The sequence below is a fragment of the Trichosurus vulpecula genome, chromosome 4 (assembly GCF_011100635.1).
Source record: "Trichosurus vulpecula isolate mTriVul1 chromosome 4, mTriVul1.pri, whole genome shotgun sequence".
In the NCBI taxonomy this organism is placed as follows: domain Eukaryota; kingdom Metazoa; phylum Chordata; class Mammalia; order Diprotodontia; family Phalangeridae; genus Trichosurus; species Trichosurus vulpecula.
This window is the reverse complement of record NC_050576.1, coordinates 130,850,931-130,911,878: the sequence shown is the minus strand read 5'-3', so window position 1 is coordinate 130,911,878 and position 60,948 is coordinate 130,850,931. Positions and strand designations below refer to the sequence as shown.

Below are 60,948 nucleotides of genomic sequence, written 5' to 3'. Positions count from 1 at the left end.
AGGTTATCTTGAGGATGGTGGGATATGGCATCCTTCTCCTCTCCTATAAGCTGGTCAGTTATAGGGATCTTTTGACCACCTACTTTGAAAACCAATGATTTAGCCCAGCCCCCTCATTTTACAGATGAGGGAATGAAACCTCAGACGAGTTGTGATTTTCCCAGAGTCACACAGCTTCCAAGTAATAGAACTGGTATTCAAACACACACACACACACCCAAGTCAGCATCCCAGCAGGCCTGCCTCCCACTGACACTTGGTGGCCAGGGTTAAGAGCCTCTGCTAGCCTGGCAGCAGAGCGGCTAATGAATGTCTGCAGATTTCTTGTCACTCTCGTTGCTGTTTGGCTCCCAGAGGCCAAAACTATCTTTGAACAATGGACCTTTGTTTCTCTTGCCTCACCCAGGGTGACAGAGCACTGATATGTGTGCACCTGGCGAGATAAGCAGAAGGAAGACCCACAGGACTTTGGGGCAGAAAACTCGGTCTGTCCTCATTCCTCACTCACACCATTTGCCTCTCTCTCTCTCCCCTTCTCTCCCTTCCTCTCTCTTGGCAGCCCAGAGGCTGTGGCAGATGGGAGTCTATGGCCAGATGCCTTCTTCCCCTCCACCCCTGGGCTCCCCGTCTTTTGCTTCCTGATGAGGGAGAATGGGGTGAACCTGAAGACAGTAACCTGGCCCCACCCCTCACCAGCAGGCCTGATAGCTGCTATCAACAGCTCTGCAAATCAATCCCTCCTGTGCGGCCAAGGTTAGCCCCTAGCGGTTCGGGACATCCACTCAAGTTGCTTGTCTGTAATCTGTTGGAGGCAGGCAAAGAACATAATCTAGCTGGATTTGAGAATTCCCAAGATCCCTCCCACTTTTATGATCCTAGTGAGAAACCAGAGGCCCAGGTTAAATGACTTGGGGAGAAGGGGTCACATAGGTAATAACAAAACCTGCCCCTCCTCTCAGCTCCCCCCACCAATGGTTTTGGGGAATGAGCCAACGAACTGGGTGACTGGGGAAGGTGGGAATGGAGCAGAATTTTATGGGACCATTGAAGGCAACAGGTTGGGAGTCAGCTTCTCAGTTTGAAATGAGTACAAGCATGAAGGGAGCTAGACCTGAGCACTGGAGCCTTTGAGACCTGTCTCTCCTGGCCATGTCTCTTCCTATGAAGATGAGGTGACTGGATGAGATCTACAGCTAGATCCTAGGAATCAGACGGCCTGGTGGGGTTCTAGGCAATGAAAAGAGCTCGGGAAGCAGTATCCTGCTTCAGGATTGGAATGAGTTTTCCAGGACATTCAGCCCATCATATACACTCCATTTTCTTCAACCGTCCTCCCCTCCCCACCTCCTATTTCCCCTATGTGCAAGACTTAATAGCTCTTATGAAGCAAAACAATTTATTATCAAAAGCAATTTTCCTTTCCACAGGCCCATCCAGCTGAAATCTACCACCTCAAGACCCAAGAAAAGCGATGCAACTTGTAGGGAACATGGAATTTGTGTACTGGGCTCCAGCTAGCACACACAGAGAAGGTACAGACCATGATTTATTCATGGTGGCAGGTCCAGGATGAGCGAACTCCCTCTACCAATGTAGAGCTGCACTATCTGCAGCCTACAGAGGGAAGGGAAGCCATATCACTGATTTGGCAGTAAACAAGCAACCAATAAAAGCTCCAATAGCAAGGGTAAGGGAACCAGTACCACCCCTCCAAATAAAGACCCCACTACCTTAGAAACCTATTCTGCATAGCAGGAACACAGAAGTTTAACAGGATCTGGCACATGCCACAAGGATGAGGTTTGATCTCCCCAGCCTAGTGGACGGACCTTGGGATTCAAGGCAAGAAGAGCTGGCATAGTCCCCTTCCCTCATTGTCTCCAAGAGGCTGGTTGTAGATTTCCATCAGAGCTATGGTTTTGAGCAGGGGGTGTGGAAAGGGAGCCTGGGGCATCTGGGAGATGGCGGGATGGAGAGGTGGGTAGACTGGAACTACTTGGGGAGGGGAGGGAAGGGAAGTACCTCCTTCTGAAACTCACTTCCCCTTTAATGCCCCCATGAACTTTTGGATATCTTCTGCAAGCAGCAGAGGCTCCTCAAAGGCAGCAAAGTGGCCCCCTCGGGACATATGTGTGTAGGAGCAGAGAGAGGGGAATTTTTTCCGAGCCCAACTTTCTGGGCAGTGCAGCAGCTCATGGGGAAAGGCGGACAGACCAGCGGGCACAAATACCTGCATCCTACAAAACAAGAGATGTCAGCTGAGGTGGGGTAGGTCACACAGCTTTACCCCCATCCCTGTTCCCCAAAGGGTGTCTGAGTCACCATTCTTAGGGAAACAGCTCATTAACTTCTGGGGCTCACTGGGGTGAGTCAAGGAAAATTCAGGCTGAATACGTGATTTCAAATGGAAGGGTTTTAGCTGCCTTTCCCTAGCACCAAGCAGTAAGTGTTCTCTTCAGTGCAGTAAGTACCATACAAGAGAGGACAGGGCTGGGCAGGCAGAGAGGACAATGGGGATGAGGATTAAGATGCTGGAAAGATTCAGCCCCAAATCCTCCAAGAGGGAAGAAACATCCCCACCTATCCAACAGAATTTTCCTTAAGCCCTAAGACTCACTTTGAATGCTTCTCTACACCTATGCCTCGGCCCATATTCTCCTTGTAGAATCGCTGTGAGGGGATGATGTTGCCGGTCACCCAGTAGATCATGATATTGGTCAGCAGATCATCCAAAGTAAACTTCCTGTACACATCAAAGAAAAAGTTCCAGGATCAGTCCTTAGGGAGACATCAGGATTCAGAGTCTCTTTCAGGGCTTGAAGTATCATGTACAGGGAAGAGAGTAAACATAAGTAAATACAAAGTAAATACAAGCAAATACAAAATATTCACAAATACAAAGTTATGTGGGGGGCAGGGAACTAGCAACTGGGGATGTTAAGATAGTTCTGGTGTAGGAGGTGGCCCCTGAGCTGAATCCCAAAGGAAGCCAGGTACTCTACAAGGCAGTCAGTCAATATGCATTTATTAAACACCTACTATATGCCAATACACATTTATTAAACACATTATGCCAAGCATTGGGGATAGAAAGAATGGCAAACGACAGCTGTTGCCCTCGAGGAGCAGTCTAATGGGGTCTAATGGGGTAGGCAATATGTAAGGAACTATGTGCAAACAAAATATAACAAGATAAATTGGAGATAATCAAGAGAAGGAAAACACTAGCAGTAAAGAGAATGAGGAAAGCCTTGCTGCAGAAGGTGAGATTTTAGTTGGGACTTGAAGGAAGCCAGGAGATGGAAATGAGGAGAGAGAGCATTCCAGGAATGGGAAAAAGCCAGTGAAAATGCCCGGAGTCTGGAGATGGAATGTCTCATGTGAAGAAGAGCAAGGAGGATGTATCTCTGAATCTCAGCATACATGGCGGTGTGTAATAAGTCTAGAAAGGTAAGAAGGGACCAGGTTGTGGAGGGCTTTGAATGCCAAACAGAGGATTTTATACATGATCCTGGAAGGGATAGGGAGCTGCTGGAGATTACTGAATAGGGGAATGACTCGGTCAGTGTCACTGGGAAGTTCTTTTGAAAGTCTGACTTGATGCCAGAGTGGAGGATGGACTGGAGAAGAGAGAAACTTGAAGCAGGGAGATCCACCAGCAGGCTATTGTAATGGTTCAGGCATAAGTGAATAAGAACCTGCATCAGGGTGGTGGCAACATTAGAGGAGAGAAGAGGACATACATGAGACATGTTTTAAAGGTAAAATCGATACGACTTAGCAACAGATTGGATATGGGTGTAAGGGCATGAGGAGTCCAGGATAATGCCTAGGTTGTGAGTCGAAGTGACTGAGAGAATGGTGGTGCCATAGACAGTAAGAAAAAAGTTCATTAGGGGATAAGGTTTTGGGGGTAAAGGTAATGAGTTCCATTTTGGACACACTGAATTTAAAAAGCCTATGGGACATCCATTCTGAGATGCTTAATGGCCATTTTGAGATAAGAGTTTGGAGGTTGGGAGAAAGGTTAGGGCAAGGTCAGCAACTCTGAGAATTATGAGTATAGAGAAAATAATGGAAACCATGGAAGGTGATGAGATCACCAAGTGAAGTAGCATAAAGGAAGAATGACAGAGTCCTGGGGACCACCCACCTTTAGTACGCTTGACCTGAAAGAAGATCCATCAAAGGAGGATTGAGAAGGAGCAGTCAGACAGGTAGGAGTAGAATCAGGATAGAATAGTATCACAGAAACCTAGAGAGAGGAGGTATCAAGGAGAGAGGGGTGATTGGTAAGTATAAAAGGCTCCAAAGAGGTCAAGAAGAGTGAAGACTGAGAAAAGCTATCCGATTTGGCAATGAAGTCATCCCTGGTGACTCTGGAGAGAGCAGTTTTGGTTGAATGATGAGGCCAGATGGCACATAGGCAGAAAACAAGAGGAAAGGAAGTAGAGGCACTGATTATGGGAAGAAGAGATATGGAATAATAGCTAGTGAGGATGGATTTATCAAGTGAGGGCTTTTTGAGGGTAGGGGAGACATGGATATGCTTGGAGGTAGTAGGACACTGCCAGAAGGCAAGGAGACATTGAACATAAATGAGAGAGATGGTATGGAATGAGATTACTTGTGCAAGTAGAGGGGTTTGCATTGGCAAGGAGTAAGGCCACCTCTTCATGTAAGACAAGGGTGAAGGAGGAGACAGTAGCAGAAGGCAACATGTGATATGAAATGATGGGGAGGGGAAGAAGAGGGAATGGAAAGGAAAAAGGCATTTATTAAATGTCTATTATATGCCAGGCACTGTGCTAGGCACTTTACAATTATTATCTCATTTGATCCTCAAAACCTGGAAGGTAGGTACTCTTATCCCTATTTTAGAGTTGAGGAAACTGAGGCAGGCAGATGTTAAGTGATTTGCTCAGGGTCACAAAATTAGTAAGTATCAAGGCCAGATTTGATCTCAGGTCTTCCTAACTCTAGGCCCCATGCTCTATCCACTGTGCCACCTAGGGAAGTCTTTGGAGAATGGTCTCAATTTTTTCAGTGAAATATGAAACTAGGTGAAAGCTAGATAGTGGTGGGGGAGAAGGAGAGAACCGAGTGAAGGTATGAAGAAGGATGAAAATATCTGGCAGGAGGTGTAGTGAGTAGAACAGTGAGTTAATTAGGCAGGTGTGCAAGGATTGCCTTGTAGCAGTGAGGGCCCAGTTGAGGTACCTAACACAAATCTATAGTGAACCCATTCATCATTGTTTTGTGATTTTTTTTTAGTAGTGAAGATAGCAGATTGTGAGAACGATTGGAGGATGAGGCTTGGCAGGACGAGACTCTCAATACCATTAGAGGGCAAGAGACTCAAGAGAAAAGGACGACGTAGAGTTAAATTGCTTCACCAAAGTTTCAAGATGGAGAAGGAGAGTGCAGTTGGGGCCCGGGTGACAGCCTGAGAAAGAACTAAGGAAGTGAGGAGGTAGAACAAGTTTGGGAGCCTGAGGCAGAGGGAGAAGTAGACTGACAATAGAGTGTAATCAAGGACAGGAATTTCAGAGTTCATGAACATGGAAGTGGTGCATTTGTGGGAGATGGCAAGATTAAGGGTATAACCCTTTGTGGCTGAGGTGCGGTACAGGAGTAGGTCGGGTGACATGAGTAAGTTGAGGAACTGTGAGTTGATGCTGTTTGACAGAATATAAATATGTATGTTGAAGTCCTCTAGAATGAAGGGAAGAGTTGGGAAGAACAGAAGCTCGCTGAATTCATTAAGGAAAGGAGAGTGGCCAGGAGGTTGGTACATAACAGCTACCAGGATTTTGATTGTGTAGTAGATATGGGCTGAGGGAACCTCAAAGGAGAGATGACTGTGTGATGGCGGGAGAGGAAGAACATGTGGCAATGGAGAGCAAGGAGTATTCAAACTCCCCTGCTTCAACTGGCGAGTGGGGGTAAATGGGTGAAAATGCAGCCAAAGCTGGAAAGGTGGAGATGTGGGAGGAGCACTACCCGCCAAACAACCTTGGGGGTGCCTTTTCAGTCCAACTTTCCACCCAGCCTTGGGGAAAATCAACTGGGACAACAAGCATGTACTATTTACTAACCCTGACAGCCTGCATGCTTGAAACCGGAGAGCAGAGTTGAAATTCATGTCAGCCATCAGTGAGGTATATACAAGATAAAAGGGGCCCCTGTGGGGAAGGCCAGGGTGGGACACAGCCTGTGATGAGAACCTCCTCTCTGTCCAGCTGCTACCCTCAACAAACACCCAGCCCTGAGCTAGAGTGCTGCCTGAGAGAGAGCATGAGGATCCAGGAGCCAGTTGGCTGAGCAATGACTATACCTTCAGTTCAATTCAAAATACTAATTTTAAGTGCCTGCTGTATACACAGAGCTTCTAGGCACTGAGGAAGACAAAGTTTACACAGGATACATGACTAAGACTAGTGTCAATATTAAACATTTAAACAGGCTAACTGGAGAATAAGGTCTGGAGTTAGAGTTAATGGAAAATAACTGAGCTTGTCAAATCTGGGAGTCCCTGCTATTTGGAGACTTGCCTTCTCAGAAATAAAAATGGACAATGATTTCCAAGTATTCTTGCCTGCTCATACAACCAGAATAAGATCCTACCCATGAGAGAGACCAGCCAAATTCCCATTTTGTCTCTTTCGGTTGAGTGATTCTTTCATTCATAGGCTCATAGATTTAGACTTGCAAAGGACTTCAGAGATCATCGATTCCACCTCTGTCACTTTACAGATGAGGAAACTGAGGCACTTAAATGACTTGCCCAGGGTCACCAAGGCTCATAAGTATCTATGGTGGGATTTGAATCTAAGTCTTCTTGTCTCCAAGTCAAGCAATACATCAACTATGCCTTGCTGCCCCTTTCCCTATACTCTCCTTCCCCCACAGCGCTCTGGACACATTGCCCACTGCCCACTGTGATTATCCTACTCCTGGATCCATCACTATGTATTTTGGGTAAAAAATATCAGCTCTCTGCATCTCAGCTTCTACATACATAAAAAGGGGATAATTTCTAACAACCCTTTCCTACACCACAGGCTTAGGATTTGAGTTGGCCAAAACAGAAGACTCATTTCTAGCCCCTGAGAGCTAAGCAGCCAGAGATAAAGATAAGTGTTATGTGTGAAGAAGCAGAGACAAGATTTCTGCTTGTCTAGGTTTCTCCAATTCTGGTGTGATTGGGGTCTAAGCTCTGGAGAGGAAAAATGCTACTCACTTCTCCAGGCCTCCATCCTCCAGGTATCGATATTCTGGATTGGTCCATGTAGAGAACTTCTCCAGGATATAGGCAGCCAATCCCACAGGGCAGTTATTCAGTGCACAGCCTAGTATGGATAAAAAAAGTCAGGTTCTCTTTGGCAAGTCAATTCACTCATCTGGACCTCAGTTTCCTTAACTGAGAAATACTGGAAATAAGAATTCCTGCCTTATCTGCCTGATGAAGTTAGAAAGAGACTTGAAAGTCAGCTAGTCCAGCTCCCCACCCAAGTCAAGCCAAACAGTCCATCAACCTCTCTGCTTGCATCCTTGGGGTGGAGGAGAGCTCACCACCTCATAAGGCAGCTTAAGGATATCTTTCTTACACTTGGCAGAAATTTGTCTCCTTATAATTTCCACTCATTGGTCTGACTTTTCCCTTCTAGGGCCACAGATTTTAGAAATTTTAATTCTTCTTCCATATGACATCCCTTTACACAGAGTTACAAGTTGGAGAGCCAGGAACATCCTGAGGGGCCACCTAGTCTAACCCTTTCATTTTACAATGACATCTTTTTCCTGGACCTTTGAGCACGCCCAGAACACTCTCCCTATTCACCTCTGTCACGAAGTAATCCTCACCTCAGTAACCTTACCATCAAGGCTCACCCAAATGCTATCTCCTACATGACACCTATCCTGCTTCTCCTGCATTTTAATAAATTCTCTCCCCATCCCCCACAAAAATTGTTTTATTTACTTTGCAAGCATTTTGTGTGCACTTGTCTGTGTACAAGTTGCTTTACCCCAGAAGAACATAAGCTCCCTGAGGGCACAGCCTACTTTCTTTTCTATTTTTTTCTTTCCTAGTACAGTATTTGGTATATCCTCAGTGCCTAGAACAGTGTCTGGTACTTAATAAATGCTTAGTGAACTGAATTGGAATGAATTGGGTGAAGTCTCAGAATGGAGTAGGAAGGCTGAGGCCAGCCTAAGGACTTCCATGTTACTTTAAAGGTTGGGTTTGGTTGGGGTATTTTGCTTATTTGTTTTGCCATCAGCCAATTCTGGGCCTCTGGAAAATCCCCTCCATGAGCAGGGCAGTGGGGTGACTTCTTACTTACCTACAGTATCAGGCTTGGTGGCCTGGATGTGCATGTAGCCAGATTCTCTAAATATTGTACGGAGGATATTTTTGGCAGGGTACAACAGCTCCAAATCCCTCTCCTGGAAGCCAAAAAGTGATGGGAACCACCGTCCCAACAGAAGAGACCCCAAGATGAAGAAGGTTTGAGAATCCATGAAGCACATATTCACATGGATGCCTTTCACCCGTCTAGGAATCCAGAGAAAGGGGATTTAGGTCAGGGCAGCTGGCCATGAAGGAGGAAGTGGGGGCCACAAAGGAAGGTAAAGAGAATGGGGAGGAGGGGTAAAGGACAAAGTCCAGGAGAAAGGGAAAAGGTGGGGTCAAGGAACATAGGGTGAAAGAAGAGAATCCAGACACTACATTCAGCCTCTGGCCATCTAGGATCAATGTGTATTGGGCTCCACTCTAACCTCTTCAGAAGGTTATTGAGTTAGAGGGATGCTGAGATTACAGGTCATTCCACCCAGGGTCTATCCCAAATTTCAGTAGCCAGAGCACTCTACCCAAGATCCTAGTCCCTGGCTATCCCCCTTTCCCTCCCCTCAACTCTGACACGGGAACTGGCTTAGGACATCACTGGTTTGGATCTCAGTTCACCCCTTTTAGGATGGGGACAACTTGTGTCTCTGGTGAGTAAGAGTGGCTGTATATGGAGGATAAGAAAGGAGTTAGAAAGGCCTGGGTCTAAATCCCACCTCAAAAATTCAGCCTTCATGCTAAAATGTCCTTGGCATTAAATGGCAGCAGGCATTTATGGATGCCATCACCCTCATCCCAAAAATTACTGGGCACCAGAGAGTTTGTGTACTATGGCAGGGGGAGATATAGAGCAAGAGTCAAAATCTATGTCTGGTACCAGTTAGGACCAGGGTACCAGAGATGGGGTGGAAATGGGGGTAAAACTGCCACACTAGAACCCTTCAGGCGAGGAGGATGCTTCTGTTGCTATGAATGGCCCTTCCCTGCAGATTAATTAGACCAGTCTCATCAACATAACCACCTGTATATTCACACAACAGGCAAGAATGCAGCACTCACGAGGGCGCCATCTGGGCTATGTTGGTACAGATCAGAGAACCCCAGTCACCACCCTGGACGAAGAATTCTTGGAAGCCCAGGCGGCTCATCAGCTTACAGTAGATCTGAGCAGCAGCCACAGTGTTGAAGCCTAGAAAAGGGTGGGTTAGGCAGAATCCGAAAAATCATGCTTTGATTTTTGTTGATGCTTTGTCTGGTTTCTATCTATGTGGTTCCTCAGTCCCATGGGCCAGTTATCAGGCCCTTTGTTATCCCTTGATTAGCAGAACCCAAAGAGTGGAGCTCTAAACCAATGGAGAGAACTCTCACCCACCCCCACCATCCAAGAGACCTCAGGATTCTGACTCCCTCACCCATGCTATCTACACTTGGGATAAAGAAAGTCTGGAGCTTAGTGCTTCTAGCCCACATCTCCCTCTCCTCTCCAGAAGCCAAGCACCATTGGAGAATGTCAGTAGCGGGGAGAGAACTGATCACTCTCTCCCTCAGTTTCCCCACTGTTGCCATCACCAGCCAACTGCATCTATCAGTAGCATCTCTTCTCCTGTACACACAACCTTTCTGCACCTCTATGATGCTGGTGCTAGTGCTAGTGTAAGAAGGTAGGCTGGGGAGAGGTTCTGGGGTTATGCAGGAACATAGTGGCAGCAGAACCATTCTAAGCAGGCAGGGAACTGATTGACATTAGGCAGCACAACGGCTGCCTAGTCCTCAGGGCTTTCTAATATGCTGACAGAGATGGAAACCCCCCAAAAATATGAGTCTAGCTAAAGAAAGAGAGATGTAGGAAGCCTGAGGGGAAACATGAATATATGCTTCTAGCATCTAGAATAGTGTCTTAAATAGAGCAGGCATCTAAAAATGATTTAATTTTAATAATGATAATTGAATTAAATTCAGTAAGTTGAATTAAATGTGAGTGGATCCACGTATGGATAAATATATGTGTGTGTGTGTTGTGCACATAATGGTAAGAATACAGATGTAGGACTCTGTATGGGCACGTACCCATGAAAAGCCCTTGGGCACTCAAGTCTGCAGGAGAATAGCTTGTTCACAGATGGTTTTAAGTTTGTTAAGACAGAATAGTTTAGGGGCAGCTAGGTGGTACAGTGGATACAGCACTGGCCTAGGAGTCAGGAAGATCCCGGGTGTGATCCCGGGTAAGTCACTTAACCCCGACTGCCATTTTCATCCCCCTCCAAAAAGATAGTATTATTCAATGTTCTTCCCTCCCCTGCTGCTCACCAGCCCCTCTAAAGGGGAAGTATAAGAATGTGATTGTGAGCTATGAGAGTCTAACCCTGATCTTTGCAGTCCTCCTTCCCAAAAGCCAGTGCTTCTCAACCTTCACACAATGACTCTTATCCCTCCCCTATTCCACCTTATTCCTTGATTATACTATTCTTGTTTCTTCAAAATTCACTCTTCCCACTCTCTGTTTGTGGTCCCTCCTCTCCCAGTAGCATCTTCTGGTTCTAAAGACAGTAAGCCCTATCCTGGATCCCCCGGGAAGTATATGTTTATGAGAGAATTTAGTCAGGATGGATACCAAGTGGGGATGTTGCACGTGGACTCAGCTTGCTACCAATGCCCACAGACCAGCATTCATACCTTGCTTGTAAGGTGCTTCAGAGAAGCCATAGCCAGGAATGGAAGGGCAGATGACTTCAAAGACCTGGTTATAATTCACTCCATGGCTCTCAGGATCAGTCAGGAGGGGTATGATCTTGTAAAATTCATAGAAGGAGCCAGGCCAACCATGAATCATTAACAATGGTTTTACTTTGTGGCCTGCTGGTGGTCTTGTGGGCTTCACGTGGATAAAGTGGATGTCAATCCCTGGAAGGAAACATAGTAAGGTCAGGTCCAAGGTCAAATAAATCTACCTGGGTAAGGTCCTGAGCTACACATTACAGCCCACCACAACCCACACCATGCTCTCAGGAAACTAAGCATCTTGGCCACACTGCTTATCACTGAGTGCCTTACATTTTCTCTCATAATTTCTCATGCTCTTATCTTGTCTCTCCAGTGGGCTTTTATACTCTATTCTCCTAGTATCTATCCCAGTCCTGAGCACACGTACATTTTTATTTTATATTTATATTTATAAATTATATTTATAAACATCTATTGAATAATGAATGTTAGATGAGGAACACATGGATGTGGGGTATGAGGTGAGGCAGTTCCTTGCAGTAGGGAAGGCCAGTGGGTAGATTACTGGAGATGGGGAGGTGATTCCCTTCAGTTATCTCCACAAAAACAAACTGAGGAGGACCAACATTTTCCTCCACATTCAAAAATCACCTTAGGGCAGGGAATCTGCTGTGGGTGGCAGAGAAGGCAGGTTAACCCAGGAACAGATGGGCTCCCAGGTGCTATGGAATAGATAGTAACCTGGGCCTGCAAGGGAGCCCTGCAAGGGATCATTTTTAGGAAACCCTGGCCTTTTTTTAAAAGATTGTTTTTAAGATTTCTAGGGTTAGGGCATAAGAAAAAACAAGAGGGTCATCATTTAACATTGGAATAATGAAAGGAGTAGGCCATAAATCTCGCTCTCTGAGATAGTTTGAACTTGGCTGGATTTGTTAAAGGGATGGGGACAGATGAGATGCCCTCTTAATGTCACCTTGAAGATTTCATGAGTCTCCAGGTCCAGTGATCCTTCAGTTTAAAACAACCACTACTGGAAGCATGGCTAGGGAACATGGTTGAGTCAGGTATCCAAGGTATGAACACATCCTGACTCTGTCACAGAACAATGGGAAGGCTAAGGTGGAGAAGCATATTTTGGAAAAGTACCTTCAATCTTAGTTTTGAAATGAGGGTATTGGTTGAGAATCTCCACCTGCTTCTTCCAATCAAACTGGTTCCTCCAATAGGAAACCACCTTCTTTAGGTAATTAGAGTTGAACCCATATTGGAAGCTGGAATCTTCCAGGGGCGGTGTGTATCGAGTCATATCAATCCTCTGGTGTAAGTCCTGGGAGGGGGAAGAAGCAGGAACAAAGAGTGACAGAGAGAGAGGACACATATGGAATGCTCTATTCCCTGGAGACATCCACAAACATTTAAACAGCAAATCAAGTAGTCAGTTCTTCATCTTTAAAAATAAAAGAATTTTGCCTAGGAGAACAGAAGCCCCTTCCGGATCTAAGTTTCTGTATGTGCATACTATAGTTTGCTAGTGGCAGAACAAAGTTAGAGCAAGAACTTATATTGTGCTCATAAACTCACAATATGCTACTGAATTAGGAAAGCAGTATTTTTATGGTATTTTAAAATGGTTTTAATGCTCTTTTTTCTCTTTTTTGTCAGCCAACCACTAACTTACTTACCATTTCCACTCCCATACCTAATAGAAGCCTTCCCTTATAACAAATATGTATAGTCAAGCAAAATACTATGCCTTCACTCTTGTAATGGGCCCCTCATTTGGAATGACCATATTACATCTATGAAGATGATTCTCACATCTATTTATCCAGCCCTAACCTCTTTCTTACACTCTAGTTTTGCATCTTCAACTACTTGGTGGACATCTCGAATTGGATGTCCTATGTCCTAGAGACGTCTTTAAAAATATTTATTTCAATGAATGAGATTCATCTTCTCTCCCTCCAACTTCCCCCAGCTATTGAAAAAGAAAGAAAAATAAAACCATTGTAACAAATGCACAAAAAAACAAATTTTGCATTGTCCACGTCGCACACATAAAAAAGGTTTCAATCTTCAAAAAGGTCCATCATCTCTTTGTTTGGAGATAAACATCAGGTTTCATCATTACCTTCCTGGAATGTGGGTTAGTTGTTGTGTTGATCAGAGTTTCCCTGAACCCTCTTTATAAAGAAGAGGGTGGTGAGAGAGGAGTGTGCTCAGCACCAGTACTCTAGACTTGATGCAGTCTGCTTCTACTCCCCTGCCCCTCTCCTCTTTCTGTCAACTAGAACCTAATCACAAGTTCTTATCCCTTTCATTCTTTCCTTTTAAACCCCTCTTCACAATCTACCCTCCATGGTTACTTTGCTTTGCTTAAGACTAAATCCTCCCTTAATCTGCTCTCCCTCTTACATCCACCTCTCCCTTCTCTTCCAATTCCTTGAATTCTACTGTGCATTCTTTTCTCCTTTGACTAGTTCAGAAGAAAGCGAGGTGGTTCAAGTGTCACCTATTTTCTCTATCTCTTCCCCTTTGTAGAATCTTCTACTTATACGACCCAATTATGTAAGATAATTTCCCCTCACCCTTGCTATCCCCTTCCCTCTCAGTGTATTCCTTTTTCCTTCCCTTCCCTTCTCTTTCTTTTTTTTTTAGACCACCAAAACTAAAATAAACAACTCACAAGCCTTCTGTCTTATTAGACTCCCTCTATGATTCCTGATAAGATTCTGAGATGTTACATGTATCATCTCCTTACACTGGAATGTAAACAGTGTATCTTTGTTTAGTATGGTATGATTGTTCACTCAGAGTCACCTTTTTAATATTTCTCTTGACTTCTATGTCCGTATTTCAAACTTTCTATGCAATTTCGAGCTTTTCATCAGGAATGCTTAAAATCCTGTATTTCATTAAAGATAAATTTTTTTTCTTGTTGGGATTATACTCAGTTTTGAACTTCTTGAAAACAGGGACTTTTTTTTGTCTTTCTTTGTATCCCCTGCTCTTAGCACAGTAATTGCCACTTAACTGGTGCTTAATAAATATTTGTTGACTGACTAGATAAGTTATTTTTGGTTGTAAGCCTACCTTCTGACTTCTGAAAGGCCATATTCCAAGTTTTTCATTCTTTATAATGGTGGCTGCTAAGTCTTATGTGATCTCGACTGTGACTCCTCAGGACTTGACTTTCTGGTCCTTGCAATATTGTTTTCTTTCACCTGGACACTCAAGATTTTAGCTAGAATGTTCCTGGAAGTTTGCATTTTAGAGTCTCTTTCAGGAGATTACTGGTGGATTCTTTCTAATTTCACTTGGCCCTCTGATTCTAAGAGATCTTACCAATTTTCTTTCATGATTCTTGAAATATGAAATACACTCTTTGGGGGTTCTTGACATTCAGAGTTGTCCAATGATTCTTAAATTCTCTCTCCTGGATCTGTTTTCCAAGTCACTTGTTGTTGACATGAGATACCTTACACTTTCTTTTCTTTTATTTTCCAATCTTTTGAATTTGTTTGAATATTTCTTATCTCAAGGAGCCACTAACTTATATCTAGTCCATTCTCATTTTCAAGGAGTCTGTAGCTTGTGTAAGGTTTTGTACTTCTTGTGCCATGCTGTTAATTAATTCTCTTTCTAATTCTTTCTTCCATTGTTCCCATTTCTTTTCATTTTCCCCTAGTGCTCTCATTTCTTTTCCAACTGTTTCTGCCAGCTCTCTTATTTCAATTATAAAATCATTGTAAAATTCTTATTTAAACTCTTGCTTTATCTTTTCCAGAAGCTGTAGATGAACTTGTGCTCAAGCAGTGTTTTTCTTTCAGGCCTTCCTTCTAAATGTTTTGAATCCATCCTCTTCTTCTGCGTTTATGTCTTAAATATCCTTGTCACCAAAACAGCGCTTTATGATGGGATTCTTTTTTTGTTTGTTTGCTCATTCTCCCACCCTTGCTTCCTGACTTCAGAATTTGTGTTAGGGTAAGGTTCTGTGCACTTGTGTAGGGAATGTCTGTTTGATCCTATGGGTCCTCTTTGGTCCTCTTGGGTCCTAAGGCTACTTTCTTGTTTTTTTGGGTTTTTTGAATGTTGGGTTATCCCTGGATGTCACGGGCAGCTCAGGCTGGGGACCTGCAAGCTTCTAGAACGCCCAAAGTGCTCTGATTCAGGGTAAAGTTAAAGTGTTGCCCTCTTGGTCTGAGCTCTGCAACTTCTTGACCCAGGTTAGATTGATCTGAACAACAACATAACTGTGCTCTAGTAGACTACGGCTGGACACACCCACCATCGCCACGTGGAAAGTTCTGAAGGTTCAAAGTAACAGAACGATAGGTCCCCTTCAGTCTGGATTCCCTGCCTTAGCTCTTCTGCTACAGGCTTCAGACTAAGCTAGGGTCAGAGCCACAGAACTGCTTCTTGGTTCTGTATTTGCACCTTGCTCTGTACACTAGACTTGTCACACGGCCATCTCCACTCTTCCTGATCTACATCTTGCCACTGGACCCAGATGGCTCTGGAGGAGAGAGGGAAGCTGGTGATTTGCACAGCCCTGCCTCACTTAAATCCAATTCCCATGCAAGTCATGGCATCACCTCCCTGATGTCATAGCCTCTTTGGGAATGAAGGACAAACAAGAAGAAGATCTGTGTCTGGGTGATGAGAGACAGCGAGGTAGAGCAGTGGATAGAGTACCAGCACTGGAATGAGGAAGATCTGAGTTCAAATCTGGCCTCAGACACTTACTAGTTGTGTGGCCCTGGCCAAGTAACTTAACCCTGTTTGCCTCAGTTTCCTCATCTGTAAAAAGGGGACACAGTGGAGAAGGAACTGCCTAACCCCTCAGCATCTTTGCCAAGAAAACCCTGCGGACTTTGTAGAGTAGGACATAGCAGAACAACAACAAATGAGAGACAGGCTCTGGGTAATGAGAGACACAGCTACTAGTTGGCACCTGTTCATGCTCTCTATACAAAGTCTGACCTCTCTACATTGGACATAGGACCTCTTCTTGCCCTAGTGCACAGCCGTGTGTGGGACCACCCAAAGCTTGTTGTGGCAACATTGCTCTGTGGGGAAATAACTAAAGTATCTCCCTTTAGGTTTCTCCTGGGAGTACCCTCTCCACCACCTTGGATTATACTTATCATCTAACATGTGTCAAGCCTGTTTCCTTATCTAGGCTGTAAGTTCTTTGAAGGCAGAGACAGTTATACACGATTATGGACTGAGAGCTGAAATAACACCTCAAAGGCCATCTAGTTCATCCTCCTCATTTTAAAGATAAGAAAACTGAAGCCTAGGAAAGTAACTAACTTACTCAAGGTCTCAGGGGTAGTAAGCATCAGAGGTGGGATTTGAACCCAGATCACCTGAGCTAGTAATCTTTCCACTATACCACGTTGCTCCAAATGCTCAACACCTTATTTGGGTGCATTAAGCGTGAACATTTGAATGTATTTTTTTTTAATTAACCACTTCAAAAAGACAAATGTCTTATACTCATTTGATTTCTGGATACCACCCTGCTCTGCGCCCCACCTCCCCAGCACACACACATCCAGGTCAGCGTCTCGATCGGTACAAGGCACACTGTAGGAGTATAATTAATATTTGGTGATGGACTAATTCTGATCACAACTGTATCCCTCTCCACTGTCGCCTAGCAGGTGGTAAAAACCCACAGCAGCTGGGAAATTCCAGGTCAGGACTGAAATTAGCAAGCTTCGTCCATGTGCCAAGGCATACATTCCTGGCTCGGCCCCTGGAGGACTTATAGCCATCTCGGCCTCCTCCCCTGGGGCCCCTGCCCACTGGGTGGGGTACCCTCCTCCTTAATAAGTTACTACCAGGTTCACAGTCTTTTTTACCTCTACAAATCTTGTTCCTCACTGCCTAGTTTCTCAAGATTCTCACCATGCGTGCACTCTCTCTAGTGTACCTGACCACACAGAGGAATAGTCATACCTTAGACAACACCATCCCACCCCCTGCAACTCCTAATTCAGCCAAATTTGCCAAAGGTTCCAGCTTTCCCAGTTATAGCCCTGACATCTGGCCACAGAGAACCTCCCTACCCCTGCTCTTCACCCCTTACCTTCTTGCTTCCCCTGTATGTGGCCAGGATACAAGGATTGGGGAGACAGGGACAGAGGGGAGAAGTGGTGTGGAAGAAGCCAGAGACTGATGAGAAGCCTCTGATACTTTGAGAGGTTATAGAAACACTCCATTCTCCCTCACATCTAAGGGCATTACCCCACCCTTTCCCCATCCTATGCTCCTCCCCCCCACCCAAAGTCATGGCTACTGTGTGGTCAGAGGTAGGACAGGCAGCTGTCTACCCACTGAACCATACTGCCCCTCCCAACCAATGCTGTAAGATTACAAGTTGCAGAGGAAGGATACATTGGTAGAGGAAAATCCTTACTCAGGTCTTCCTGACTCCAGGCCCAACACTCTAGCCACTGCACCCTCTGTCTCCTAGTTCAGCTTATCTCTTCTGTTTGGTTCTCCCCAGTTAGATGCCTTACTTACCTTGATCTCCTCCTCTGAGGTTTCCACCTTGAAGGGACGGATACTGTCATCCTCCTGTGACCTAGGCTTACTTCCTGGGCCCCACCATGCGTCTTTCATTTCCAGTTTTTCATTATTTTTCCTGTTACGGATCCAGTAGATTAAACGGACCACAAACAGGACGACAAAAATCTGTAACCACATATCTGTAAGAGAAGACACACATAAGCAAAGCTGGTCAGGACCAGTCAGCCCCGCTGGAGACCAGTGACTAAGGCTTAAAGCTTCCAGTAGAGTGGCGCAGCCTTCTTCCTAAGACCACGCCAACCCAGCCCCCCTTCAAAAACAGGGAGCATTAGCTCTTTCACTTTGAAGGGCCAAGTCTCAGACTTAGCAGTTGGTAAACACATCTGATGATGACATGGATGAATCAGCATGGTGCAGTGAAAAGAGCCTTGAATCTAAGATTCAATGTAGACCTGGAATTCAATGCAGCCTCTAACACCTACTGGCTGTGTGACCTTGGGCACTTAGTGTACTTAAGCTTCATTTTCCTCATCTGTAACATGGGGATAATAGCACCTATTTCACAGAATGTGGGGAGACTCTCACAAGCTCAGTATTAAGTATTGGCTATTGGAAATGAGAGTGAACTCAGAAGATGAACTTACTTATCTACATTTCAATATAAACCTGAACCATCAGTGAACCCGTAACTGGCCTAGAGAAGATAAATACCATAGATCACATCATGTCAAAGCTAGAAGAAACTTTAGGGATCAACCCTTTAAGTTTATAGATAAGGAAACTGAAGCCCAAGTCACTAAAAGGTGGCTTGCCCAAGGTCTCCCAGGCAGTGAGAAAAAGAACAGAGAGTTCCCTGACTTCGATTCCAGTGCATTTCTATTCTATGATGCTGCTCTATTATATGCTTCAAAGGCTGTATCTTTCATGTGGTAATAAGATAGTTACTACACATTAAACCACCGATCTAGCATGCTGTGCTTGGGTGGATGTGGCAGGGAAAATGGGGTATTGCAGGATTAACCCTCTTAGTTCAGTTTCAATGCCGGAATGAAATAAGGCACTCAAAGGTCATTCGGGCATCAACAAAAGGTTTGCCTAGAGAGCCTTACCAAAGAAATGTTTATTTCCTCTCCTTCCTTTCCCCCTCCCTCATCATATTTACAGAGGACACAAAGCTGGGAAGAAGAGCTTCTAGGCTGGGAGAAAGAATCAGGCTCCAAAAAGATCTCACCAGTTTAGAACAATGACCAGAATCTAAGAAGATGAAATTTAATAGAGATGGATAGGGGCAAAGTCTTACACTTGGATTTTTTTTAAATCAGCTTCACAAGAACAAGATGGGAAAAGCATGAGTTGACAAAAAGAGATAAGCAGGTTTAGTGGATGGAAGGAGTTAATAATATAGCATGGCAGCTGAACGAGCTAATGAAATCTTTTTTTTTCCTCATATGTTAATTTGTTTTAACTTTTCCAAAACAATATTCAAAAGATCTGCTTTGTTTCATTCAAACTATAAATGTTAAATATTTACAAACTAAAACAGGAACTGATAATACATAAGGATTTAAACAGTTTTTAAAAGAATAATTTTTAAAAATTGTTTTTCAGTTCATTGTGTTCAAAGTTTAATATTAATCAAGGTTTGGGTGGATGTTTTTGAATCACATACCACTACCATTCTTTCTTCTTTTAACACAAAAATGTTTAGATTTCGAGCTAATGAAATCTTAAACTGATTTAATCAAAGCATCAGTGCCCATTACAAGGGGTTGCAATAACCCTGAAATACTGGCCCTGGTCACACCTCTGGTGGAGTACTATGTTCAGTTCTTGGTGCTACATTACAAGAAGGAAATGTCCAGAAAGCTGGAGAGTATGAAGAGCATGTATGTGTGTATATATATATATATATAATCATATTAAACATATTTCCACATTATTCATGTTGTGAAAGAAAAATCAGAACAAAAGGGAAAAACCATGAGAAAGAAAAAAAAGAGAGAAAATAGTTATGCTTCAATTTGCATTCAGACTCCATAGTTCCTTCTCTGGATGTGGATAGCATTTTCTATTATGTGTCTTTTCGAATTGTCTTAGATCACTGTACTGCTGAGAAGAGTGACATCTATCAAAGCTGGTCATCGCACAATGTAGCTGTAACTGTGTACAATGTTCTCATGGCAGAACCAGAATCTGAACTCAGGACCTGTGACACCCAATTCGGCACTTGGATTTCTCCTCACGAAAGGTTTTCACGGGGAAGCCAGACAGCCACTTGTTCATTCTCCTTTGGGATGGGCTGGTGGCCTTTGAGGTTCCTTCCCAACTCTGAAATTCTGTGATTTCAGGAAGATCAAAAACAGGGAGAAACCACAGACAGTTGGTATTGGCCCTCTGGGTTCCTCAAAGAGGGTGCCTAATGGACAGCAGGACAGCCTACCATTTGTCGCAGAGCCTGTGCCTGGGTGGGAGGACAAAAGAGTATAACATCCTGCTTTTCTCCAGTCTAAAACCCTCCCGCCATTTTGGTAGTGAGAGCAGAGGTATTGTGGCAGAGTGGGGAAAACACTAGATTTGGAGTCAGAAGACTTAGATCCAAGCCCCAGCTCTGCTGTCTATCAGGGGCCCTTCAGCATGTCGCTGACCACTGAAGGGTGAGTGCATTAAATTAGGACTTAGGAGACCCATCTGCGTCCTACCTCAGACAGTTACTGAGAGACTAGGGGGAAGTCACTTAACCTCTTTAAGTTTTCTCATCACTACAACGAGAAGGATAATACTTGTAATATGTAATTTCATAAAATCAAAGAATCAGAGCACAAGGGAACCTTAGAGGTCATCCAGTCCATCATTTGTCATTTGACAAAAACACAGCCCAGAAGTTGAATGACTTGTCCAAGACCACAAAGGCAGTAAGAGTAAGTAACAACAGCTGACACCAAATGATAATAATCATAGCATTTATATATCACTTTGTTCTTTAGTTGTATCCAACGCTTTGTGACCCCATGTAACCAGAATGGCCTTTGTTTTCTTTGAGTGACTCAATTTATCTCAGTGAGATTTACTAGGTCCTAAGCCCCAGGCCCAAACCCCATTAGGTGTTAATGTAATCCATGTGGATATGAACCTCTCAGGGTCCTAAGGGGAGGGGCCAACTCAAGAACCAATCACCAGAACCTGAGCTCTGGTGATTCAGATGATGTTTGATGTCTGAAGCCCTATAAGAAGGGAGGACAGAGCCATTTGTGCGGGGCTCTAGAGATGGTGTTGATGAGGAGATGCTGGGCAGCTGTAGTTAAGGAGCCCTCCAGCTTGTAAACCCGGATGTTGAAACTTTGTTGAACTCTGGTAACTATCTGTTGGGACTTGAATCAGACAAAATCTGTTGATGTCTGTAATTTGTTTGCATTTTGTTTAGAAGTTCAGCGTGCTGATTTTTCCCCCTGAACTAACTAAATGATATTTGAATTAAAAGTAAGCTTGTCAACCCCTTCACCTTGCTTTCCTTAATTAAGCAGATCGAAAGAACCTGTGATGCTGGCAGCTTTCTGGGTGCTGGCTGTGGGTGAATCTTATACCCCCATAGAAGCTGCTAGCCAGGTTGTTGAAACACCCCATTAGGAGTTTTCTCAGCAAAGTTTCCTGGAGTGCTTTGCTATTTCCTTCTCCATTTTATTTTACAGTTGAGGAAACTGAGGCAAGCAGGGTTAAGTGACTTTCCCAGAATCACACAGCTAGTAAGTGTCTGAGGACATATTTGAACTCACAAAAATGAGTCTTCCTGACTCCAGGCCCAGCACTCTACCCACTGCACCACCTAGCTGTCCTAAGGGTTTGTAAATCCCTGTACATATATTATCTCACTTTACATAGATTGTTTCTTTGGGTCCTTATACCTACCCTCTAAGGTAAGGGGATATTACTATACCATGTTACAGGTGAATAAACTGAATCTCAAAGAAGTTAAGTGACTTGCTTAGGGTGACTCGGCTTGTGAGTTGGGAGGTAGGGGATAGGATGTGAAGCTCATTCTTCCTGACTCCAAGTCTAACACTCTATGATGGTATCGCTTATCGGGATCACCGTCCTAGTTCATTTTTCCAACTGAAATCATCCACAAACTATCCTACTTCCTTCTTTTCTCCCTCCCAGCATTACATCACATGCAAGGGGGTGGCCTTGGGGTGCTGGAAGGAGCATCAGCTCAGAGCAATGCCCCAGAGAGGTTCAAAAGCTGCAACTTCACAGGCTGTTTTCACTTACCTCCTTCCCCTCTCTTAGAACCTAGCAGTCAGCCCTCTACTACAGCTAGGTAATACTGTCTCTTTTTCAGCATACCCAAATAGCTCCAAGGAACTGTGAGAATAAGACAACCAGCTAAAGCAAAAGAAATGAGAGATGTCTTTTTGAAAGTAAATACCCAAAGTAGATGTGGCAGCTTCTCTAATAAGAAAGGATTTTAATCCTTTTCAATCAGGGCAAGTGCTTTAGATTTCCCCCAAAGAGACAAAGCAAGGGAATTCTAAACCCGGCCTTGTTCTGCCCCCCTTTCTTGGGAGGTCCCGCCCCCTTTGCTGAGCTCCAGAAGCTGCCTTTTGGGGTTGGTCCTGGCTGAAGGGACTTTCCTTCTTCATCTTTCTGAGGCTTTGACAGTGACAATTGGGGAGGGATCCTCCAAGTTTTGTTTGTTAAAGAAGGAAAAAGGATTACCAACAATTTTTCTTGTGCCACAGGGCCTGGGAACTGACTGGCCTCCTTTGCCTTGCGCTTTCTTAGACTGGGAGGCAACAGACCAACAGCAGCTACTGCAAAACACATCCAACTCCCTTTTGTACTAAGCATATCCGCACATCAAGTCACTCAGTGTCCCAGATGAGGTCTGTTGTTCAGTTGTTTCAGTCGTGTCTGACTCTTTGTGACCCCATTTGGGGTTTTCTTGGCAAAGATACTGGAGTGGTTTGCTGTTTCCTTCTCCATATTATTTTATATTTATAGATGAGGAAACTGAGGCAAATAGGGTTAGGTGACTTGCCCAGGGTCACACAGCTAGGAAATTTCTGAAGCCACATTCAAACTCAGGTCTACCTGACTCCAGGCCTGGCCCTCTCTATCCACTGAATCACCTAGTTGCTCCTCTGGATGAAGAGAAAAGGGGTGATTTTCATTTTTATTTTGGACAATATTTTTCTGGTCACTTTAGAGCAAGTAAAACCAATGCTTCGCATTTACTTCTTGGGAATGGACCTGAAGGCACTTATGAAACTGTAGTAAACTCCCATATGGGAATGTTCACTATTATGCTGATAAGGTTCAAACTAACACAACTCCATGAACTAAAACACAAATGTCTGTAATTCACTTGTTCACACAGCTTTCCAACACCCTCCAAAAGGCAAGTGTTCTAAAGAGGCTCATTTGTTCTTTCCATTAGGATCCCTCCCCCAAAATATAAATGTTACATTGGTCTGGTCAACACGTATCTCATACCTTTCCTAATTGGTGGAAATTCTTGTTTTTAGATGCCTAGACAAATGAATCCTGGATTGGCAATTGGAGGGAATGTGTTTGAATCCCACCTCTGATATTTAACACCTGTATAATCTTGACCACAGCAAAAAATTCTCTGGGGCTCACTTTCCTTAACACTAAAATGAAGGACTTGGACTTGATGAGCTCTTATGATCCCTTAGAGTAAATTTCATTAATCCAGATGATTTCATCCAAGACATTATTGTGGGTTTTTTTTTCATTTAAGACATTGTTCTATTCCATAAAATTTGTGTTGATGATTAAAAAAAAAAAAGCATTCCCTCATGGAGCTCTAACTAGGGTGTGGTGACTAGGGCTTTTTTCAAGGCAATGAAATTTAGAAGGCAAAATAAATAATGATTCTAGAAGACTGCACAAATTTCAAATCTGTGCCATTTATATCTGAGCAGCACATTTCAGCAATGTCGAAACAAGTAACAGTTACATCTAGTTGGTAAAAAATAATTGGTCAGCATTGTAAAGCTGGAACTCCAGATTAGCTCCTTCTGAATATAGCCCCACCCTGTTCGCCATTCTTAATTGCTTCCCCAAGAGCAAGCTCCCCAGAAGTGGCCTTAAGATCTCCCAGGATCTTTCACCTTTAGGGCTAGTACCAGAGTCTTCCCCCCAAGTTCAACTAAATTAGTGACAATTACTTTGTGTACTCAAGGCTCTTGGAGAGGCAATGTGGCGTAGTGATTAGAAAGCTGGCCTTGGAGCCAGAAAGGCATGGTTCAAGTCCTACTGACTCTAAGACCCTGGGCCAGTCACTTAATCTCTAAATTATTCTAGGCAAATCTCTAAGACCATAAATGGCAGAGAAGGTACTGACCTGCATTAGAAGAAGGGGTTTCATCCTCCTGAGAGTTCCCTAAACTCCTGAAATCCCATGCTTGGTCCCATCTTGTATCATAGGCAATCCTGGAGCCAGAAAGATCTGAGCTCAGGTCATGCCTCTCAGTCATCCTATGTGACCCTGGGCAAGTCACTGAATCTTTCAATGCTCTAGGCATTTCTTTAAGACAATAATATTCCAAGAAGAGGACACCTGCTTTGATAGGGGAAGTCCCTCACCAGGAACTCTCTACGTAGATAAAATCACAAGTCAGTTTAAAAAAATCATTTTCACAAAACTTCACAAGACTGCTTGCTATTTCCTTCTCCATTTTATTTTACAAATTACAAAGTCAATTTGAGGATGCTTGCCCTGGAACTCTTCATTCTGCATATGCTGGGTACCAAAATTACTAGCTCAAATCGTTCTGGTTCCTTCATACCTCGGACAGGAATACACATTGGAGTGTATATTCCAAGTCACATGACCAACAAGAGGACAGATAAGACATTTTCTCTAATCTTCATGAGCTCTCAAACCTTTCCACAATAAAGAACTATGCACAGAACATAATGCAATTGCAGCCTAAGACACCAAGAACCCTAAAAAGGCAACAACCAGATGCACTAATAGCAGAAAAGGCCAATTTCTAATCTACTTACTCAGCACCCAGTCTCCCACAAGCACACATATATGCTCTGGTAGCAGGGCACAACCCAGTCTGTCAACTTGTGTTCTGGGACCCACTCAGCAATTTTCTTCATGTTGCTGTAGTCTATGCTAGCTAACTGCCTCCCCCACCTGCCCTCATTCTACCATTCCACAGCAATAAAGAAGAGAATTAAATGCTACTTCCTCCACCCCACCCCGAGTCCTTCCACCCTGTGCTGTGGAGGGAAAGGTGCAAGAAAGAAGAACATTTCCTCTATCTGGGATGGCTGCACAGAATCACACTGTGCTGTAGCAGTACCCAGCCAGGCAGAGCACTAAGGAAGCAAGAGAACTGCAACTAGCATGTGTGGGGCTCCACCAGGGCTGAAGGACAGAGAGATGGCATCCAGCTGAAGCTAGTTCTGTCTGCCATTTAGGTCAGAGACTGTGGTGAGAGAAAAATGAACTCCCCAGGGTGGGAGGAGATTGGGATAGATTTGAGGTCTAGCCTTCAGGGAAAATACCATCAAAGAAGGAATAAGAAAGTATGTGATGAGGAAATTTGAGAGGAAAAGACTGCAATTCCCAAAGAATTTAGGAGGAAGAAAGCTCAGTTAAAAATATTGAGCACAAGCAGATTAACCAAAAGAGAAGATATTAATTACAGAGGGGACTATGGTCTCCAGATCATATAAATGAGCCTAAACACTCCTGAATAAGACAAAGGAAAATGAATCGACACCTGAAGAAGCAGGGGATCCTGCAGATTCCCAAGAGAGCATGAAATCATAGTGCGAGGTTCCCAAATGGTTTGAGGGAGAAATAAAAACTGTGAAAGGAGAATTTAAGAACCACACAGTAAAAACAAATGGCAAAATTAAAAAAAAAAAAACTTGAATCCACAAAGGTAAATCTCGCCAAAGAAACAAAAGAGAGAACTAATGACTGGGAATACAAATACACAGAAAGGAAGAACAACCTGGATGAAGAGGAGCAAAAAGCAATAATGTTAAAATAAAACATGATCTTTATATAGTTATCCTTTCAGCATTGTGGTGCGGCTACGAGCTCAGCGCCTCCAATATCTGGAAAATCCACATAAAACTTTTTGGCCGTCCCTTTGTATCAGAGAAGAAGTCTGAATTATTATGGTATTAAAAGACAAACTATATTGATATTATACAATATCATACATATAATTTCATGCATTTCTGAGTTTCTAAGCTTTTTCGGTGTCATCTGCTGGCCTTCATGTATCGTCTTTGGCTTCCACAAAACTCCCCCCAAATTCTCATTTTATTTCTTTTTCTTTTTCTTTTGGAGGGGAGAAGATAGGGCAATTGGGGTTAAGTGACTTGCCCAAAGTCACACAGCTAGTAAGTATGTCAAGTGTCTGAGGTTGGATTTGGACTCAGGTCCTCCTGACTCCAGAGCTGGTGCTCTACTCACTATGCCACCTAGCTGCCCCACCCATTTTATTTCTTATGCTGACCCTGATATATGTTAAAACCGTGATGGGGAAAGTCGAGATATTGAAGGGATAAGTACAAGCAAAATGTACTGATCTTGAAGAGAAGATGGATAAAGATAACTTACAGGTCTTCCAGATGGAAAATGACAGATCAAAAACCTTAACAATATAATGCAAAAAAAAAAGATAGAAAACTGCCCGGAACTTCTGAACAGAGAAAACACACAATCGATTAAAAGAATGTACAAGTTGCCTCCAGAATAAATAAAAAACCTGTGCTGTAACCTTCAAGACATGTAGTACTTGAATTTAACAATTCCAATGACAAGCAACACATTTTGCAAGTAACTGGGGAAAGCTCTACAGTTACAAAGGAAAGTAAGACACACAATCTGTTGCTTACTAGTAACACACCTAAATGTAGGGACTGGAACAAATCTAAATGGGAGGCTGGAACAAAGTTTGCTATTTATTAGGTGAATCCAAAAAAGCAGGAGTCACAATCATTCTAACACAAAAAGCAAATATAAAAATTCACAACGTAGAGATAAATTAGGAAACTACATTATGCTGAAAGGAACCACAGACAACAAAACAATACCAAACTTGTATGCTGTGAATGTTTTACTTAGTATTTCCTTTCTTTAGTTAAGGAAAAATTAACTGAATTACATGTCAGAGACATAATGACCCTCTCTCAGTTTTGGATGAATCTTAATGAAAGATACACAAAAAGGAAAATATGAAATTGAACAAATTGTTTGAGAAACTAGAGTTAAGAGACTTATGGGATTTCCTAAAAATTTTCACTAAGTGTGTGTTTGTGTGTGTGTGTGTGTGTATTTCTCAGCAACACATTCAAATTTTTACAAAAATCAGGCATTAGGGCAGAAGTATGGCAAATAAATGTAAAAAAGACATTTATACACAGTAATGCAAGAGAAATAGCAATCAGTTCAGAGAGCACATACAAAAGACAAGAATGAAATGAAGACTAACAATGAAATCCTAATTAATGATGGATCAAAGAACAAACCAAGAAACAAAAATTATGTCAAACAAAATTATAATAATGAAACAACAAAATTTCTGAGATGCAGTTAAAGAAGTCCTGCAGGGAAGGGAGAATTTTATACCTGAAAACATACATTAACACAATATAAAAGGAGAGGATTAATAAACTAAATATATATAGAAAAATTAGAAATCCAACAAATAAATCTATAATAAGCACAAAAGAAAATATTAAAAATTATAAGAGAAATAGATAAACTAGAATACTCACTGCACCCACTGAAAGCCTGATTCCCTTTCTCTTCTGGGGAACTGACAGTTTGCTTTATGAGGTGAAAAGAATTTGTGTTTAATGTTCAAGCTAGTCCTCTCAAGATTACACAAAGGGCACAGATAATATGCTTAGTCATCATGCATCAGCAACTGGCATCCCAGGTATGGTGTATAGGAAGATAGACGACAGGTTGAAGTTAGTCATTACTTCTCACATTGTGGGCTTCTGAGAGTGAACTTTGAGGAGATTTTTTAAAATTTATTTTTAGTTTTCAACATTCACTTTTATAAGATTTTGAGTTCCAAATTTGCCCCTCTCATTCTTCACCCCCCTCCCCAAGACAGCATTCTATCTGATACAGGCTATACATGTACAAGCGTATTAAACATATTTCCACATTAGTCATGTTGTGAAAGAAAAACCACAAGATAGAGAAAATAAACAAACAGAAAAAAAGAGAAATAGTATGCTTTGATCTGCATTCAGACTTCATAGCTCTTTCTCTGGATGTGGATGGAATTTTCCATCATGAGTCTTTTAGAATTGTCTTAGATCATTATAATGCTGAGAGGAGCTAAGTCTACCAAAGTTGGTCATCACACAGTGTTGCTGTTATAACATGTGTAGGTTCTGCTCACTTCATTCAGCATCAGTTTATGTAAGTCCTTCCAGGTTTTTCTGAAATCTGCCTACTAACAATCATTTCCTATAGAACAATAGCATTCCATTACATTCATAAGCCACAACTCGTTCAGTCATTCCCCAACTGATGGGCTTCCCCTTAATTTCCAATTCTTTGCCACCACAAAAAGAGCTGTTATAAATATTTTGTACACATGGGTCCTTTTCCCTTTTTTATGATCAATGAGGAGACTTTAGAGAGAATCTTGAAGTAAACAAAGAAAATGAGGAAAGAATTAGAAAATAGAACCTATGTGGAAAATTTAAGAGGCACTGAAATAAATCTGCTAGAGAAAAGAAGCCAGAGGAAATAACCTAATAATCGATCAATAAATCAGTCAATAAGCATTTCTAGAGATAGACTAGATGGTGAACTTGGGAAGAATGTTCTTGCCTTACACTGGGGCTTAACATATAATTTGCTTAAAATTTAGCAGGTGGATTCCAGAAGGAGTTCTTCAAAGTTTGAGGCCCTTGATCATCCTAAAGATGCTTCCTTAACAAGGCTGCTGAAACACTACTGGAAAGCTGAGTCTCCAAGACAGAGACTAGCTCTTTGTTGAGTTTGGAATTTATCACCTCTGTATCAAAACAAGGGAACCCTAATCTTACCAGGGGGTTGTGATTCCCTCAGGGTTCAAGTGGAAGCCCAACCTTTCAGTAAATCAGAGTTGTATTGCTGACCCCTTACAGTTGAAGGGTTTCCCCAGTTTTCCTCCAAGAATTCAGGAAGAATAAACAGTCTTTCTGGAGATGAGGGCTGATCCCTTTACACAGAAATCTAAACTACTCTCCAAAAGAACTTTTCCAGGCCTCTGAAACAGGAGATGGTTTGGTACAGGGGCAAGACAGCTGGATTTGGAGTTGGGGGATAAGAGTTTAAATTCACAGTCCTCTATTAATAACACATCTGATTGTGGGCAAGTCACTTAACCTCTATGGGTCTTCTTCCTCATCTGTAGGGTGAGAGAGCTGAACTCAAAAACCTCTAAAGCTCCTTCCAACTCTATTCCAAAATACCTCAGCTTTTGATACACAGGCTTTCAAGCCAACTCTTTGAGCACCTTGGCAAAAAGCCTACATATTGCTGTTGTAATTGGTATACAACATGAAGTGCAAAAGATCTTTCTCAAGGAAAAAGATATCAAATTGTATTTCATGCCCCTTTTATACATTTTAGAATATGAAACCACAACCCTTTTCCCTAATCCCAATCTTGACTAGTTTTCATTCTTTCCCAGCTTGGTCATGATTAAAGAAGTGGCCTCCCTACGACCTCTTGTTCTTACAAGATTATATTTAGGCCAGGCCCCATTCATTCTTTCAAAATCATTCTTCAAGAATCACATGCCTTTAGTCAGTAAAATTTCTAAATACAAGCTGCTAATGACAATGTGAAAAGTCAATCAAGCTCCCTATGAATCAGAGAAAATAAAATCAAGGCAACCTTAAGATACCATTATAAGTCCATCAGAATGGCAAAAACATCAAAGGATGACCAAATCTGATAGGTATTAGGGCCTCACAACCATAAATTCTCTCACCCAATGCTGATGGGACTTTAGATTGGGGCAAACATCTTGGAAAGGACTGAGCATAATGGCAGAATGACTAACTTCAGGAGCAGCTAGATGGTGAAGCACTGGCCCTGGAGTCAGGAAGACCTGAGTTCAAATCTGGCCTCAGAAACTTGACACACTTACTAGCTGGGTGACCTTGGGCAAGTCCCTTAACCCCAACTACACTGCCTTCCTCCCTCAAAAAAAATAATGACTAGCTTCAACCTGTCATCCATCTTCCTATACATCATTCCTAGGATCCCACTTATTGATGAATGATGACTAAGCACATTATCTATGCCCTGTGTCAAATCTTGAAAGGGACTAACTTGAACTTTAAGGACAAACCCTTTTGACCTCATAGAGCAAACTACTCCACTGTCCTGACTTAGGAAAGAAAGGCAAAATCAGTGAATGATAAGGAATGTCTTATCTAACTAAAGAAGGTGAAAGACAAGGGATAGTATTCCATGCTACTCGTGCTAGAATGAGGCCTTTAAGCATTAAGGATAATATATTTTGGCACAATCTCTGGAGGTCGGACTCATTTTCTTTTTTCACTAAGCCTTTGGAGAGACTGGAGACGAGTTGGAAACACAATCCAAGGAGCTATGAGTATGGCTGGTGGACTAGAGGCTCTGAACGTCTATGCAGGCAATCATACCAGGCATCAGACCCTAACACTGTGCGTGTGTGTTAGGATTAGGCCTGAAAAAATAATATAAGAGAAGGAGTGCCTGCAAAAATAATAAAAGAGAAGGAGTGCAAGGAGGTATTGGTGTCTACTGGGGACCAGATCATGATATAAACAGAAGTGGTACACATTCTGGACAACCGACAAACCAAAGAGCATCATTAGAAGCAGCTACCAAAGTGACTGAGCAAGCAAAGGCCCAAAATAAGGACAGACTTACTGTGTACACAGATAATCATCTTATCACCAAAAGTATGAATGAATGGATTCCCAACTGGAAACAAAATGGCTGGAAAACAAGTGAAAATAAAGATGTTGTCCACAAAGACCAATTCACTGAGCTGGATAATATGACTATGTTAAGTGGAAGTACGTACCAGCTTGTTTGAAAGATGAAGGCAATGCTGAAGCTCAAAGATTAGCCAGAAAAGCAACTAGAAAGAAGTGAGAAGACTCAATCAATACTTTGCAAATGGTGAAATTTAAAGCGTCACTCTCTTTAATCCTGCAATATAATTTCCAAATCAGTCTCTTTATCCTTCCCCCCACCCCCGCCTTGTGTTGTAGCTGTCTTCCATGGCTATCTTTGTTTTTCTACTTTAACTTTTCTTTAATAATATGAACAAAATACTATGTTCTATACTATAAACATACCATAAACAACTGTAGAAATTATTCACATGTACTACTAGTAAGAGAAAGGCAGATTCCTCATCTCTCTCAGAGCCAACTGAACTCTGACTTGCTCAACTCTTACCCCAAAGTACCTATAAACTAATCCAGACTGCTATCTAAAGATGCCTGTCTGGGCCATGCAATCTGCCCCTCTGGTGCATTCTTATGACTTTTAGGACTTAGAACTTTTAAAAGTCTTTCCATTTACCCAGCAACGAAGCTCTCTAATAATATGTTATCTCTTTCCCACCCCCCCACCCCTGCCGAAAATGTGAACTTGACCATAGACTGTCTTTCTGTGGTTGTTCTCCATCCCCAGTACTGAGCATAGCACTTGGAACTTAGGAGGAATAGGAATTCAATAAATGTTTTTTCATTTAAAAAAAGAAGAGTATATTTTCTTTCCCAGTCCAATTCAACAAGTGAATGTATGTAGATCACTTCCTACGGGTAGATGATCTTCCTATGCACCATCCCCCAGGATGATGACTAAACATGTTATCTCTGCCCTGTGTCTAACTTGGAACTAACCTGAACTTTAAGCACAAAGCCTTTGGACCTCATAGAGCAAACTGTTGGATTTGGCCATGGACTATTCCACTGTGTTGACTTAGGAAAGAAATGCAAAACCAGTGAGCGATAAGGAATGTCTTATCTAACCAAAGAAGGTGAAAGGGAAGGGGTAGGGTTTCATCCTATTCATGCTAGAATCAGGCCTTTAAGCATTAAGAATAATATGCTTTCTTCCCCAATTCAACAACTGAATATGTATAGATCATATGCTTTAGGCCTGGGAGACATTCAGTTAAGATGAGATCTGGTTTCTGTCTAATGGAGTTTTCCTGTCATATCTCATGATGAAATGAAAAACTGTGATCAAAATAATACATGGTAAGTGTACAAGAAGGATAAAAAAACCCACACACACTGCTCCAGATCTTATATGAAGAAGGCTTTATAGAAGAAAGAGCACTTAAGTTGGACTTTAAAGAATGAGAGGGAATCTGACAGGCAAATTGAGAAAGTCATTCCATGAATGGGAACAGCAGGGACAAAGACACACCACGAATAAGACTGTGCTGAATGTGCTCAAGGGAACAGTGACAAGTAGTACTCTGGTTGGTCTGGAATACAGAACACATAGAGACAGGAGGCATAGTAGATAGAGCACTGGGCTTGGAGTCAGGAACAAGTGAGTTCAAATCCAGCCCCAGACACTTGTGTGACCTTGGGCAAGTCACTTAACCTGTCTCACTTTCTCCATTAGGGATAAAAATAGCACCTACCTCCTGGAGTTGTTATGATGATCAAATGAGACAATATTTGTAAAGCACGTTGCAAACCTTAAAGCACTACAAAAATACTACCTATTAGAGATGCAGTTATATAAGATAAGGTGGGAAGGTAGAGATGTACCAGACTGTGGAAAGCCTTGAATGCCAGACTAAGGAATTCCAAATGCGTCCGTGAAACCTTCTGAACCCCTCCAGGAGTTTACTCTGTCAATCAGCCCCTCTCCTCACCTGATTTTCAACCTTTCCAATCTGGCTTCTTTCCTGTTACCCTAAGAACATTCCCAGATCTCCCCCATCCTTTAAGAAACCTTCCCCAGACTCTCTCATCCCCTCAAGCTAATGTCCTGCATTTCTACTCTTATTCTCAAACTCCTAAAAAAAAAAGCTGTCTATACTCATTGTCTCCACTCCCTCATTTCCCACTCACTTTTCAGTCCCTGACAGTATGGCTTCCATTCCCACCACCTGCTCTCTCCAAGGTCACAATCCTCTCTCCAGCAGCCTTTTCCTGGTGTTCATCACTTGACTCCTTCTTCTAGCTACTCTCTTCTCCCCATATCCAACCAGGGGTCAAGTCCTGCCATTTTCTCACCTCAGACACCGCCATCACCCCTGTGCAGACTCAGATCGCCTCAAGCCTGGATACTGCAATAGCCTGCTGGTCTCTCCACCTCAAGTCTCAACCCCCCCCCCTCCACCACCCCCACCCCCCCCACCCCCGTTCTAGATAACCCTCAGCTCAGCTGTGAAGTGTCAGCTCAAGCTGCACCTTCTCTACAAGAAGCCTTTCGCAGTCCTCCTTAATCCGAGGGCCTTCACTCTGAGGTCACCCCCAATTTATCCTCTTCCCATCTTATTCAATCATAGTTCATTGCCTGTTGTCTTCCCTATTAGACAGTGAGCTCCATGAGAGCAAGGGCTAGATTTTTTGTTTTGATGGGGGGAGTTATTTTGTGGTTGGTTTCCGTTTTTTTGTTTTCTGCCTTTCTTTGTATCCCTGATGCTCAGGACAATGCCCGGTGCGTTGCAGGTACCTAATAAATGTTAGCTGACTGCTGATGGACACTAAAGGCACCAGAGTTAAACGTCGCAGAGCTTCAAAAGAACCTGAAAAAAAAGCAAAGGGCAAACGCCTCCTTTGTCAACTTGTCTGTTACTTTGGGTCCATTTTGTTAAATACCAAGGTATTTATAAAAGACTTTATTCTTCGTATCGTAAGGTTATTTGATGATTTAGCTTCACTGGTTATAGAGGGTTTTTTCTTTTGTTTTTGTTCTTTTGCTTTTGGAGGCAGTATTAAATGACTTGCCCAGGATCACATAATTAATAAGAGTGCGAGACTGGATTTGAACTCAGGTCCTCCTGACTCCCTGGACAATGCTCTATTTCCTATGCTACCTAATTGTCCTGAAGTTACAGAGTTTTATCATAAAATTTTAGATGACATCCATTCCTTTCATGGATTCAATTCCTATTATGTATCTACTTCAAATTCTAGGACCCTGGAGATGTGGGTTTTAATTCTGGTTCCAATTCTTAACAGTTTTGTAGTAGTCTTAAACAAACTAATCTCTCACTGTTCGGTTTCCTCATCTGTAGAGTGGAGATGATAATGCCCATTCAAACTACCATTAGAGGTTGTTTGAAGGAATGCATTTTGTAAACCTTAAATGGTAATGTTTGAAGTATCATTAATGTTAGTATTAATCATAAATGATTTAATTTCTCTTATCAAATATTTTGCTCCAAAGACTTTGTAAGTTTATTGTTCTGTCGGTCCTTAAACTCCTAATTCCAAGGACTAACAAACGTCACATTCTTACACTCTCTTTATTGCAACAAGTGCAAGGTCAAAGGTCCATATCTAGGGCTACACCCTGCAGATAATCTTCAGGGTCTTTTCCTGCCCTTGGGTCACGCAAGAGAAAGTTTTTAAAGAAAGCTCCAAGCTAACATGGCTAAAGCAGAAATATGTCTTGCACAACTTCACATGTGTAATAGGATTCGAATTTCTTGCCTTCTCAATGAGTGGGGAAAGGAGAAAACTTGGAATTCAAAATAAAAATGAAAGAAAAAAAAATCTCCAAGCTGCGATCACCAAAAAAAAAAAAAAAAAACAACTGGGAGAATTAAATGGCCCTCCTACAGAGATCAGTATGACCTTCTGTGAAGTCATATGAGAAGAGGGGGCAGTCTGATCCTCAGCCCACGTGCAAAGGAAGAAAAACTACTTGTGATAGGGGTACCATGACAACAGGACTTGGAGGGAGGAGGCCTAGGGGTGGTTATGCCACTCAGTGGCATCAGAAGATCAAAAAGTAAGGTGATGTGAAGGGATAGCCAGAACGTGTCCTCAATCCTGTCAAAACTCTTCAGGGGGAGTTAAATAAGATATAAGAATATTGGAAAGGTAGGAAGGGTCCAGGTTATAAAGGGATTTACAAGCCCTTTTTATATTTGATCCTGGGAGCAAGAGGGAGGCACTGGAGTTGACTGATTGGTGGAGGGTGGTGTGGCCAGACCTGAACTTTAGGAAGATCAACTTGACAGACAAGCAGGGGTTATATTGGGGTTGGGAGAGACAAGGCAGGGGGACCAATCAGCAAGCTACTGCAATAGTCTAGGATGGAGGTGAAGAGGGCCTTCCCCTCCAGATACATACATCAAACATTGTTAAGAAAAACTCTGAAAGATGATGACTCTGATCATTGACGATGTGTTTTCACAACAGTTTTTCAGAACATCTTTTAACTCAGTTCCCTGTCCCAGGGAAGGGATGGCCAGCAGTAGTCATGGGATTGTGATACTCCATGAGCTCTCTCCCTTCTGCCTGCAAACATGCTTCTGTCTTTAATTTTTTTTTAATTAAAAGCCCTCACGTGACCTTATTGCCATGATTAGTTACTTATCAATCGCTCTCCTTCCACTTTCTAGCAAACTCCTCTGACCCTTGATGTCTGCCTATCATGTACCCGATTCCCTTTTCAACCTTCTGCCATCAGGCTCCTGTCCTCATCGTTCCACTGACCATCAACGACCTCCCTTTGCTAAATCCAATGTTTGTTCCCAGGGCTCTTTCCTCCTGTGGCATTTGAGAACACTGACTACCCCTCCTTCTTAAAATGCTCCCCTTATGCCAAGAAAACAACAGACACATGGGCTACAACCACAATGTGAATGGAAAAAAACAACAAAGAGCCAAGATTGTAGGATTACAAAGAATGAGACCCTCTTCTCGTTCTTGCCTCTTTTACTGGCTCCCCTTCCTTCCTGTCCCACCACCCCATCCAGTAACTGTGGATACCTACCAAGGCTCTGTCCTTGGCCTTCTCTACCTCTAGGTACACATTCCTCCCACAATCTCACTGACTCCCACAGTTTGAACTATTTCCTTCTACAATTCTAGCCCTGACATACATTCCAGGCTTGCATTTTCCCACCTCCCAGCAGGGCACTTCTATCTATTTGGAGGTCTGTCTAACCAGACCCTGAACATCCCAAAGCAAACACATTATCTTTCCCCTTCCCCAGAGATTCCATTCCTGCCAGCTACACCCCCATTCCTTCAGCAGTATTTGGGAATTACATAGTCCAATGTATTCCCCTGAGATTAAACCTGAGAACTTTACCCAGTTACTAGCAAAGAAAGTTCTGGCACTTTGGATGATTCTTTGTTTTGTGAACTTTTAAAAACAATGTATTTCCTTTACTCTGAACTTAATAAATACCAAATAAAATGAGCACTGACACACACAACGTGAACATTAAAAAAGATCGCACATGAAGCTGAGAATCTCTATTACATGCGCCTGGCTTTTCCTTTCCAGTGTAATAAGTTCAACATTTAACTTTTAAAGTTGTCCTTGTCTGTTTCCTTCTGGGCATTAAAAAAAATACTTTAAGGATTCTTTTTTTTTTCCTTTTTTAGAGGCAACCCTATTGCTAGCCCCTTCTCCTATCTACCTTCCCACCCGCAAATTGGGAAAAAAGGAAAAAAAAAGAAAAGCAAAACCCTTGTAACAGATACGCATAGTCGAGCAAAACAAATTCCACATCGGCTATGTTCAAAAATGTATGCCTCATTTTCCCCCTTGAGTCAATCCTCTCTCTGGCAGGAGGTGGGTAGAAGGCTTCCTCATCAGTCCCATAGGGTCCACTGAACTGATCGGAGTTATTATCTTCCAAAGTTTTTTTTTTAAACAATGTTTTTTCTACATATTTCTCCTGGTTCAGCTCACTTCACTCTGAATTAGCACATATACGTTTTCTCAGGTTTCTCTAAAACCATCCCTTTTGTCATTTCCATTACATTCATATATCATAATTTATTCAGCCATTCCCCAATTGATACATACCTTCAAAGTTTCCAATTCTTTGCTATAGGAACTGCAATATTTTTGTAAATCTGGTTCTTTTTCATTTTGATTTCTTTGATGCATACTTGCCCAGGGATCTTCTCCAAGCTCTCTATATCCTTCTTTGTTTATGAAGCCTAGAACTGGTTCCAGCTGTCTTCAGGAAATGCACCCTCAAGAGGTCAACTTCTATTTTTAAATATCCCAGAAAGGGAGATTTTTACATGGTCCCTTATTCTCCAGTGATGTGAAAGCTTCAAGTATCTTTTAGAGAAATTTTTTTCATGGGAGAGAATGCAGAAGAGTTGACCATCACCCTGTCCATTTAAAGTACTATCATATTAGCTGTTATTATTAGGTATTTCATATACAGCTTATGTGCTTGAAAGCAAGATTTTATTTCAAGAAAAGGCTAAAAACTTGCTGAGAGGGAGAGGGAAAAGGAGAGATACTGGAAGGCTATCCACCTATCAGGTGAACAATATCCTAGGAACAATTCATTAGCTATTGGGCTAAATCACGCATATTATGCATCTAAATCATGGGTACTTAAAAAGCTATAAATACAATAAATTTTAAATAATGGCATAGTTTAAATTCTTGCCCTTTAAATAAAATTTTGTAAGTTATTCTCTTATCTGAACTTCACTGGTGATAAGGCAATGAGGAACGTCTTTGTAACAGGACTTTAAAGCCTTCTATGATTCCTAGAGTGATTATTTAAGTGATGCTAGGAATATACTCTCTCGTCACTTCCAGCTATTTGTGCTCAAACCAAATGGAGATCAAAACAAGGTATCTGTTATGCACTTAGCAGAATGTCTGGCACATAGTAGGTGCTTAATAAATGCTTGTTCCTTTCTCTTCTCCTTTGTGTAGCACTCCTTGTGGAGTTACTTTCCTAACTCATATTCACACTGATGGGCGAAGCACCATTGGACCACTGCCTATTACTCCATTAGGATCCTAGGGTTAAACCTGAAAGGGCTGGGTTTCTAATATTATTACTACTGAGTCCCCACTGGTAGGCTCTTCGTAAATAATGAGTTGACTCTATTTGCTTTTAGAAAAGGGATTTACTGAGATGGTATAGTAAGAACTGGTACAAAACATCACCCTCTCAATTCTAAGATGCACTCTCCAACAAACATACCCAGTGGTGATGAGGTACAAAACACGTATTTAAAGAATACACTTACAACTCCTGGATACTGGAAGTCCTTTTCTCCCTTTTTAAAGTTCTCATGAAATTCCATTTAGTTACAGATCTCTACTGAGCTCTGAGGTCCAGTCCCTCTGGTCACACTCCTTAGAGTTACTTCCTTCCTTGGAAGGCTATCTATGTATCTGTTTGTGTCCTTGTCTTGTGTTTGTCCTCAGTGTGTCCTCTGGATGCACTGTCTGCTATTGGTCTAGTATCTCTGATAAAACGGTCCATGCCATGGAGGGAGAGGAGAGAAAAGGGGAGAGAAAGAAAGTCTCCTCCCTCACCCAATGGTGATGCCCTTGGAAAGGGCCTGGCTAGAATCCTCCAAACTGAAAGCTTCCACCCCTGGACTCTTCCACAGCTTGATAGAAATGCTGAAATTCTCCTGCTATTTAAGTCCCCAAGTGTGTGGTTAGCTTGTTGGGTCAGCCAATCCCACTATTTCCTTCTTTACCCAATTAGAAAGGGAACCTGTACCTGATGCATACAAGTTGTATCCCCATATGGAATATAAACTCCTCGAGGGCAAGAGCAGTAGCATTTATGTCTTGGTATCCCTAATACACAGCACATTGCCTGGATGCATTTTGATTGATTAATTATTAGCTCTTCCCTCCATCCTTTCTTCTTTGGGCAGAATTATTTCAATTCTTTTAACCTTTCCACATAGTTTTATTCTCTAATTCTTCTGTCATTTTCATTGTTCACCTCAGAATCCTAAGTTCTTACTCCTCTCTGGCTTTGAAGCCCAGACCTCATTCCAATAGCTCATTCCAGGAGGCTTGGAGCATGGTAACCTAATGTAATTCCGACTATGGACCATATTTTTATATACCACTCATGGGATCCCTGTTACTGATACATGCTGGCCAGGTATGTTATCAGTGCACTGTGTTTTCAGGAGGACTGGCCTAAAGCTTAAATATAGTTTTCTTAAAATCTCATAGACTAGACTATAGGTTTGGCTAGCTGCCACTGAAATATGCTGACTTAGAACAGAAATATAGAGCTGTTGAATGCTAAGCTATTTTTCATCTAACTGAAGGATTTGAAAAAGAAGGGTTATTGTTTCATGCTACTCATTCTAGAATCTGGCTTAAGTCATGAAGCATAATACACCTTACATCTCTCACCATTTAACAAGAAAAGCACCAAATGGAGATATGACCTAGACACAAAGAAGGTCAACATAATAAATTGAAGGAGAAAGAAAGGAATTATCTGTCAAATGTATGGATAGATGAGTTCATGACCAAATAAGAGATAGAAAGGATCCCAGAAGATAATGCAAGCAATTTTATTTGCATAAAATTTAACAAGTTTGTATACAAACAAAACAAACACAGCTAAAATCAGAAGAGAAGCAGGAAACTGGGGGAAAATCTTTACAGCAAGTTTCTCTGATAAAGGTCTTATTTCTAAGATACATAGGAAACTGGTTTAAATTTATGACTAACAGTCATTTCCTCACTCACAGATAGTGAAAGGATATGAACAGGCTAGTTTTCAGAGGAATACATATAAGCTACCAGAGTCAGATTTAAAGTTCTAAGTCATAAATAATTGCAGAAAATCAGATTAAAAACAACTTTGAGACCCCACTTCACACCCATCTGATTGGCAAAGTGGACAAAAAGAAGAAAACAACAAACGCTTAAGGAGTTGTGGAAAAATGGATACATTAATGTACTGTTGGCAGAGTTGTGAACTGGTCCAGCCACTATGAAAAGCAATTTGGAACTATGTCCCCAAAGCTATAAAACTGGACAGAAATACCACTACTAGGTATATACCCCAAAGAGATCAAAGAAAGAGGAAAAGGACCATACATACAAAAATATTTACAACAGCTTTTTTGTGGTAGTAAAGAAGTGGAAATTGAAGAGGTTTCCATCAATTGGTGAATGACTAAATAAGTTCTGAATGTGATGGAGTACTATTATAGTGTAAGAAATGATAAAGGAGATGATTTCAGAGAAACCTCAGAAGACTTGTTTGAACTGCTGTAGAGTGAAATAAGCAAAACCAGGTAAAACAGCATACACAATAACAACAGTATCACAAAAAACTGAGTGTGCTGGGGTATAGAGAGGCTTCTCACCAATGAACTAGCTACTGAGAGATGAACTCTTTGGCCATGGCAACTCATGAAGCAAAGAAAAATACAAAATGTTGCTCAGTGCTATGTGTCCCCACTTCTATTTCTACACTGGCAATGTGGTGGTAGTGAGGTAGAAAAGGAGACAGAGGAGGGTTTTTAGACCAGCTATAAAAACTAATCTTGTAGGTCTCTAAGTGTGCAATCGCTGCCCAATGACCACTGAATGGGATGGACGTGTGAAGTGACTCGCTCCTAGAGGAACTGGATCATGTTCACACTGACATTCTCACTGTAAATGAAACAAGATATAAGGAAGCTGAAGCTAAACGGAAAGATGGCTCACAAATTCTCTTTGAAAACACAAATAAAGGAGTTGGTTTTATCATGCCTCCAAAGTGAACAAGAAATATCACTGTATGAGACATCTGGTCATCTGGTATTGTGATGCTCATGATAAGTATTTATAAAAAAAAATGAACAACCACTAAAATAACTGCAGCTTATTTGCCAACAACAGTGCAGAGGACAGAGAGGTAGAGGAATTTATGAAGAATTCAATGGAAACTTCCAAATGAAGTCTACATATGTCTTAATACTCAGTGACTCCAATATAAACATGGGCATAGGATTTGACAAGAAACAATATATGGGAAGAAATAGCTAAGGAATAGGACACAAAAGGATATATATATGCTCATATGTGCATATATATGCTTCTCTAGATATATATATATATGTGTATATATATATATGCATATGTACATGTCTATATATCATGAATACTTTTTTCAAAATATTTTAAAAAAAAAGCTTTCTTCTCCAGGCTGTACTCTTGACTCATCTCTGTAGGACTTTTGGTCCCCCACTGACCATCTCTTCCCCGTAGACACTCTCTCCTCTCTAAATTTTCATGACATTGCTCTCTTCTGATTCCCCCTCTACTGATCTGACTGCTCTCTCTAGATACTCAGTCTCCTTTGCTGGATCATCATCCATGAGCCACTCCCTATCCCTAGGTATGCCCAACGCTGTCCTGGATCCTCTTCTCTTCTTTTTCTACATTCTCAGGGATCTCATTAGCTCCAATAGGTTCAGTGATCATTTCTGCAAAATCTACCTATCTGGCCCTCATCTTTCACCTGAGCCTCAGTACTATATTACTAACTGTTCCCTGAATTCTCTACCTGGCTGTCCCACAGGTACTTCAAATGCCATCTAGTTAATCCTTCCACAAAAATCATACTCATACTCTTCTCTCCACTCTTTCAGACTCTTGCCTCTCCCTTGGGCTCTTCTAACAGACTCTTAGCTGGTCTCCCTGACTCTAATCTCTCCCCCCTCTCCAATCCATCTGCCATACAGTCCTGCTTTTCTATCCTCCCTAGCAAGGAACATGCATAAGGTCTTCAATAATCCATAGTTAAAGCTAGAAATTTGAAACATCTATTGACTAAAAGAGGCAAAAAATCTGGGGTTCAATTTCTGTTTCTCCATCCAATTGATGAGACATCAGTTTCTCCAACCATGGGACAAAAGCAAAACTTTGCACCAATTAATGCTATCTACCCCCTCTCAAGGAGCTTGTAAAAAGTTACTTTTCTCTAATAAAGCCCTGAAAATAGAAGAATGGTAGCAACCCCAGGTAACTCCCCTTGATCTGGGGTTGCAGGCTATGGAATGAGGGAGTGATGACAAGATGCAGTAAGAGGAAGGTGCAGGCTGAATAAGAACATGAGAACACCCTGAATGCAATATGATATTCATCTGATCTTTTCCTCATGATGATTCAGATACAAATTAGAGTGAGAACCTTATGCTCTTAAAGGAAGAAAAACTACATATGGGCTGTGAGGGGCAAAGGGGAGATGGGAAACAAACATAGGCCGTGTGTTTGCACAGATGCGAGGATGGAGAAAGAAGTGAAAACAGGAAATGTCAGCCTGAGCCTCCCAAAGTCCAGCGGTGGGGGCAGGGCAGTAGTATCGGCCAAGGGAGGGGCCAGGGACTGAAATCTGTCTTCTCCTACTACTCTGGTTTTAAACGTCCAGTGAGAAAAAGAAGACAGATGGTCTTTGCTTTCATTCTTAGGTGGATCTGCCAAGGCAAACAGACTGCGAACGTTTCCCGCCCGCCAACTCTTCAGTTAGTAATAACTGAAGCTGGTGGTGGCAGTCTCCTGGGACTTCCAGGCAGTACCCCCGCACCCCCTCCCCAAATGTCACAACCATACCCATCACAACAGAAGGGATAACTCACACTAGCAGGAAGGGGAACAAGCTTCCTGAGAAAAACTTCCTCTGGCATTTATTCACAGCTCTCATGGACTGACTAACAGCTATCCTGTCGGCTGACCTCCAGAACAGTCAGCTAACCATGTCAGAGTATCGAGGGGAGAGGGCAGGGTGTAAGTGTGGGAAAGGGGGCTCTAAGCTTGGACACAGACATTCCCATGCTGTCCTGAGCTCAAGGATCATGCCAATCTTTGGGGAAGGAGGTAGGATTAGGGTCCTAAAAAGAGATTGATGACTAATGTATTCCATGGGAGCAAAAGGGGTATCAGGATGACCAGAGTAATTTTTAGGTGAAAATGAGAGGGAGTGAAAGGGTCTGAGAAGCACAGGTTGGACCTGTCTTCTTGGGCAGCATTGAGGTTGGTCAGCTCCCCTATGGAAAGGCTGAGGGAAAGCATTCTAAGAGAGCGGAAGCACTGGGTAGGTAAAGACAAAAGTCTATGGATGAGAAGTGTCTGGCATAGGCCACATGTAGCCTGCAACACTCCTGAATACAGCCAAAACAGGATTAAAATGTAATTGTGAAACATTTAATAAAATAAAATTACAACACAGACAATGTTAATTTGTGATTTTCTAAGTCAATATTTTTGCTAATCTGAGATGTGGCCTGATTAGGACAGATACCTGGTCTTTTGCTGAATTGTCACCACCTTTGTCCTGGACACTACATACCTTTTAATGTAGTCTAAAACCGTATTAGCTTTCTTGAATGTCATGGCAAGTTATTAATTCATGATGACTTCATAGCCCACTAAAATCCCCAGATCTTTTCCCAGGAAATATCAACTATCCACATGTCTCCAATCCTATACCTGTGCAATTGATTTTTTGAACCCAAGTAAAGGACTTTGTATTTATTCCTTTTATCAACTTCCTAAGATTATAAATTACAGATAAACTGCTGATTTATCAATGAAGGTAGTTTCCTAGGCAGCTAGATGGTGCAGTGGATAGAGCGGTAGTCCTGGAGTCATGAAGACCTCAATTCAAATCTGGCCATGGACATTTAAGAGCTAGGTGCCATTTAACTTTTGCTTGCTCAGTTTTTTCAACTGTAAAATGCGGATACTAATAGCACCTATCTCTCAAAGCTGTTGTGAGCCTCAAATGAGAATTTGTAAAGCACTCAGCAAAGCGCCTGGCATATGACAAGGACAATATAAATACTATCTGTTAAGTAATGTATTAATTTATTTTATTCATATTAACAAATTATATAAATTATATTTATCATTTATTGAAAAATTAAACCAACTCTTGAAACCCAACAAGATCTTTTTGAGCCCAGACTCTATCATTCAACATACTAGCTCTCCTTCCCTGCCTTGATCTGTAAATCTGCAAATTTGATAAGCATACTACCTATCCCTTCATGTTTCCAAGTCACTACCTAGCTAGAATATCGTTCTGGGAAGATCACGCAGCTTTCACAGATTTTAATAATTCCAGTATCTACATTTATCATAAATTCCTTTGGGAACATCTCCCTCCTTAGATTTTTACACTGGTAAACACAAGTGCTCTTTTGGGGGAGCAGGGCTATAAGCCAATCATTAGACTAGGGGATTTTCCCACTCCTTGACATTTCATTTGTGGCTCTGTTGGCTCTGTTTGCTCTCCTTTGCTGTGAAGAAATGGGTACCTTCATTTTCTGTTGATTATGAGTTCCTGAACATTTGAATTTTGTTTGTTTTTAATTCTTATAACTGCTGAGAAAATAGTCTGTTCATAATAAGAAAAAAGCTGTACCTTCCTCAGCCTAAATATAAAATTTCAATACTTAAGACAAGCTATCCCTGGTGAAGAATAAAATCCACCAACAAGCAAAGAAAGGCTCAGATTTCAGGGAATAATGTACATAGGCTTCATAAACCACTTGGTTTGATTTTCTCCCCATACCCACACCCCACCATGAACACATTCTATCTCTTACTATATACTTTACAATCCCTTGTTTCTTTTCTTTTCCTTCCCCTCCTCCACCATCACTCAAGATCCCGGTCAACCTGAACCCCTGGTTTCACATTCTGACAAGCCCTTTAATGCTATGTCACAAACAGCACTGTTCACTGGAGAGCACCATTTCCTGTGGAATTTGCTGGCATAATTTTAGACTTATTTGGCCAAAACAGAAATGGATAGTGTTGAGAAAGGATGCTGGGAATGTTTATTTTCTGATGGAGCAATAATATGACCAAATTTTCTTTTATTCTTTTTGTTTGCTTAGCTTTCGCTTGTGGTAAACTTTTTTATCATTATGCAACTTCAAGTATTGGCCTAATAGGTCCCTAATCTTCAATGAAAATATCTGGGAGTAACTCAGACAGTAAGGGCTCTTTACCCTTTTATGCTGGATTAAAAATTTCTCTAAGGAAGGCAAAGTGGGACTCTAAATGGACCACCTAGAACAGTGCCTGGTCATTTGCACAGTTCTTTAAGCACCATCCTTTTCCTCTTCTCCCCCATCCCCCATCAGAACAACCTCTCTAGTAGGAGACACAAGGTATTCCAGGATCTCAATCTCTCCTTCCATCTAGACGTAGTTCCCCTCCCCTCCTCCTCAACCAAATTTGTCTTTAAAAACTGATTTGAGGGTATGGAATGTGTTGTTAACCCTATATGTCAGAATTGCTAGTGATTGTTCGTTCTTGCCAGGATACTTTACATGTCAGATGTATTGTCAGGCAAGTTGATATAATAACAGGCTGGAACTCTTTAGTGACCCCAGATTTTGCTAAAGACAAGAGTAAACAAATCGTGAGTTTGTGGTGAACAAGATTCAGTTTGCAATGTGCATTCCGCAATCACCACTTTGGTTGCACAATCTAAGAGAAGCATTTTGCAGTCCTCCTAAGGGTCATAGACACAGAGTTAAAAAGGACTTCAGATACCATGTAGCCCAGATCCTTCATTTTACAGGTAACAAAACTGGCACTGGGGCAGATTACGTGATTTTCCCGAGGTCACTCAGCTAGTAAGTGGCAGAGGAAGGATTAGAACGGAGGTCCTCCTACTCCGCGGCCAGTGCCATCTGTGATACTGTGGAACTATGATACTTCCCATCCCTCTGTCCTTGTTGTTTCATGTCCTTGGTCACCAGGATTTCTGCCTTCTCAAGATCAGAACAGAGTTTCAGTCAAGCAGAATGGCAGCACTCACTATTCTTAATACCCAAAGTCTGACTTGCCCCATCAACAAATCAGTCTCCTTCCCATCCCTTCCCTTTCCTTACCATTTACAATACACATCTAGAATGATCTGGTCACCTCCCTGTTCTAGAACCTGCTGCAAACACAACCATCAGCAGAAGCCATACCTGCATATTCACAGAACGATAGATGGAGAGCCGAATGGACCTTAAAGATCAGCTAATCCAACCTCCACTTTTACAAATGAGGAGAATGAGGCCTAAAGAGGTACGTTACTTATCCAAGACACCCAATAAGTGATCAGGCTTCAAGGTCAGGACATAAAATCAGAGACTTAGAACTGGAAGGAACCTCACTGGACAGGTCATGTACTCCGATCCCTTATTTTACAGACAAGGAAACAGAGGGCCAGGAAAGTGAAATGACTCGTGCACAGTCACAAAGGTGACCCAATGCCTCCTGGACAATCTCCAACATCAGGCTCTGCTGGACATGCTAGAAAGCATAGGAATAAATGGATTTTTCCTATTCAAATCCATAAATGGATTTTTCCTTATTTTCAATTTCCCAATTTAGTTTCCTTATTCAATAAATAGTATTCATCCATAACCAAGAGCGAACATTATATGTCATGGAGAAAAGTTGGACACCTTTGCAACAGGATCAGGGACAAAGCAACTGTAAGCAAACTCTTTATAGAAGGAAGGAAACAAGTGTTTCCTCCTGTGTGCCAGGTACTGTATTATGTCCTTTACAGACAATATCTCACTTGATCCTCATAACAACCCTGAGAGGCTTATTATTTCTATTTTACCATTGAGGAAACTAAGGCAAACAGAGGTTAAGTGACTTGCCCAAGGTCACACAGCAAGTAAGACTCTGAGACTGGTTTGAATTCAGATCTTCCTAACTCTAGGCCCAGCACTCTAACCATTACCCCACCATGCTGCCTCAGAAATAAAGACAGACCTAAGAGTCTAAGTGTAGAGAATCTATCTGACTGGTCTTTTTACACTATACTGTACTGGTCTTCTCTTGTCCATTTTATTTTCAACACATCTCTCACCTCTATCCTCTTCTCTCTACTAATCAAATGAGATAACACTTGTAAAGCACAGTGCCTGGTGTGTACTAGGTTCTTAATTAATGCTTCTTCCTCCCTCCTCCCGTTCTCCTTTCACTAACACAGAGTAAGCCCCTAGTTCAGGGTCTCATCATCTCTCACCTCTGTTACTTTAACAGCCCAACTGGTCCCCTGGCCACCAGCCTCTGCCTTCTCTAATCCATCCTTCACAAAGCTGTCAAACTGATATTCCTAAAAGCCAAGGGCTGAGCCTGTCATTTCCTGATTGAGAAGCCTGAGCAGTTCCTTACTGATTCAAGAATAAAATACATACTGCAATGTTTGGCATTTAAAATCCTTCATGATTTGGCTTGCACCTTACCTTTTCAAAGTGATTTCATATGACTCTCCCACATGAGCTCTATGTTCCAGACAAACTGGCCAATTTGATGTGCCTCATATAGGACCTTCTTTCTCCTGTTTCCACGATTTTGCACATACCAACAATGCTTTCCTTCAATACCTCACAGAATCCCTACCTCCATGTAAGCCTTTGCCAAAGTCCACCAATCTTACAGACATGGAAAGAATTCATGACCAAATGAAATAGAACAGATCATAGATATAAAACGGATAATTTTGATTATATAAAATTGAAAAGTTTTTTGCACAAACAAAAGTAATACAGCTAAAGCTAAAAGGGATGTGGTAATTAGAGTCAAAAAACCTTTGCAACAAGTTTCCTTGGTACAGGTCTCATTTCCATCTAATTAAAATTTGTAAGAATAAGAGCCATTTTCTAACAGCTAAGTGGTCAAACAATATGAAAATGTAATTTTCAAAAGAAGAAATACAATCTATCAATAACCATGGAAAAAATGCTCCAAATAACTATTAATTAGAGAAATTACAAATTAAAGGCACTCTGAGGTTCTACCTTTCACCCATCTGATTGGCAGCAATGACAAAAAGGAAAATAACAAATGTTGGAGGGGCTGTAGAAAAACAGATACACCAATGCACTGTTGTTGGTGGAACTGTAAAGTGGAAGAGACACTCTAAAAAGCAATCTGGTACAATGCCCCCAAAGTTACTAAATTGTGCATACCTTTGGACCCAGAGACTTCATTACTAGGCACATATAAGCATATACCCCAAAGGGATCAAAGAAAGAGGAAAGGGAAAAAAGGAAAAATAACCTATGTGTACAAAAATATTTATAGCAGCTCTTTGTGGGGTGGCAAAGAATTGGAAATTAAGGGGATGCCCATCATCTGGGGAATGGTTAAATGAGTTGTGACTTATGATTGTGATGGAATACTATTGTGCTATAAGAAATGAGGAGCAGACGGACTTCCTAAGAAGCTGGAGAGTCTTATACGATCTGATGATGAGTGAAGACAGCAGAACCAGGAGAACATTGTACACAACCACAGACACATTGCTTCTGTGATGACTAACTTTGATAGACTTGGCTCTTCTCAGCAATGCAAGGTTCTAAGACAGCTCCAAAAGACTCATGATGGAAAAGGCTATCCACATCCAGAGAAAGAATTACAGAATCTGAATGCAGATTGAAGCAAACTATTTGCTCTTTTTTTTTCTTTTTGGTTTTCTTACATCTTTCTCATGGTTCATTTCATTGGTTATAACTCTTCTTTACAACTTGACTATTGGGAAAATAAGTTTAATGTGAAGGTATATGCAGAACCTATATCAGATTACATGCTGTCTTGGGTGGGGAAGGGGGAGGAGAGGAAAGGGGAGAAAATTTGGAACTCAAAAACTTGTGGAACTAAGTGTTGTAAACTAAAAAAATTAATTAATTAAAAAAAAAGAAATGACAAGCAAGACACTTTCAGAAAAACCTGGAAATACTTACACATACTAATGTAAAGTAAGCAGAAGCAGGAGAACACTGTACCCAACAACAGCAATATTGGACAATGATCAACTGGTGAAACGAGTCTAGCATTGGGACTTTGGCCCTTTTCTACATTCTGCATTCCAAAGCTGGCCCTGATAAATTGTCAATTGCCTCATATACCTTCAATGCTCCCAGCCTGCCCTGCCTGTACCACTTCCCTCTCTTTCTGTCCCATTCAGAGGCCTAGCACTCTCTGATTCATTACAAAAATTTAATTTTAGGGAACAATGAGATAAATCCATGCATATTAAAGTATAAATCACACAAGCATATATTCATGCTAAGTAGGAAGGAAAGCAAAAGCCAAAGGAATTAATCTCTAATGATGGCATTTCAGGCATCATCAAAAAAATGGCCAAAGAAGTATTTAGGGAGGCAGAGGGTTTTTCTCATAGTCCCACTCCTGAAGGCAGGTATGTCATCTACCTGTGTATATCACTCAGGAGTACCATGGACTACTAAATGGAAATACATTTAGAGGACTGGGGTTTGAAGATTGCTTATTTTTTTTTGCAAGGGGGAAGGCAGGGCAATTAGGGTTAAGTGACTTGCCCAATGTCACACAGCTAGTAAATGTGTCAAGTGTCTGAGGCCTGATTTGAACTCGGGTTCTTCTGACCCCAGGGCTGGTGCGCTACTCACTGCACCACCTAGCTGCGCCGGAGATTGGTTCTAAGTAACTTCTTAGGCCTTAGCTTCCTGATAAGTAAAGGAAAGGGGTCAGACTAGATTACAGATTAAAAAATCACAGGTGTAGAGCTGGAAAGGACCCCCAGAGGCCACGTAGTCCTGACTTCTAAGGTTCCTTTTGGCTCTCAGTCTATAATCTTATAATCTCCTCCTCAACCAGGAAGCTGCCCTGACCCAACTGTAAGACTTGTAGAGACAAAAGATCAGGCTGGAAAACAGTCCTTGCCTCCTCCTCCTCCAGGGTTGAAGATGGGTGTGGCTGTTGGCATATGGGTTGTATGTTTAGGATTGTTTGCTCCTGTACATACTGAAGTCTGTACAAGTCTGGAATACAGGTCAGAACCTGAAGGGTCCTAACTTTGGGAACACTGATGATGAAAGTGGCTTCCTGTGTCTTGGCAGACAGATGATGGACCAGGGGTGCAGAATGAGGCGTACGTTTTCAGACACGTCTGATGTATTGGTTTGCTTTGACTATACTTATTTATTACAAGGAAAGGCTTTTACAGAAGTAGGGGAAGAGTTGGTGGGTAGTGATGCAAATGGAAAAAAATCAATCACTCAAGGAAATATTAAAATTATACAAAAGAAAACAAAAAGAATTTCAAAAGAGAAGAGGAACAAGGCAATTTTGCTACTACTTTGTTGGATTTAGCATATAATCTTTTAAAATAAACTACATAATAGAAGTTCAATGGTTAGTATGAGAGCCTCTTTTGTTCTTGGTATACTGAAATAGTTGAATTATTGAATAAGTTCATAATAAAAAAAGAAATTTATGGGGCAGCTAGGTGGCACAGTGAGTAGAGCACCAGCCCTGGAGTCAGGAGGACCTAAGTTCAAATCTGGCCTCAGACAATGGACACACTTACTAGCAGTGTGACCTTGGGCAAGTCACTTAACCCCAATTGCCCTGCCTTCCCCCCTCCAAAAAACAAAAGGACATTTTTAAAAGTAGTTTGGTAGGATGGAGAAGGCAGAATAACTGTATGATATGTCTGGGAGGGAAAAGATACTCCATTTTTCCATCAAAGAAGCAAAAGAAATTCACATTATTATTATTGCTGGTATATACAGGGGAAGTAAGACCCTAAAGGAGAGACAGGAGGTGCTCTCTACCAGGTGAATCGAACCCTAATCTCAATCATTACCTCCTTTCCGACCCTGATGGTGACAGCCAAGGATTCTGACCCCAAAAGCCTTGGGAACAGCAGTGCCTTAAGGAAATTAAAGCTTTAGAAAGAAAGAAAAATCTCATACATACAGTTACTAGCAAAGTCAAAAAGAAAACCCAGGACCGGGATCTTCATCACTGGAGAGTTAGGGAATGTCTTTGTACCTAAAAAATCCAAGAGAGTTAAACAAAAAATTTATTGGCAACAATAAAAGACTTTAGTAAAGTGGTAGCATACAAAATAAACCCACAAAAATTATGCCTCAAAAGAGGTAGTATAGTGGAGTGAAAAGAATGTTGGCTTTAGATTCAGAGGGCCTGTACTAAAATGCCTGCTGTTACTTGCCAGTTGAGTAACCCTGGATAAATTCACTCTTTAAAACATAACTTTCTCATAAAAAGGCGAGATGGTTTCTAAGTCTTCCCAAGCTCTGAGTTCTGTGATCCTATGACTCCTGGTCCAGGGGTCCTTCTACTCCATCCCACTGATGAGTTTGGTGGGAATTTCCTTTCAGAAGTTACTATCACTGTCCCCTAAGACCCATGGTTCTTCCAACCTCTTTTCGGGCTGGTTCATCTCTCCAATTTGTATGGTAGAATGCTCATGCCATGGGGCAGATGTAAGTCCAATGGCTGACTTCTTCTGCATTAAATCACTGATGGGGACGGGGGGAGGGGAGTGAGGTGGAGAGAAGCTGAAAAGCTACCTGAAGTTCTCCAGAGAAAAGTAGGGGACAAATATTAGCATCAGTTATGGTCTATTTTGCAAGGGTGGGGAACCTGTGACCTCAAGGACTTATGCCTTGTGGCCTTTGGGTGTGGCCTTTTGACTGCACCCAAGTTTTACCAAACAAATCCTTTTATTAGGGGGATTTGTTCGGTGACGTTTGGATTCAAAGGGCTGCACCTGAGGACCTAGAGGGCCACATACAGCCTCGAGGCTGCAGGTTCCCCATCCCTGGTATTGGCTGCATAAGTTTGTTTGACAAAACGAAATTCTGCTTAAAACTGTTTAAACAGCATTTCTGACTTCCACTATGTGGGGTCAAGGCCATTCTATTTCCAAAGCTTAAAATATACAAATATTCCAGGGATCAAAGTTTCACTTAAGAACACAACATCAAACCTGAATCAAACTGTCTATCTGAAGGCATATTACTGATTAACAGAAACAGGATAAAGTATGTGATAAATTATGCTGGGCTCAGAGAGAATTGCCTCTAGCCTGAAACTAACATGACTATCTGGGGATCTAACTACAAGGTAAGGTGCCCTCCAGTTTTAGGGATGTTGCCAAACATCTTTGAAATCTGGGAAAACAAATGTCTTCTCAAGGGAGATTTATGGAGGCATATCCCAAATGCTATTTAAAGTAGTCCTGCAAGGGTTTACCATGAAGTGGGGCAGTGTTTCTGGAGTCAATAGTTTGGACACCTAATTACTTTTTCACTTGGGACCCAGAATTTTAACTTCAGCTATTTTTATTTGCTCTTCAAGCAAATTTCCTGGGCTTCTCTTAAGGAAAATATTTTTCTAGCTCACTGTGTGACTTAGGGCAAGTCACTACCTTCTCTGGGTCTGTTTCCTCCTCCACAAAATCAGGGGTTGATTTTCCTCTAACAAACTGTAATGTAAATAGCCGTGGAGACTAATCAAATGAATTTGGTTAAGGGGTGGAGAAATGAAGGGCCACAGCTGTGGGAGACTTGGGGAAGTCCAGAATGAGGAAAAGGAACAGGGAAATAAGGGCTAGAATATTGCCCATTGGGGAGAACCAAACTATATGGGTTCTTTTAAAATAAGTTATACATGTATTATACACACACATATGTGATACTTAAGCAGCCAGCTATTGCTAGAAAAACCCTGCCCCCAGCCCCTAATTGCAAACCCCAGTCTGCATAAGAAAAAACAGACTGAGTTCCTGCCGTTTGGTGAGTGTCCTGGGCCCCTAAGACTTTTCCAAGGAATATAAGCTAATTACCAGGAAAAAGCCTAACCATCTTCCTTTGTCTAACTGAGTGGGCTCAGAGATATCTCTATCTAATGTCAACAGACTGAGCCAGAGCATCCCTTGCTCTGTCCATAGCCATTAAGGATGAAAGCCTCGGCCCTAGACATTATCTTGAATTATATGGCTTCTGCCTTATCTTGAGCCTTCCTTGTTGTGGGAGTTACAGCAAGATGGGCACAGGGATCCTGGGTTGTAATTTCAGTTGATACTTTGTCAGCTATCTGATATGTTGTATTTACAATCTATTGAGGAGGTTCCTCTAATGTATCATGGTCATAAAAAGTGAAGTAACACAGGCTTGCTGAGTCTGCAAAATGACAATTCAAGAGATAATTAACCACTAAATGTATTCTCTATATAAACCACCCTTTCGCTTCAAACGTTGCCATTGATTTGGGAAGCCCCAATGGTCGCGGGCTAAATAAATTCTCCACTTAAAACTTATACTCTGTGATGTGTCTCACTCGCTTCTGGTATAACACATATAAAGTTCTTTCCAATTAACAAGCATTTATCTTCTTTCCTTCCCATCCCGGCAAATGGGAAAACAAAATCCTTGTAATAAATATGCAGCCAAACAAAACAAATTTCCACCTTGGACAAGTCCAAAATTGTGTTTCATTCCGCATACTGAGTGCATCATCTCTGTGTTAGGATATGAATAGCAATCTTGAGAAAAGATTTTTTGATAATTATTTAGGAACAACTGCATTCTATCAGGGTGAAACAGGGCCCCTCAAAATCCAGTATTACTGAAGGTGCCCCTAGGCAGCTCTGCTGGCCGTCCAAACCCCACTTGCTGCGTCTCTCCCCGCGCCCCAATCCCCACCCCTCCAGCCCGTAAGGCAGAGAACCTCCGGGCTTGTCCTTTGAGCCAGGATGCAGGACCACGTTCGCACCCCAAAGCCTGGCACTAAGAGGCCCCGCTGCCCGAGGCCCGGAAGGAGACAGACTCGTGCCAGAGTCCCTTAAGATCTCTGTCGACCCAGAGGCTTGCCCTGGGGTTACGCTCCCGGCCTTGGCTGCGTTGTCGCTCCCCGGAAAGGACGGGGAGGGTTAGGAAAGGCGGAGGACCCACTTTTGATCCCTGTAGGCATTAGAACAGGCGTGACCTAAGCGCTTACGGTTTGTCCAGTTACTGCGCAAGGCCGCAGGTTGGCAGAAGCCGCTGGAACCCGGGAGGGTGACGGCAGCGATGCAACTACGGCTGCAAGCTATCAGGCAGGATGCAGCAGCGTCTGACGCAGCGGCTCGGCCTTGGGGCAAGCGCAAGCTGACCCCTTCCAGCGTCCCCGCCTCCGTCGAGATCTGGCCACAGCAGCCACCGACTGGGCGCTCCTCCACAGGAACGTTTCAGGATTCGGGGGAGGTCTATCCACCAACCCAAGGCCTGGCCACGCCCAGCGATGAGCCCTCCCCCCATAGCCATGAGCGTTCTGGTCTGGAACGTGAGATGGGGACCCTTGCCAGGCCACCTCAAGCTAGGGCAGGAGGTGGAGAGGCTCCTGGGAACTGTAGTTTCACCATGTAAACAAGACCTAATGCACACACAATTCAGCTTCCCCAGCCCCTGATTAGCTTCCCTGCCCGCTAACATCAAGGACCGTTATGTCCTTCAACATGTAATCTGGTTCTGCTTCTCCTTTTCACCTGCTCCCTCGATAACCCTCTGCCTCTCTTTCTTCCACCACTCCAACCCCTTAACAAATGAACATCAGCAGAGGTCTGAAAAGCCGGGTAACTGAACAGAGCTTCAAACAAGACCAATCCTTAGATTTGTCCCATAGATTTATAACATAAATATCCAGGTCGTCGTTGTGTGTATTTGTGGGGCATTGGCAAAAATAGTTGTGACAGTACAAGTGATAAATTTGGCCAACACTGCATCATTTCCTTTCCCAATAATAGGCTTTCCCAGGACACAGGAGACAAAGTCCAAACTATTCTGCCTTCGTTCTCACTTATCTGCAATATGAATGTTCCACTCCAGCCAGGGTGCTGCCTTGATGCATGCACGTTAAACACTTGCTATAAAAACTTGCCTAACCTTGAAGAATTAAGATTGACCGGGAATAATTATCTACTGTGGCTATTTTTAATAATCCTATTATTTCTCTTCAGTGTGAGAACCCTGGCATTTATAACTTGTCAGTGGGATTTAAACCCAGGTCTTCCTCATTCCAAATCCAGTATTCTGTTACTTATAGGACATTGTATTAATTATCTTATGCTACCTAGAGAGAAGAAGGGAAAAAAAGACTCTAAGCAACAATGGCCAGTCTGTTACATGTGTTGATTGAAGATCCGGGAATCCAGAGGAACTGAATCAGGTTGAAGTGCTTTACGATATTTACAAATCACAGACCAACAGTTACAGTGGGATTTGTATTTATGCATATCATTGATACAAGTATCAATAGAAATATTGAAATAAAATAGAAAGTATCAGTTTATGTCAGAACAAGAAAAGAATGAGGAAGATGTCCCAAGAACAGTGCTGGAATTATAAGGCAATACTGGAAAAGGTCAAATTGCTTGGAGAATATGGTCAACAGTAGAATTTCAAGAACTCTTTGAATGTCCATAGAAACAAGACCAGTAAGTTACTTTCAACCTGTTCAAAATATTCTTTGAATAACTTGACACTCAAGGTCTCTACTCCACCCCTGCCCTCTTTCGCTTTACTTAGCTTCCTTTAACAAGAGGGAATGTGGCAGAGTGGACCGTGCACTAGATTTGATTCCTGATTTTATTTCTTATTACTTGTGATCATGGGCAAGTCCTTAAACTTTAAAAAAAGTTTTATCTGAATTTAAACACTGAAAAGGAGCATTTCTATATACATAGCAGAATACAAAAAGGATTCTCTATGAAACTGTAAATCTCCATTCCATAAAACTCAATTTAAAAAATTGTATAAATTCTACATGCTACTCTCAAAATTGTCCAGCTAGTGTGTACTTCTTCCTAAATTTCTTTCTCTTCTTTTCTGTGCATTATATAAAAATAAAGTTATAGTAGTGGATTGGGGGCATCACCATTGCTAGTTCCTCATTCCCCTCTACCAACCTTCCCATTTGAAAATTAAGAGAGAGAAAAATCCTTGTAATAAATAAAATAAGTTGTCAAACATACAGGGGCCATGTCAAAAAGTGTATGTCTCTTTCAGCACTGTGTCCAACATCTCTGTCAGGAGATGGGTAAGATTTCATCAGAAGTCCTTTGGGGATATGGTTCGTCATTGCATTGTCTTTCACAATTGTTTTTTTTTTACTACTGTCCTTATAAAATTTGGTCTGTTTCTGCTTACTTCACTCCGTTAATTCATACCACCCAGGATACTTTGGAATTCCTTCATCATTTCTTATGGTGCAATGATATTCCATTACATACATATCTAACAGTTTGTTCAGCCATTCTCTACTTGTCTAAGACAATCTAAGGCACCACCTTATATTTTTTTCTTCCAACCCTTCTCCCCACTTTTAATCTTCCATTAAGGATGAAAAAATGTGTTTTGCTTCAACTAGTCCCTCCCTGGCATTATCTTCTCTTAATCCCATTCCTCCTCCTCCCCCATCTGCACTTGTTTCCTTGAGCTTTATTTAGTTCTACACCAAATTCTGTGTTCAACTCTACTTTGTAAGGTTCATCTGATGCCCATTTCCCCCTCCCTCCCCATCTTCCATGTTTGCAAACTCTTCACAAATCCCATTTATGGGAATTAGCAAACTCTAACCCTTTCTTCCTCCTTTCTACACTAATATACTCCTCTTACCCTCCCTTCTCTTTCGCCTCAGAATAGAGCCAATGTAACCCCAGGACCTCTTTTTCTTATTTAACTCCATCAGCATCCCCTGAAGACACTAAGGTTCTAAAGCATCAGTTGTTTCTTCTCCCCCATTAGATTAGCACATCATGATATAGCTCCTTCCAACTGATCAAATCAATTTACTTTTCTATGTTTCTCTGGACTCATGTTCTTACTCAGCTCTTTTCATGAGATGCCTGAAAGTCCTCTGTTCATTTTTTCCCTATAGGATTATACTCAGCTTAGCAGGGTAAAATGTTCTTGGTTGGAAGCCTCTCGCCTTTGCCTTTTGAAATATTGTATTCCAAGATCTTTTCTTATGTGATCCTGACTAGTTCCTTGGCAGTTGAACTGCTTCTTTCTTGATGCTTTTGGTATTCTGATCTCAGAGCTCTGGATTTTGGCAATGATATTCCTAGTACTTTCCCTTCTGGGGATTACTTTAGGAGATTATCAGGGGATTCTTTCTATCTTTACTTTGCCTTCTGGTTCTAATAGATATGGGCAGTTTCCATTTATGCCTTCTTGAAGTATAGTGTCCAGGATTTTTTAAATCATGCTTTTCAGGGTATGCACTGGCTCTTAAAGAATCTCTATGACCAGTTTTCCAGGCCAATGGTTTTTGGTATCAGACATTTTGCATGCATTCCCTTCTCTTTCAATCTTTTGGTTTTTGTTCTGTTATTTCTTGTGGTCCTATGGAATCACTGGTTTGTTTGGTCTATTCTAGTTTTCAGAGAGTCTTATTTTTTGGGTAAAGTTTGCCACTTTTTCTTCTAAACCATTTGTTCTTCCAATTCTTTCCTTCAGGGTCTTTATTTCATTTTTTAAAATCTCATTTAATCTTTTCTAGGTATTCATGTAATCTTTAAGAACAGTCCATTTTTTTCCTGTGAGTTGTTTCACAGTTGTTATAGTTATGTTGCTTTCTTATGTTACTCTTTCTTTTGGAGGACCATCTCATGCAATCATTTTTTATTCTGGTAGGTGTTTTCTTTGAGTTCCTCAAAGAAAGTTCCTTCAGAAATGGGGCCTTATACTAGAACCAGGAAGTCCCCAATACACTTTCAGGTGGGATGGTCAACCCTGTTTGGTCTTGCCCTGGATTCCTTCACTGATTTCCCCTTCCTGAGATTAGGTCTACTCCTTGGATCTTTGAGCTCTTAGGACAGTATTAGGGACCTCAGAGTCCTTGAGATTATGCTATAGCAATGCATTGTCTGCTACCCACTTAAAATTACCAAGGTTTCCAAGGCCCCTATCCAGGGACTTTCTCAGGAGAGCTCTCTGATCTTGCTGCTTCTCTAGGCATAAAGCCTTGGGGGAAGTTCTCATTGCCATATTGGCTTCTCACTGACTTTTTTGATAGTTTTGAGCTGGAAGACACTGTAGTTTCCTCATTGGATTTCATGATCACTGTTTGGTCTGGTGAGAACTTCAGGGTTTTGCTGGAGCATTAAACTTTCATAATAAGAGAGTTAGACAATCATCTCAGGTTCCTTCCAGATCTAAATTCTTATATAAGCTACTACTACATGTTTTGCATAGAACAATTACATAAAAGTGGGAATAGTCACATAAAGTAGTGGTGTCAAACTCAAACAGAATTGGAAACCACTAATCCATACATAAGGATTCCTGTGGGCTGTTATTGACTTAGTTTTAAAATGTTACCTATGCTTTATCAAATTTTTCCTATTGTGGTAAATATTTCTCACTTGCATTTTAATCTGGTCACTCAGTAGGGCTGGATAACATTTTTGACACAGCTGATTTAGAATTTATCACCTTCAATGAAACTAATTCAAAAATGTAGTGTCTATGGAAACCTGAGAATGGGAAGCACTGGGAAGTATACTGGGAAATACAACAGATTTGGAACTAAAAGGCCTGGGTTTGGGTCCATTCTACAACCTAGTAGCTGTCTGATCCTGGGTAATGACTTAACCTCTCCAGGCCTCTTTTTCCTCAGCTCTAAAATGAGGAAGTTAGACTAACCTATCTGTAAGGTCCCTACCAAGCCCAAATCTTATATTCATGATTCCAGTGTAATTAAAGAACTTTAGAGACCTCTATTGGTTACCAGCAGACATTGCTTTGGTGGCTATTTACCACAAAGGAATTTTACTACCAATTTTACCCTCCCCCCTCTCCTTTCTATTCAAGCTTTAAAATTCCCTATCTTTTGTTAAGACTTGCCCAAACCTCCAAAACAGTGAAGTCAGAACCCTTCTTTGAAAATTTTCTATGTCTACTAGCAATAACTCCCACTGAGTGAATGATATGAACAATTTACTTGGCAATGGGAGTATTTATTCTAATACAACTCACTGGGATAGCTTCTCAATCTAAGCATGGGCTGAGAATCATCAACAAAAGCTATCAAAATTAAAGAAACTGTGATATGAGTCCATGGCTTTATAGTTCATTTAAGTTTTGGATCACTGGTTAACAGATTCAAAGCTGATGGGGCTCTCAGATGCCTTCTAGTCCTACCCCCTCATTTTACAGATGAGGAACTAAGGGTTAGTGTCCAAATTTTCTTGGTTCCTAGTTTCCACGGAGGGATTACTAAGGCTACTCCAAAACCAAATTATTAAAGACAAATCCTGGTTTAAAACTGTAATCTCAAAGAGTATTTCTAAACATTCTTATGAGCATATTATTGTTAGGCACTATGCAGACCAAATTAGGCTGGCCCTTCAGTAACACGTTCCCCCAAAATAGTACAGTCCTTCAGATAATAACCATGAGATAAAATTCAATATTAAATACTTACATTTCAGAATACTTAGTTTTTATCACATTATGCTCTATACTTATTCATCAACAGTAGGAAATAAGGAGCTGACCAAAAAATACAAAGTTATGAGTCGATTAGAATATGCAAGGCCTATATAGGACTATCTATATTTGTCCTCTTTTGATAAAAACATCAAATTCAACTGCAAATATTTATTATCTACTGTCCCCGATTACTCTCCACTTGAACCACTGAATTCAGAATCTGGGGACTTCATTTTTAAATCAGTGGTCCTTTAACACTGTGGCCTCAGTTCGTAAACCTCAGTTTCCACAATCTGTCTTAGACTTACTCATCCAAGACTGTTCCATTTTCATCATCTTAGACTCTAAAGTTCCTTCTGATTCTAATCTTGCATCTCCCCTTCTGTCTTAAGCATTTTTCATCTTTATTATGATCTCCAAGCCTTCCATACTTCCCTAGTTCTTCTAGTCCATCATTCCTGCTTTAGCTCACACTCCTCTTAGTTAACCAGCGCGACTATAGGCTGCCCTCCACTTTTCTGCTGTTCATAGCTCTGCAATACTCAACTCTAGGTTACTTCTACCACCTGCATTCCCCAACAAGCTATCTCTGACCACTATGTGGTTTCTCATGCCACCCCCTCCACTGTCTCCTCTTTCATTGTCTCACAGGAAGGGGTGGCTCTTCTTGCCAAGGCAAACCCATGTACCCTTGATCCTATTCCATTCAGTCTTCTCCAGCATATTTCCCTCTAACCTTCAATCTCTTCCTGCCCACTGGATGCTTCCCTGATGACTGTAAATATGTCCATGTCTCCCTCATCCTCAAAACACACTTGATCAATTCAACTCCACTGGTGATCACCCCAACATATTTCCCTTCATGGCTAATCTCCTTGAGAAGGATGTCTACAATCAGTGCCTCCACTTCCTTTCCTTTCACACTCTTTAACTCCCTGTAGTCTGACTTCCAACCTCATCATTTAACTGAAAATGTCTTCGGTAAAGTTACCAACAATCTCCTAATTGCCAAATCTAATGTCCTTTACTCAGTCTTCTCATTTTTGATCTCTGCAAAAACACTTGTCAATCCTCTTCTCCCTCTAGGCTTTTATGACACTGCTTTTTCATGGTTTCCTCCTACTTGTACCACCACTGCTGAGTCTCCTTTACTATTCAGATACACCACACTGACTAATTCTGGGTGTCCTCCAAGGCTCTGCCCTGGGTCCTCTTTTCTTCTTAACTGTTACTTCACCCATTCTCATCAGCTTCTAGGATTCAACTATCATCACCATGCAGATGATTCTCAGACCTATTTTAGCTAGCTTTAATCTTCAGTCTCATATTCCCAACTGCCTATTTGCCATCTTGAATTGGGTGTCCCACAGGTATCTCAGACTCATGTTCAAGAGTGACCTCACCCTCTGAAAACCCTAACCTCTTCCTAACATCCCTTTCTCCTGAGGGCCTAGGTGTCACGATCAATACCTCTCACTCCCCATATCCAAACACTGCCAAGTCTTGTCAATCCTACCTTCACATCTCTCATACATGACTCCTATGACACTGTTACTATTTTGGTTCAGGACCTTATCAACTCACACCTGACCCATTACAACAGCTCTGCCTCAAGTCTCTCCCTATGTAGTTGGCAAGCTGATCTTACTAAATCACAGGTCTGTCACCTTTTCCCCCCACAAATAAACTAATTCCTCCAGAATAAAATATAAACTCCTCTGGCTTTTAAGACCTTTAAGACCTGGCCCCTTCCTACCTTTCCAGTCTTCTTATACCTTACTCTCGTCCACATACTGATGGTCTTTTTGAGGTTCCTCTCACAATCCCATTTTCCTAACTCCATGAATTTTCCCTGACTCTCTCCCATACCTAGTGTTCTCCTTTCTCACCTCCACCTTCTGGCTTCTTTCAAGACTCAACTAAAACCCCACCTATAAGAAGCCTTTCCCAATCCTCAGTAATATTCTGAGGTCATCTCCAATTTATCCTTACAAATCTTGTTGTTTGTAACTCCTTGAGAGCAAGGACTGTCTTCTTCCTCTTTGTATCTCCAAGCACTTAGCACATTGCCTGGCACATAG

General features: G+C 41.8%; 1 protein-coding gene across 5 annotated transcripts; it reads right to left on the bottom strand.

The window, feature by feature from the left end:
• Positions 1–1,377: 1,377 nt before the first annotated feature.
• LOC118846549 (epoxide hydrolase 1-like) lies at positions 1,378–53,674 on the bottom strand. 5 transcript variants are annotated; one of them, XM_036755227.1, is made up of 11 exons: positions 53,394–53,674; positions 50,346–50,420; positions 30,703–30,759; positions 17,609–17,793; positions 12,221–12,401; positions 11,027–11,254; positions 9,413–9,542; positions 8,349–8,560; positions 7,244–7,352; positions 2,618–2,743; positions 1,378–2,237 (listed from the first exon to the last, which is right to left on the bottom strand). In XM_036755227.1, exons 4-11 carry the CDS (start codon positions 17,789–17,791, stop codon positions 2,036–2,038), a joined length of 1,371 nt encoding a protein of 456 aa, XP_036611122.1. In that variant the 5' UTR covers positions 17,792–17,793; positions 30,703–30,759; positions 50,346–50,420; positions 53,394–53,674; the 3' UTR covers positions 1,378–2,035. The 5 variants fall into 5 exon arrangements, with proteins under 5 accessions (XP_036611122.1, XP_036611118.1, XP_036611117.1 ...); XM_036755223.1 differs by lacking the exon at positions 30,703–30,759 and having other exon boundaries at positions 53,394–53,587; XM_036755222.1 differs by lacking the exons at positions 30,703–30,759; positions 53,394–53,674 and adding an exon at positions 52,864–52,906.
• Between the last annotated feature and the right edge of the window lie 7,274 nt (positions 53,675–60,948).

What these genes read in the sequence shown, in the direction of transcription:
- LOC118846549 (XM_036755222.1), bottom strand. Translation starts at nt 52,891, where the DNA reads ATGAAACACAATTTTGGACTTGTCCAAG. An exon ending in TGAAGCACCTTACAAGCAAG is followed by an intron (nt 9,543 to 11,026) that starts GTATGAATGCTG and finishes ACCCTTTTCTAG; the next exon opens with GCTTCAACACTGTGGCTGCT. An exon ending in CACCAAGCCTGATACTGTAG is followed by an intron (nt 7,353 to 8,348) that starts GTAAGTAAGAAG and finishes TATCCATACTAG; the next exon opens with GCTGTGCACTGAATAACTGC.